The sequence below is a fragment of the Lutra lutra genome, chromosome 4 (assembly GCF_902655055.1).
Source record: "Lutra lutra chromosome 4, mLutLut1.2, whole genome shotgun sequence".
Taxonomy (NCBI): domain Eukaryota; kingdom Metazoa; phylum Chordata; class Mammalia; order Carnivora; family Mustelidae; genus Lutra; species Lutra lutra.
Window position 1 is genome coordinate 124,492,695 of NC_062281.1, and position 72,089 is coordinate 124,564,783.

The window sequence follows — 72,089 nt, forward strand, 5'->3', positions numbered from 1 at the left end:
TAAAATTGTGCTCCATAAAATACTCTTTTATCTATTATGTACCAGATAGTATATAGCATCATGTGGATGTAAGATATTATCCTTATTATTATCATTATCTTCCAGGGAAGAGCAAAAAGAGAAAGCAGACATGTAGTGGAAATTTTTTGAAGAGATGAAAAATAACCAGGGAGACTCAGAGGACAATAAATGAAAGTAGAAGCACAAAGACTACATAGTTCTTCCCTAGTCTCCCATTCTGTTTGCTTTCTGCTCTGAGTCTGTCCATCTGTGAACCTCTAAGGCTCTGCCAGATTGCCTTGCTACCCCCATCCCAGCAAGGGGCAGCAGGTCTTTCGGTCTTCCACCCTCTCCTTGTGCTTCTTCTTCTTCTTCTTCTTCTTTTTTTTTTTCAATCCTTGTGCTGCTTCTAATACTACATTTCACTCTGACAGCCCTGCAAAGGACAGGAGCAACTCCAACCGGTTGAAAGACCTGGAATTTGGGGGATTAGGGCTCCCCCTTCTGTTCTCAGGAGGCAGGTGCCTGGGGCTCTGAATCTCCAGATAAAACTCTCAGCAAGCAGAATTGACCTGTACAGAGCACACCAATGTTCTTTACAGTAGTACTTTTCAAAGTTTAATGTACTTAAGAACCACCTGTTCAAATTAAACTCCAACTCTGTAGGTCAAGGGGAGGCCACGCTTGATTCTGCAAGTGTAACAGGCTCCCAGTTGATGCTGAGGCTGCTGGTCCTTGATCCACGCTTGGAGTGTTCTCCTGGGGTGTATTCTGGGCTTTTCTTTCTGATTAGAGCTCCTACAGGACAAAGAGACAGTGTATGTAGTCTTTACAGATTTTTTTTTTTACTTTATAGTGGGAAAGGTCTCTGCTTTCCTCAGATCTCAGGAGAAAAGCATTGCATTAATTATGCATTTTTATGGTGACACCATTGTTTAAATATTCTTTGTAAAGAAACAGCTACAAAGTTCAGAGTTAAAATTTAAAAACCAACAGCACAGGTGTGTAGGTTTTAGATTCTTGAAAGTCACAATCACCTTTCTATGATCAGAGCCTCTCCCTTAAATTTCATCTGTTTTCTTATGGACCATTATGTGAGCCGTGGTAAGATTATTTTAATGATCTCCAAAATGTAGCCTCAAACAAGTCATTGCCAAGGATGGACCTTATTTAAAGGTCCTTAACTTTTGGTTTTCTTTTTTCAATCAATTATTTATTCAAAAATAAAACTGTGTCAAATACACCTCAATAATGCTGTTAAGAACATAAAATCATGTTTCTGCTAGATACTCGGCACCATTCTAGGTACTGGATATGTGTGAATGAAATGGAGTTTACATTCTGTCCTAATGAAGTTTATATTTGAGAAGAGGGAGAGAGACAGCAGGCAAATATAATGGGATGTCTAATGAAAGTACATGGAAAATAAGAAATAAGGTAAAGGGGAGGAAACAAAAGGGTGGAAGGTGAGGTCTCTTATTTTGTATCGGGTGCTGGGGGAAGGCCTCTCAGGTAAGATTATCAGGAGTAGGGAAGGAAACAAGCGAGCATCTGAGAGAGAAAGGGTTTAGGCAGAGAGAAGGGCAAGTGGGAAGCCCCTGAGGCTGGAGGGGGCCTGAGGTGAGAGACGCTGGGGACCGGTCCCTGGGCCTGGGGGTCTGTGGTGTGGAGGCCATGTCCTGTGTACAGACCACACAGGCTGATAGATCGTGGAAGAGACTGCAGTTTATCTGTGAAATGGGAAGTCAGAGTGATACAATCTGACTCTCAAATTTCCTTTCTGTGAGGAGGCCAAGTGTGGAAGCAGGAGCCAGTGAGGGCTGTTGCTGAACACAGGTGAGGCAATGGAGTGGACAGAGCTCAGACGACACTCTCGCTTGTCTTCCTTTAGTCTTCCTTCAGCTTTCTAGCAGTTTCCTTTGTCCTCTCCATCGAATATTTTTTGCTGTTGAGGTGAAATAAAAAGCCCTTCAGCTTGGAAGCTTATTAAGAGAGGACTCAAGGACTGTTTTGCTTGTCCAGGAATGTGGAGCGTAACGCTGACTGACAGTAGAGGAAATAAAATGAGCAGCAGTGACATGAAAATAATCTGAGGTTATTCATAGACAAATGACGTGAAAATATAGTTCGAGTTTATAAACGAAAGCTGTGGTTCTTGATATTTTGTCCACAGATGCTCCATAAATGGTAACTACCGTTATTATGAGTTTAGTTATCTTCTGTTGTCAGCTGGAATCCCCTTGTTCCTCAGAGACCTCCATACAGTTGGTTTTTATCAATGTCAATTCCATGACCTGTGGAAAACAAGTCCCCCTCTTCGATTTCTCCAACTACCTGCACGCTTGGCTCCTTAAAATTCCTGTTTCCTAGTTCTACACGAGCTGCTCCCGTGCTTTGCTATATTGTCCCAAATACAGTGTTATGAGTTTTCCAAAGAAAAATGTACATATCGTGTTTGTGAACAATTTAGACTTTATTGAAGGGTTAATAGGTGGAACTAGAGAAGGATTTGTGTTGCTGAAAAATAAAACAAAACACTTCCCAATCACTGAAAGCATCAGCCTTCTAGAAATAATTTTCCACAAATGTGGAGCATCCTTGGCCCCCCAGTTGTCTCAGTGTCTTTCTATCCCGAGGGATCTTAATTTCTCCTCCTTTCTCCCTTCTCCTTACTTTCAACAGTGAAAGGAACCAACTACCTACCACCGACAACCCCCCCCCCCCCCAGCCCCATATGCAGCCAGTGTGCCACTCCTCAGTTCTCAACACCACTCAGAAACAAAGCAGCAGGGGAAGATTGGAAGGGCTCTCCTTCAACCTCAGACAGTTAGAAAGTGTTCTCCCCAGGAGGAATTCTGGCCAATGGGGGTTTTTAAAGACTCTTCTGACTTAGTCACTCATCTTCCCAAATGTCTTCAAAATTCACTTCAGCTCATTTCTATTTCTTCTATAAATTGGAAGTTAAAATATTTCTTCTTCTACCATTCTTTTTCTTGTGACATGTCATTTCAATTCTGTAAAGTTGCTATTTTCCCTTTAACTCACTGGGCCTACCTAAGATCTCAGAGTTCTTCTCATATCCCACAGCTGCTAGCACCCTACTTGGATTCCAGTTTTCTTGAATAACCTGCATATTTGTATCAAGAGTTTTGGCTGTGACTTGTTTGACAATCCCAATAAATGCTCTGCCTGAACTGAGACCATCTTTGATCTCCTTTCTTTTTCCTTATTATTCACCAATTCTTTTTTGTCCCCCATTTGAGTATTTTCTCTCTTGCCTTTTTCTGTTCTCCTCCAAAAATTTAGGGAGCAACTTTTAAAAAAGCGATTAGAGCAGAATATGTCTTTTACTACATTGCTGTTATTTTTTTTCTCTATTAGAAAGTAATTTTTTTTAGTAAGTTCTCTTTAGAGTCACATAATTAGGAAAAAGGAAAAATCAATCAATTCTTTAATATAATGCAATAATTGGTTACTAAAAATACAATAATCTTTTAAAAAAAATTTTATTAACATATAATATATTTTTTGCCCCAGGGGTACAGGCTTAGACATTTCACAGCACTCACCATAGCACATTCCCTCCCCAGTGTCCATAACCCAGCCACCCCATCCCTCCCCACCACCCCCCAGCAACCCTCCATTTGTTTCCTGAGATTAAGAGGCTCTTATGGTTTGTCTCCCTCCCCAGTCCCATCTTGTTTCATTTTTTCCCTCCCTACCCCCCATGACCCTCCGCCCTTACTCTCAAATTCCTCATATCAGAGAGATCATATGTCTTTCTCTGATTGACTTACTTTGTTTAGCATAATACCCTCTAGTTCCATCCACGTCATTGCAAGATTTCGGGTTTTTTATGGCTGCATAGTATTCCGTTGTATATATATACCACATCTTCTTTATCCATTCATCTATTGATGGACATCCAGGTTCTTACCATAGTTTGGCTACTGTGGACATGGCTGCTATAAACATTCAGGTGCATGTGCCCCTTCGGATCACTACATTTGTATCTTTAGGGTAAATAACCAGAAAAATACAATCATCTTAAAAACTAAAAATGTACAACAGATGATACATTTTAGCTAAGATCAGATGTTCATAGTATAAAAATATGAAGAGTATTTTAAAAGCAGTGGTTATAAGAAGTGACAAATTTAAAAAAAAACTTTTTGGGAAGCATTTTGTCTTTTTCAAAGAAGAATAAAAGGATGAATTTTTTAGTGTCATAATTTATCCTAAGTGTCATTATATCATATACATGTTTTATCTCCACTTGGATGAGTTATCATAATATAAATTATTGCAATGAGTCACACACTGTAAATTGCTTACTGAGTAGGGGATAGGCCAAAAGAGTAAAATTCCAGAGTGTAAGAATAAAATTTTCTGCCATGTCTGTTTTCAATTATATACACTGTTATTGGCATTCATCTTTAATCTCGTATTATAATAATCATGTATAAGCAGTGATTAAATCATTAAATTTTGGGGTTTGAACGTTAGGCTGATGAGACTGACATCCCAGCTCTGGCTTTTACCAACCGTGTGGCCTTAGGTAAGTTATTCAACATCTCTATGTCTGATTTTCAGCATTTGTAAAATTGGTGTAAAATTTAAATTGTACATGTGGTGATTACAACTTTGTTTAGGTCACAGTAAGTGTTTAATTAATATTAATCCATGTTAATTTATGGCTGTTCTTTGGTGTGCTTGGCACCTGCTTAGGCACTGTTGATTGCCCAGCTAAAGGCTTGCCTCCTTCTCTTTCTTGCAGGCAGAACCCGTCTTCTGTGACAGAGGTCAAATCTGTCTGATGCTCATTTTTCCAAGCCTCCCTTATACTGGGGCACGACTGTGACCTGACTCAAGCCGATAACCAGGATTAGTCTGCTAGAGAAGGGAGGTGGAGGAGATGGTGATGTTGAGATTGTTTATAGATAACATTTTCCTTCCTGTAAAAAAAGAGAGAGAGCGAGAGAGAAAGAGAGAGAGAGAATTACCTAGGAAAATTCCACCCTTCTTTCCTACAAGAGTGCAGGAGCTGAGGGGGACTCTGCGGCCCTTAGGTGGAAGGTAAGGAGGGTAGCCAAAAAAATGAAAGTTAGTAGAGCTGAAAGAAAGAGCCCGTGTCCCTGATGACATTGGTGGCAGCTGTGCCAGCCTGGAGAGTGCCTAACTCCAGACACCTTCCTGTGTGAAGTAGGATGTATCTTTAAGCTGCTGTTAGTCATCTATTCTGTTACTTTCAGCCTAAAATGTAATAACTGATAAAGACACTTCAAAAAATAGCATTGATAATTTCTAAAAAGTGCCGATCAATATTTGGAAACATGTGTATAAGGTGGTTTAACATATAAGTTGTATGATATTTTGAGGAAAAAAATATTAATCTCCTAGATAAAATTTTGGCCAAGCAATTTGCTCTTCCATACAAAAGGGTCAAGCTGAACTTCCATAAACCAGGGGACACAGACCTAATGAAAAAAGCCCATCCAAAGTAAAGAAGTTTAAAAGAAAATAATTTTCTTTAAGATTTTATTTGTTTATTTGAGAGAGAGAGAGAGACAGTGCAAGTTGGAGGGAGAGGGAGAGAGAGTCTGAAGTGGACTCTGAGCTGAGCACAGACCTGGAGGCGGGGCTTGATCCCACTAAGCTGTGAGATCATGATCTGAGCCGATATCAAGAGTTGTCCACTCAACAGACTGAGCCACCCAGGCACCCCTAAAAGAAAATAATTTTAATTAAAAAAATTTTTATTATGTTCAGTTAAAAATAATTTTTTAAAAAGCAAACAACAGGGATGCCTGGGTGGTTCAGTTGGTTGAGCATCAGAAACTCTTAATTTCTGCTCTGGTCACAATCTCAGGGTCCTGGGATTAAACCCTGTGTCAGGCTTCGTGCTGAGAAAGGAGTGTGCTTGAGATTCTCTTTCTCCCTCTCTCTGCCACTTGTGCTCATCCTTTCTCTCTCTCTCTCTCTCTCTCAAATAAATAAATAAATTTTAGATTTTATTTATTCATTTGAGAGGGAGAGAGAACAAGTAGGGGGACGGAGCAGAGGGAGAGGGACAAGTAGGCTCTGCGCCACATAGAGCCCCATGTGGAGCTGGATTTCAGGATGCTGAGATCATGACAGGATTGGAAATCAAGAGTCAGAGGCTTAACCGACTGAGCCACCCAGGCACCCCAATAAATAAATCTTAAAAAAAAAAAAAAGCAAACAACAAAGCTAATCTTTCAGCTTTCTTAAGATTTTCTTAAAGTGTATACTAGATCATAATGTGCTAACTTTTCCAATTTCATATTATTTCCCTGCATTATTAGTATTCTATTTCCAAAGGATCACATTCTGTTTTATTGTGAATATTTTTTCTTCATAATTGACACCTAGGAGTTCATCATTTTCAGAGTGTTTCTAACTTTTTGTGTGTGTTTTTTTTTCCTGTTTTATTATTGAAATATAACTCACATACAATACTACATTAGTTTCAGGTGTACCACATATTGTTTCGACAATACTATACATTACTCAATCTTCATAAATGTAGTCACGATCTGTCAACATACCATTATTACAATATTATTGATTATATTCCCTATGCTGTACTTTTAATCTCTGTGACTTATTTATTTGATAGCTGGAAGTTTGAAGTACTTAATCCCCTTTATCTATTTCACCCATCCCCCACCTACCACCTCTCAGGCAACCACCAGTTTGTTCTCCAGGACAAATAGGACAAATGGTCTCTGTTTTTTACTTTGTTTGTTTCTTTTGTTTTTTAGATTTCACATGTAAGTGTAATGATATGGTATTTGCTTTTCTCTGTCTGACTTATTTCACTGAGATCCATCCATGTTGTTACCTATGGCAAGATCTCATTCTTTTTTATAGCTGAATGATATTCCTCTGTGTGTGTGTGTGTGTGTGTGTGTGTGTGTGTGTGTAGCACTTCTTTGTCCATCCATCTATTGATGAACACTTGTGTTGCCTCCATATCTTGTTTACTGCAAATAATGCTGCAACAAACATAGGGATGTATCTTTTTGATTGGCTGTTTTCATTTTTTCTGGGTAAATGCCTAGTAGTAGAATTACTACCATATGGTAATTCCACATGGTATTTCCATTTTTAATTTTTTGAGAAACCTCCATACTGTTTTACATAGTGGTTGCACCAATTGGCCTTCCCACCAGCTACAAGGGTTCCTTTTTCCCCATATCCTTTCCAACACCTATTTCTTGTCTTTCTGATAGTAGCCATTCTGACAGCTGTGAGGTGATATCTCTTCATGGTTTTGATTTGCATTTCCCTGATGACTAGTGATTTTGAGCATCTCTTCATTTGTCTATTGGCCATTTGCATATCTTCTTTCAAAATGTTTATTCAGTTCTTTTGCCCATTTTTAAATCAGATTGTTTGGTTTTTGGTGTTGAGTTGTGTAAGTTCTTTGTATATTTTGAATATTAACCCCTTATTGGCTATATCATTTACAAATATCTTTTCTCATTCACTAGGCTGCTTCTTTTGTTGTTGTTATTTATGGTTTCCTTTGCTATGCAATTATGAGTCTTCTTTAAATAGTTAACTAGCTCTCAAACAAACTTCTAGTTATATTAGTAGATTTTCAAACAATACAAGAATAATAAAATAGTGTCTATACTCTCTATGACCACACAATATCTTTATGCCATGACACCTAAATTGCCTACATTTATTCTTAAAGCCTTTACTACCTAATCAGAGCCAAACAATAATATATTTTATAAAGGAAACTTCATACTCATGTGCCATTTTCCCTTGGTCAGTCAAAGAAATGGTAACATCTGTAGGATAGAATACCTAGCTTACAACATAAAGATAAGCAGTGTTATTTTCTGCATGATATTAAAACAAATTTTTTATCTAAAAATTACCTGTATGATATATTAAATGTTCCATACATGAAATAATTCTACTGAGAGTAAATATTGAACATATGCTGCAACTTGGGCTGAATTTGACAGAGTTTATTTAACTGGTCAAACATACTGGATTTTTTGCAGTTTGTGGTAATTACTGGAATCACTTTAGTTTAGAAGGAAAAGTAGATTCACATATGCTTACTGTGTTTTTTGTTTTGTTTTGTTTTGTTTTAAGGCTCATATCTGAAGCCTCAAATTCTATGGAAAATATCAGGGTGAAAAGAGATAATCAGATCCAGCAACCCCACTCCTTGGTATTTACCTAAAAGAATTGAAAACATATGTCCACACAAAAACCTCCATGCAAATGTTTATAGCAGCTTTATTCATAATAGCCACAATTTGGAAGCAAATGAGATGTTCTTTGGTAGGTGAATGGATAAATAACTATGGTACATCCAGACAATGGAATATTGTGGAAATGAGATATCAAGCCATGGAAAACATGGAGGAAACTTAAATGCATGCTACCAAGTAAAAGAAATCAATTTGCAAAGGACACATACTGTATGATTTCAATTATATGACATGCTGTCAAAGGCAAAACTATAGAGAACGATTGCTAAGGGTTTGGGGACAGGGAAAGATGAAAAGGCAGAGCACAGAGAATGTTTAGGGCAGTGAAAATACTCCTTATGATGTTGTAATAGTGAATACAACATCATTATGCACTTGTCGAAACTCATAGCATGTGCAACACCAAGAGTGAACCCTAATGTAAACTAGGGACTCTGGGTGATAATAATGTGTCAAACAAGCTTCATCAATTGTAACACATGTTCTGTCTGGTGGGAGATGTTGATAGTGAGGAGACTATGTATGTGTGTATGTGTATGGACAGGGAATATATAGCATGTCTTTGAATCTTTCCCCCAATTTAGTTGTGAACCTAAAACTTTTCTAAAAAAAAAAAAAAATCTAAAAAAAAAAAAAACCAAGAGATAATCATTCTTGATTTTTTATCATGTGCTTCACACCTTAGAGCAACCATTTGTACCAATACTACCACCTATAAGACTATGTGTTCTGTAGATATGACCTCAGTCATCACAACAATCCTATCAGACATTAGTATTCTTAACTTTTTTTTTTTTTTTTTGAGAAAAACACAACTTAGAGAAGTAGAGTAACTTGCCCAAGACTTGTAGCTAGAGAACATGTTTACTGATTGGTATGGTTCCAAAGACTTTGTTCTTAACCACTGTTATTATAACAACCCATTTCAACCTCACCCCACACTTATGCTCAGCCCAACCTATAGTGGTTTAAATAGTTAGTGCCGAACTGGAGTATTTGCCTGTCTCAGTGGTTCCTGGTAAGGACCACTTTCAACAACAGGTAACATGTTGCCTGCTCCTATAGACTAAATATTTATGTCCTCCCCAAATTCACATTTTAAAACCCTAATCTCTGTTGTGATGGCCTTTGAAGGTGGGGTCTGTGGGAGGTAATTAGGTCATGAAAGTGGAGCCCTCATCATGGGATTGGTGACCTTATAAGAAGAGACATGAAAGAGCTTATCTTGATCTTGGACTTCCCTGACTCCAGAACTATGAGCAATAACTTTCCTTTGTTTAAGTCACCCAGTTAATGGTACTTTTGTCATAGCAGCCTGAACTACACTTTCTCTCTAGGAAAAGAGATGCCTTTCTGTTCCTCAAGACTTTTCTCAGTCTTTGACTTACCCCGTGGACAACCACCCTTACAATAAATGGAGTCTACCTAATTGTAAGACTTACATAAAACCACAGTAATTAAGATGTTGGTTAACTGAACATAATTTAAAAAGAGAGACTATGATACTGGCATGTGTTTAGATTATCCATTATTAGAACAGAATGGATGGTCCAGAAGTAGATCCATTCAGAAATGGTCTAATCATTTTCAGCAAAAGCAGTAAGTTAATTCAATGTGAAAGAAAAAGTCTTTTTCAAATATATGATAGTAGAACGACTGGATATCTATACAAAATGAAGTTAAACCTTAATACCTGCTTCATTCCTTACAAAAAAAAAATGAATGCAGGATGGGTAGATCTTACAGAGGGTGCCTGGGTGGCGCAGTCAATTAAACGTCTGCCTTCAGCTCAGGTGATGATCTCAGGGTCATGGGATTGAGTCCCACATCAGGTTCCTGCTCAGCGGGGAGTCTGCTTCTCCCTCTGCCTCTTCCTCTGCTCATGCTCTCTCTCTCAAATAAGTAAATAATTAATCTTTTTAAAAAAATAGATCATACATTTAAATATAAAAGCTTAGAATCATAAAAAGTCTAGAAAAAATACAATTATCTTCACAAAACTATAAAAGGAAAAATGCATAAAGATACTAGATTGTATCAAAATTTAAAATTTCTGCTCACCAAAAGGTATCACTAAGGAAATAAATGGTCATGATACAGAGTGGGAGAAAATATTCATTACATATATTTCATAAAAGATCTTTTCAGAAAATATAAAGAACTACAAACCAGTAGTAAAAGGACAACCCAATATAAAAAGGGCAAAAGACTGAGTAGCACTTCATAAAAGATACACTTAGTATATAGTTCATAACTATTAAAAAGGTGCTCAACATCATTAGTCATGAGGCAAATGTAAATATCAAAATGAGATGCCATTTCACATTTATTAGAACAGCTAAAATTTTTTAAAAAGTGGCTATAATAAATGTTGGCAAGGATGTAAAGCAATCGAACCCCACATATACTACTGGTACAACCATTTTCAAGATGGATATAGCATTTTCTTAAAAGTTAAACACAAGTATATCTCATGACCCAGAAATTCTACTCCTAGATAAGAAAATGGAAAAGTATATTCATAAAATGCCATTTATAAAATGGGCATCTTGGTGGCTGGGTGGCTCAGTCGGTTAAGCATCTGCCTTTGGCTCTGGTCATGATCCCAGGGTTCTGTGATCCAGCCCCACGTAGAGCTCCCTGCTCAGTGAGTGGGGGAGGGTCTGCTTCTCTCTCTCCCTTTGCCCCTCCTTCCTGCTTGTGTTCTCTCTCTCTCAAATAAATATATAAATAAATAAATAAAACTTTAAGAGAAAATGCCTTTTACAAGAATGTTCATAGCAGCCTTATTCATGATAACCCAAAACTGCAAACAACTAAGTATCTGTCAACAGGAGAATTGATAAACGCATTGATATACTCAGATAACTGAATACTACTACTCCACAATAAGAAGAAATAAACTACTAAAATATGCAACAACATAAATCCATTTAAAAAACATATATATTGAGCAAAGGGAGGCAGATGCAAAGGAATATAAATTGTAGGTCGGCATTTAAATGAAGATCAAGAATAAGTACATTTATCTCTAATGACAGAAATTAGAAAGTGGTTGTCTTGGAGAGTGCATGTGTGAAGAGTGAAGGTAGTTTTGGTTAATGGGCTGGAAAGAAATGCAAATAAGCTTTCTGGGTTCATGTAAATGTTCTAGGTCTTGTAGGTATAGCTTTATGGGTTGTATAATTATCAAAACTCATATGGGTTGTATAATTATCAAAACTCATATTCTGAACATTTAATATCTGTGCACTTTATTGAATGTAAATTATACCTCAATTTAAAAGTGGCCTGTAGGCTTCAGGAATTAAGTAATTATTGAAGGAAGTCTTTGATGCGAATGGCAGAAAAAAGAGTAAAAGATGGAGGGGTGGGTTTGCTATTTATAACTGCACTAAGACGCTTAAAGAAAAATGTGATAAGCTCAGAAGTTCAGAGAGCTTCTATGATTGCCTTAAAAATGTATCTCTCTGAGTTGCTAGAATGACACATCCGAATCAAGGATTAATGCTGTGAAAGGTTAAACTACAAGGTAAGTTGAATAAACAGACTCACCAGGTCTTTCAGGTAAAAAATTAAGGCATTGATTGAGAAGTTGGATCTTGAGAATTGCAAAATCTTTGGGTCAATTTGCATCATTCTATCACCTTGATAGACAGACCCTACAGAGCTCTTTGTTTTCTGAAGAAGTCTTCATTCTTGTCTTACAAGGCCGGTCTTGTCTTCTTTGAAAATTCTGAAGTGACTTCATCTGAGGAATTTACCTTGTGAGGAGTTCTTGATTCTTCTCATAACTCACTGCTATCACTTCTTTATATTTCTAGACTAGCACCACCAGTAGAAATAGAATTTTTGTAGCAAAATTAAAAACTAAATTAAAAAAGAGCTCAATTTAAATTTTAAATATCTTATTTAACTCAACATGCCCAAAATATTATCATTTCAACAAATGATTATTATAAAAATTAATTTTGTTCTTTTTTCATATGCAAATTCAGTGTTTGTTTTGCTCATAAAACATGTCTCAGTTAATACTACTCAAACTTTATTTTTAAAGATTTTATTTATTTGAGAGAGAGAGAACACAAGCAGGGGGAGTGGCAGAGGGAGAGGGAGAAGCAGACTCTCTGCTGAGTGGGGAACCTGACATGGTGTTCGATCCCAGGACCCTTAGATCATGTCCTGAGCTGAAGGTGGACGCTTAGCCAACTGAGCCACCCAGATGCCCGAAGACTACTTGTATTTTAATGTTCAGTAGCCATAGGTGGCTAGTGGCCCCTACATTCTCTATCTTGGACCAGAATTTATTAATGTTAGAACTGTTAATATTTGGACTGAATATTTTTTGTTGTAGGGGCTGTTCTGTGCATTGTAGAATGTTCAGCAGCATCCCTGACCTCTACCTACTAGATGCCAGTATTACTAAGTCTATATATCTATTGAGTTTGATCTCATATATTCCAAGGTACAAGTAAAAATTCTGACTTTGGAGAAGTCTTTCATACTAAAAAAAGTGTGCATGATTTTGCTGATTTATGTTGGCAGAAAACTATGGAATATGACAATGAATTCCAGGAATGTTACACCAGGGTCAAAGGAATACAATTTTGATGAGATTGAAATGATCAATATGGATATATTTATCAAAGAAAATGGACACATTGTGCTTGTCTGAGCACCTGGAAGTGGTTCAAGGTTTACTTGGTCGGTTGAAACCCAGATCCAATTGTGTTCTGCACAAAATAAAGTTGAGATGCTAGAAATCCCATGATATATTTTAGAGGATTGACTTAAAAGACTTAGGGAAGTAGGATGTTAGAATGGATTTATCATGTGTGACTCAGTCACCTATCTCCAACTGTATCCTGAGAAGGCCTGGAGGACCTTCTCTTTGCTAATGCCTTGGGAAAATATTGGGAGAGGAAGTTGCTGTCCTATAAGCCCAGGGATGAAGTTAGAAGGTGCTGCAATTGAATAGGACCCCTAATTACCTAATGGAAATAATAGGATCTCAAAATGGCAGAGGCCGAGTGATAGCACTAAAGTATCAGGGATGAGATAACAGATTACCATAATAGGCAGCAGGGCCAGAACAGTAATCATAGTTGTTTGACTGGGAGGGATCTTTAGTGATACAAAAGTGATTATGGTGTTCCTGTAATTGAAATGGATGGACAGTCTACTAAGATCTTACTTGATCTATAATAATGAAAAATTGCTGGATCTGATAAAGATCAGAACTTCTCTACCTTAGTGGAGATTTACAGCACCTTGACCTTGCTTTTTAATTCATGGCTATTGTAATAGGAAGGTCAACTGGTAGGCCATGGAATGGCCCTTTTCTATTGAAACAGTTAACCCAAGTCCCATACCATATTTCTAGAGGAATTCTAGTGATTAATGCCACCATTAAAGACTTGAAAGATGCAAAGGTGGTGATTCTCACCGCACTCCCTTTTAACCTATCTGGCCTGGGGAGATGAATGGGTCATCTAATATGTGGATCCGGATGTAGTCTTTTTATTAGGTGAGTAAGTACAATTCTTAGCATCTACTATGCAGATATCGCTCCGGCAAATGTCTTTTATTCACCCTAATATGTGTAGAACAACTGAACTTGTTTTTAATCTGGAAGTGAGAAAACGTGAGAGAATTTATTGCTTTATGTAAGAGGTATGTTAGTTCTTTAGTTCTCTGTCATACTATAGTGTGCAGAGACCATGATGATCATTTCATCGCCTAATGGGACATCACTTTTGTCTAATGCATTAATTGTATTGTGCTGACAGAACCTGATGATCAGAAAATGGCACATACTTCAATGCCTTGTGTAGTAAATTGTGTTTCCATAGACGCAATGTAACTTTGACACTATCCCAACAAGAGATGGAATCTTTTACTTTTTCTCTTCTATTTGGGCTGGCTCTCTGATATATTTTAGATAGCAAAAAGCAGCAGAAGTGGTTCTGTGTAATTTGGGTGGCCTTAGATCTGCAGCTTCTTCCTTTGCTACCGGGGACACTCATTCTTAGGACACACCTGCCATGAACAAAAGCTCAAGTTGGCCACCTGCAGAGCCACATGGATAGGGTGAAGGAGGACTTAGCCTTCCAATTGAGCCCACCTAGTCACCAAACACATAATTTTGGATATTCCAGCCTCAGCAGCTATCTGGCTGCAACCCGATGAGAGACACAAGCAATTGCCATATGGAGGAAAAAACCCACCCAGCTGAACCCTGGTTGAATTTCTTACCACAGAATAATGAACAAATAAAATGGTTGTTCTGTTAAACCCGAAGTTTGTTAAAACAGCAAAAGAAAACCAAAACATGTTGGAAAGAACACAAGTACCTCAAGTGGGGAATAAAACCTAAGAAAATAATTTATTACACAACGAAACTATTTTTTTAAATTGCTTTTTTATTTTGTTAAATTTTATTTGTATTCATCAAGTATCTTTAAACTACTATTTCATTGTTTACTATTTCATTTTACTGTTTACTATTTTTCATTTCATTATTTCATCTTACTATTTCATCACTACTTTTACCATTATAGTATATATTTGTTCCTATGAGGAAGAAAAACAAAATTACTATCCAACATTGCACCTTGCATCCTACACACAGATACCACTAGTGATGTTTTAAATGCTTTATATCAGAGGTCTGTACACTCTGTCCTGAGCCAAATCTATCCTGGTATCTACTTTTGTAAATAAAGTTTTTACGGAACAGAGCCAAACCATGTGTTCATGTATCCTTTATGAAATCTTTATGCATCAAGGACAGAATTAAATATGACAGAGACTGTATAATCCACAAAATCTAAAATATTTACTATGTGGCCTTTTACAGAAAAAAGTACGTTGGCCTCTGCTTTAAATTATGAGAAAATCCTTAATGTATTATTTTGTAAGTAGTCAAGTATTTAATGATATTTGGGGAAATTGATTGGCATTTTTGGTGGGCTGGATGAATTTTTTTCCATTTAAATAATTTAAAATAAGGGATCTTTCTATCCAAAACTTCATTATCCAACCAGATTTCAAATTCAAATTTAGATTAGATTTAGAAGATGAGAGATGCCATATTTACCTGGGCAGTTCAAATAATCAGTTTGAGAATCTAATATAGTCATCTTGAGATTTTGTGACTGCTTTTCCTTTTGCATGTCTTATAAAGGTGGTTATATCTAACACTGATGCAATCTAATTAAGTATTTTTCATAAGAGAAGCCTAACTTCTGTGTACAATTATTTTATTATGACAAGCTAGTAAGGTTAGCTAGAATCCCAGGTAAGTGCTGGGAAAACCCTCAAAATTACTTTCCTTGCACCGATTTCATGTGTCCACTTCCGTTTTTTGTTTTTTTTTTTTTCTTAAACAAGGAAGACTAGCCCAGAGTAGCCGTTAGTTGACTTGCCAGAGCTCATGATTCATCAGTAAGAGATGGATCCGTTCTCCACAGCTTTTTATCATTTGCATATATGGAACAGTTATATGTTCTTTATGAATGAACTCTTAAACTGCCATGAACTTCTTGCTGGACAAGTAGCACTGGAAAACAAAACAAAACAAAGATAGCTTTGCTGTAATCATCAATGGAAAATGTTCTTAAATAAAACCAATAATGAAGTATGCCATGGCGTGGCTAAACTGCTTAAATGACATGTGAAATTCGCTCTATTTGCTTATCTCCCATGATGGTGCACAATTCTTAACACGAACTTCAAGGTGAGGTGGAGACTTTTTTAGTTTCCCAGGTAAAACTTAACCTGGCTTGTTCAGGAGCGTAGAGATCATACTCGTTGCATGTCGTACAGATGCAAAGAATTTGAAATCTGAAAGTCGCCTTCGATCACCGTCCAGGTCCCTAATTTAACAGAAGAAAAGGCCTGGGGAAGATCTCAGCTAAACAGCAATACTATATATTTAAAACAAAACAAAGTTCCTTTGTAGTCGCCGTTGCTTGGGCTTTTTCAAATGTCCCCTTTAAAAAGCAAAAGCAGGGCAATTCCAGGCCAACTGTCAGAAAATGCGGAATCTATCGGTCTTATTTCCTTTTTTAGGTTGAGCTCAATTGATATTTTTGGTAACTATACGAAAGTGAGGCCTCTCCCGTAAAACAAAAGGCTTGAAGGGCGGGCGGGAAAAGTTTACCCAGAGCGGCAACTGAGAGACAAAGCGCCTCTCCAGGCCCCGCCCCCTCATTCTCGCGAATCGCAACAGACGCAGGCCCTTCCTGAGCCCAGCCAATCGGCTGCTTCCGCTGTGGGACGCAAAGGGCGGGGCGTCCGTTGCCAGAGAAGCCACAGGAGGTTACTAGCGCTGCTTTCGTCCCACTTGCACCAGGGCGGGCCCCCTTCCACTGCAAGCAGTTCTAAGGATTCGCCTGCTTGCCACCTCGCGTCTTTTGGCTTCCTTTCTAGCTTTTACCTGCGGCACTGCCCCCTGCGTCCCTCTCTCTCCTAGCCGACCCAGGGCCGGAGAGCACAGGTATATGGCAGTGGTTTCCACTAACGTTCGCTGAGGCGTCATCCTCGCGGTCCCTTTGGACCCCTTCCGTAGCCGAACGGCATCGCGCTGACGTCACGGTGGCGTGCTGACGTAGCGGTCGGGGCGTAGGCACGCTTTTGGGAGGGGTAGGCTTAGGCGCCGACCGCTTCCTTGCGGTTACCGCGGACGCATTTTGGGGTTCTGGAGATAAGGGCTGTGGTGGGTCCCGGAAATGAAATGCCTTCACGTCCACCCAGAGCTAAACTTCAGCCCTTTTCTGCCTGTACGTGCCACTTCCCCAGAGTTGACTGCCTGGCTTGAGGAAAAGGCAGCGAGGCTCGTCCTCCTAGGGAAGATGTGGTTCCCAGGACCCCAGGGTAGATCTTAGTTGATGGGCTTTTCCAGAACGAAGCCCTTTTCTGGCCCGCATTTCCTTGTGAAACAGTTCTGTTACCCAATCGGCTTTCAAGCGACCACCATATAATATATACCCGATTGTGGTAGGCTCTGGGGCCCCTTTAGTGAAGAATACTATGGGAAGCCTCGGAAATTAAGTCCTTCTCCAGGTTCCTTCTAGGTTTCGAGACTCTGTAGGAAACTCCTTCATGTGTGTGGCCTTGGACTGTCACTTAAATTTTCTGGCTTCAGTTTCCTTAACTGGAAAACGAGGGCAATAATAGTCACTTTGAGTGGTTGTAATAAAAGTGATTAAGTAAACCAGTGTCAGGTTTTGAGTACAGGTAGTAAGGGGTGCATTTTTTTTTTTTTTTTTTTTTTTGCAGATTTTATTTATTTGACAGAGATGACAAGTAGGCAGAGAGGAAGGCGGGGGTTGGGGGTGGGGTGGGAGGGGAGGAGCAGGCTCCCCGCTGAGCAGAGAGCCCCATATGGGGCCTCAATCCCAGGAGCCTGGGATCATGCCCTGAGCCAAAGGCAGAGGCTTTAACCCACTGAGCCACCCAGGTTCCTCAGAGGTGCATTTGATTGAGAAAACAATTACCACACCGGGGCTGGTATTTAGGATGCCTATTTCAGAGACAAAGTTTCCCTGTCACCTCACCCATAGTAAGGTTTCAGGTGTTTTTTAATTAATGAGGTGTTTGGAGTAGTTTTAAACACTACTTGGTTAGTTAAAGGAACAAACTACAGAAAACCTGTTTTTGAAATTAGTTTGCTTTCCTTCTGCTTAGAATAAAAGTGTCATGGTCATGTTCCTAATTCTTCAACAGCTAGGTATCCATTTTCTGCTTCTCTTTCTTCTACCTTCATGGTTGATGGGTATAAATAATATGGTTTTTGTATCCAAAAAACCCAAAGGTATGAGAAAGTGGCTTTGTTTATATTGTACAGATGAATGAGACTCAAGGAGCTGAGTATAGCAGTGAGGTTGACATAACATCTATCCACTGAGGTCAATTCTTTTGGAAGTCAGTTGTTTTCCCTTGGGCTCTGGTTTAGTAGTCCTCAACTTATGACTTCTTTGATGATGATTTGTAATGATTCTGTAAAGAAAAGATCTTGAAGGAATTGTTTTTAAAAGTTGGTTTTATATAGATAACCGAGGCCTGCAAATAATTTAAGGAATGGGGATTGACTCAGTATGATTTGTTTTTTTTTTTAAAGATGAAAAAATTTAAAGAGAAGATCTGGTGGGAAAAGCAGTCCCCAAAACAAGCAAAGGGGCCCTAAATTTTAAAAAAGCCACTCAAGCAAACAAAAAAAATCCTACCTGTAAGTGCTGCTTCATTCTATTCAAACCTCCCCACAGCTTGGCCGGCAAAGGTTTCTCTCATGTAGAAGAGGCAACTAAGGCCCGCTGTGCCTGAGAGGTGTCCATGTCAGGTGGTTCTAATGACCAAGAACGGGTGAGTCTGGCTCGGAATTTCATTTTAATATGCTGCCTCTGGGTCAACAAGGATTAGTTAAATTATTTTCAGGCTACCTGTACTCTGTTTGAGAAAGAAGAAATAATACTTTCAGGAGGTTTTCTTTAAGCTCAGAAGTTACTTTTGGTACTTAAAGGGATAAGCTGTTATTTTCTGGAACAGGCATGTGGAGCAGTCCATTCAGATGGTCCTGGGTAAGTGAGGTGTTATATTTGGTCACTTTCTCTACTGATCTCTTGCTATTCTAATTCCTTCATTGCTTTTCAAGTTTGTTGTTGTTGTTGTTGTTTTTTAATCACCAGTAGAAACAACTTTTGATTGCCTCAAAATTTTTTCTAGGAAAAGAATGCTGGAATTTCATCTCTCTGGGACTCGAATAACCAGTTTCACTGCTTCTACTCTTCTCCCCTCCATATGCATGGTCCAGTCTCCAAAATACCACTGAATTTATCCTTTAAAGATGCACTTTTGATCTGTTATTATCTTGCTTAAAATGATTTAATGGTCTGTCTTAACCTTTAGGAAAAAATTCAAACTTTTGAGCTTGGCATACAGTGACCACTTCCATGTGTCCAGTCTCGTCCTTTGCCACTCGCCCTTACAAATCATGTCCCTTCGTGATTTCCTTCCTCTAGCTTGTACTTGACCCTCTACCTAGAATGCCTTTTTCTCTTCCTTTTTGTCACTCCCATTTGTTTTGCAGGACTCTACAAATTCTTTAGTAAACTTTGACTAGTGTGAAGGACAGTGAGAGAGATGAGCAGTATTCCTATATCTACTTTGTGTTCTTTGCTGAATATTTCAGTGAATTTTTCAAGAGAAGCTGTGTGCTCTTGTTTGAAGCCAGTGGGAGCTCGTTTTCCAAGAATGTTTGGCAAAACAAATTGAAATCTTGAGATTCTTATGCTTTTCTCTTAGAAAAGAAAAGAGAGATTAGTTTTAAGTACATATTTGTCTGCAGCTGGTTCATTTACTTAGAGCAATCTAGATGCTAAGGAAGGGCCTGAACTGGGATCTTTCTTTTCTCTGACCATGGCCAGCATTACAGTCCCTGAACAGCCATCCCTCAAATGATTGTTTTTGGCCAAAATGGAACATACTTCAGTGAGTGTAGCTGGGTCAGCATAAACCATGACCATGCCTGGAAAAAACTTTAAGTACATGCCTTTTTGATAGGGGACTGGTAAAGTCATCTCTGTATAGGAAATTTAATTCTTTAAACATTAAAATATGTTTAAATTGCCAATCTTTAGGGGTTTGGTTATTAATATGTGTGCAGAATATGTGTCTTTGTTTCACCACCAAGTTGTACAGAAGTATATTTGTCAATTGGCAGTATATTCCATGTAATTGAAAACATTTTCTTGCAAAACATCTGCTTTTCTGTAGAAGAATACATTTGGCTCACTAAGATGATAGCATTTTTTATAAAGGTAGGACTTTTTATGCTAAAGAAAATTGTTGTTCAGCACACATATGTTTTTAGTTATAGTATTGTCACAATACACAAATGTGGAGTGCCTTGGAACCTCCGAACAATTTTTATCCTGGAAAATATTTCTAGATTATAAGAATATAATTGTTGATAATTCCTATGGCTATATCTGAGACTTGACTTACATAGTTCTCTATGTTTTGAGGAGTCAGTAATAAAGATAACATTTCTGAATGTTGGGCTAAGAGTCATTCTAAGATCTCTGTTTTTACAATGCTTTAACTTGATTTGTTTACCCTTTAAGATAAGACACAGTTACTTTTTACAGGTGATGAAGCAGAAAAATGTAGTATTTCATCTTGTGATAAAACATTTAGAAAAATTGTGTAAATGGTTGCCAGTAGCCCCCAGAGCCAAGTAAGAACTCATTTAAAAAATACTGATACCAAACTGACTACCAATTGAAGATCCCTAATCCCCTTATATTTATTTTTGAACTTCTATTCAAAATATAGGAAACATTTTTCTTTTAATGATTCCCCCAAAAGGTAAATCAATGAAGTGAATAAGTAAAAAGCAGCTGCCTTTATTCATCACATTAACTGCTCTAAGCCTTGAGTCCTCTCCTTCAATTACTGCTTGGCTTTGATAAGGCTTGTAGCTGCTAAGGATTCAAACGTAAATAAGATATTCTTTCTTTAGATTCCAGTGTGCAAAGCAACAAATTTTAAACAAGTGAATGAGTGAAAGATAAATACCAGTTCCTCTGTGAGTGGGGTAACTATTGGAACCAAATGATAGTACTGTTGATTTCAGTGATTTATCTAGATCATATTCTTCTTCATTCTTAGGTTTGGTTTTACATTTGATTTTTTGTATCCATCTATTTTTAATTCTTTAATTCCTTAAGACTTCAGATAGCTCAAAATATTGTTATGTCCTACTAACAGATGTTTCATATTTGCAACATTCAAGTAGATCATCTTAGATATCTGTAGGTTAGTTGGCAGTTCCATTTGTACATGAGTTGCTGGTATTTAAAAAATAGTAACATGCTTCTCATTGTTCTGTATCCTAAATATTTGTTTCTGAAGTGTATAGAACCTTTAGACAAAAATAGATGTATTTTTACAGACACTTTCAAAGTGTCATTTAGAACTATAAGTAATTTTCAACCTCTAATTTCTTCACATCTAAAGTACTGAAAATTCCTGAACAAATGTATAATACAGGTTTATAAAAATTACAAAGAGGTAAAATATCTCTGAAAAAATGCAGAAGATATTAAATATAACATTTGATTTTGTATAAATGTAAGATGTATAAATATAAGTAAGGGAGACACAATATATTAGAGTTTTGAATACACAGTCTTAATGATTGCTGAACTACTAATTCATTACTTAAAATGTAACAGTTCTGAAGAAGTTCATTGAGTATTCCTGTAAAAAAAAAAATGATATCTCTAAGTTTGGGTGAAAACATTGGTTAGTAAAACTTAGAAGTATTTGTCATCTGCCTATTCGTTATCACCAAAAAATACCCTAGATTGAGCTGGGAAATAGGAATAAATCAATTTAATTTTGTAAATTTTGTAAACTTTCAAAAGAATAGCTTAATCTTCTTGTAGCTATTGTTGCCAGATACTTTGAAAAATATATGAAATTTCTACTGTTCTAGGCATATATAACATACATTTCCTATTGGGTAGATACAATGAAACTGAGGACCAGAGTTGACCATAGTTTTTACATTTATTTTCTAGTATGACTGGATTAAGTTATTATAATACTTCAAGAAATAGATTAATAAAAATTTCTCCATTCTTGTGGTTATGTAAAAAATAACAAGCCTTTTGGAAACTGTGGAATTGGCAATTGTTGAATGGTTGTGCAATGGAATTTTGATAGTTTTTAAATTAGTATCACAATGAGTAGCAGTTAAAATTTCTGTTTTGTCTATAAAATATTCTTTATACATGTTTAGGATTTTTATCTTATAGGTTAATGATAGAAAAAAGAACCTACTGAAATGATAAGTTTAATAACTAAAATATTTCTTAGCTTTCACCTTATGAGGAAAAGTTGTGGAAGCCACCTATAAATCCGTTTACCAAGTTTATGGAGAAACCTGCAATTGATAGAAGTCATTCAGAAGAATTATGTTCCCATTTTACAAGTACACCAGAGGACGAACATTTACCACAGGCTGCCAGTGAAAGTCATCACAGCTGGTATTCTCAATTATAGCAGGGGATATCTAATTTTCTGTTTTTAGCATTTCATATTTTGTCCGTACTATAAATTATTTGAATCAAATACAGCCTTCTTTCAATAATAACTTCTTCAATCTAGCAATTCTTATGCTTATTTAACCTGATTACAAATCAGTACTCATTTAGCAGAATTGGTCTAGTTTTTTTGGAATCTTAATGAAAGCAAATAAAAATGAAAGCCTTAACTATTGCAAGTTATTAAAGTATTAAGCCTTATAGCTAAGGTAAATGAAAATAGAAATACTATGGAATTTTGGAAATATAGTTGATGAGTACTAATTCACTGTCATTTGGAGTATTGCTATATAACAAATACCTGTCATATTTTGCTGTCTCCTTTAGAACAGGGAATACAGGGCGCCTGGGTGGCTCAGTGGGTTAAGCCGCTGCCTTCGGCTCAGGTCATGATCTCAGGGTCCTGGGATCGAGGCCCACATCGGGCTCTCTGCTCAGCGGGGAGCCTGCTTCCCTCTCTCTCTCTCTCTCTCTCTCTGCCTGCCTCTCTGTCTACTTGTGATCTCTCTCTCTGTCAAATAAATAAATAAATTAAATCTTTAAAAAAAAAAAAAAAAGAACAGGGAATACATGGGGATGCCTGAGTGGTTCAGTCAGTTGAGTGTTCAACTCTTGTTTTCGGTCAGGTCGTATGTCAGGGTCATAGGATTGAGCCCCACACTGGACTCCACACCAGTTGGGAGTCTGCTTGAGATTTTCTCCTTCCCTCTTCGTCTGCCCCTCCCCCCAAATAAATAAAATCTTAAAAAACATAGGGAATATTTATATGACTCATTGCTCACTGAGATGACAGTCTTTTTTTTCTTTTAAGATTTTATTTATTTATTTGAGAGAGAGAGAGAGAACACAAGCACATCTGCTCCCCCAGGGAGCCTGATGCAGGGCTTGATTTCAGGACCCTGGGATTGTGACCTGAGCCAACAGCAGATGCTTAACCAGCTGAGCTACCCATGTGCCCCGCAAAATGACCGTCTTAAAACCCCATTATTGTCACTGTTGATAGTGTAGTCCAGCTTCTATTTAACTTGTTGTAAATGACAGTGATATTTGGTCATATATAATCATTCTTGACTTTCTTCTGCCCATGGTTTTTAATAATGGACAGCTGTCATTTACAGCCAACATCTTACAACCATCACGTTAAGCCAGCAGTAATTAAGAACAGTCTGCTTTCAGACATAGCCTCTAAGAGCCCATCAGTTGTTGATGAGCCATTATATTATGTTTTGTAAAGAAAGAAAAAAAACTGCCTATTGAAGAAAGATACAATGCTTTTTTTTTTTTTTTTAAGATTTTATTTATTTATTTGACAGAGAGGGACACAATGAGAGGGAGAGAGAACACAAGCAGGGAGAGTGGGAGAGGGAGAAGCAGACTTCCAGCCGAGCAGGGAGCCGGACTGGGGGCTCGATCCCAGGACCCTGTGATCATGACTCGAGCCAAAGACAGACGCTTAAGAACTGAACCACCCAGGCACCTGATACGATGCTTTCTTATGACTTGTTATTTTATTTATAAATATTGAAAAAGCTCCTTCAGACTTAATTATACATAGATTTTGACTTCAAATAACTCTATGCTTATATAAGAACAAAATATAAATGAAGTAAAGTAGGGTATTCTCAAAATTTTCTTATACTCAAAATCTGACTCTTCTGAGTTGCTTTTTGACTCAGAGTTGTCCTAGCTATTAAGAGTATTTGTGATGTGGCATTTCTTAGGAGCATCTCTAACTGAAATAAGATTTACTGGTGCGGGGCTCTTATAATATCCAGCAAGCCTATTTTGGAGTCTTGCTTCTGAAATGTTGCTAAACATTCCTACATCACCAGCGCCTTCAACCCCTCTATGACCCTCCATTCCTAGGGTTTAAAAAGGGCAACACCCCATCTCAGGTATTCTTGAAAGTATTGGACACCTTTAAAGTTCTGGGCATGTGCAAGAAAGAACTTACAATTGCTTCTTAACTAACAAAGATTATAAGAAGCATCCTGATTTCAGGATGTAAAAATGTGACCAAAGAGATGTCTCTTACAATGACACACAGTAGTGTCTAGGTAATCAAGAAGGCAAATATTAATAGTTTGCTTTGAATGATGATAATGTATTATAAAGCCAAGTGTGAAAGATTTTTGAGATCTCGAGAGCTTTAGTTTTTTGTGTTCTGTTTGTTTAGCTTATTTGTTCTTCTGGAGGAATTTCTTGTGAAGGACACGAAAGTTTCAAGAAAGCATTAGGGAATAAGGTCTAGAAAGACAAATTTTTGGGGTTTGGAGAAGGGAGAGGATAGGGAAGTAAAAAAGACATCAACATATTCTCACAAATCATTTTACAAACCAGAAAAGAGATGTTGAACAATTACAAGCAGCACAGTGAAGCATTGCTGTTGGTGGTTTTTGTGTGTTACATATCTAAATGTTAAAAAACTTTTTCTGTGTATAGTAAGTATAGAAAAATAGGGGAGTATAGGAAAAATTTGATATATTTTTAGTGACAACTTACTGTTTATTTTGGAGAGCAGTTTGTGTAACTGATACTTACACTGTGCTATATTTGCATGAAAGTATAACTACTTGATATGACAGATTTAACTTAAATTTTATTTGTATATATATAATTAGTCTAAAGCAGGACATCCTAAATGAAAAGACTGACCTGGAAGCAACATTTAAGGAAGCGGAGTTGGCAACCTGTTCTGTAGAATTACTTTTGCCATTATTTAAGGATACCATTGAAGAGATTAGTTTTGAAAATGTGAGTATTTCACTTGTGAACATCTAATAAAATGTACAACAAGCATGATACTCAGGACACATTAATTGCAGTTATATCTTAACATAGTTAGGGACACATACTGGTTTTTGATATAAAAAATTGAAGGTTTATCAGTCTCCTATGTCATTAACTGCAATTTTTTTCTTCAAAGGTAATCTCAGGCATGCACTTGATAAGAGGCTAAGTTGGAAAGCATATACCTTGGTGCTTGATTTATCTGAAGTTCAACTAGAGAGTCAACTATTTTAAGAGTGAATTTAATCTAAAATATTCTAAGATGAAATATATCTATTTTCTATAGTGTTGTATGGAATAGAAACTTGTATTCCAAAATTTCAGTGTACTAAAGTTTGAGTTAGAGACGAAAAATAAATTGTATTCTATTAGCTTCATTACAATAAATGCCTGAAGTACTTTAGGCTTAAGCTCTTATTTTGATTTTATTAGTTTAATATATGATGTACTTTAATATACTATTAATAAACTTGGCAAAATCTACTCTTACCATATGCAAAAAATGATTTTGTGGCTAGAATAAAGTATTCTTTGATACTTTACAGCAACATTGTATTTTAGGTGTTTTAATATTGTAATACTTAATACTTAAAATACAGCAATGCTGTATTTTAGGTGTCTTAATGAATCTTAAAAATTTTTTTTTAATGCTGTATCTTAAAAAGTTATGTGGTTCTTACATTTTGTCAGGCTGATCTTTTTGCATCCAATTTGAAGAAGATCTCTAAACAGAAGGAAATATTAACAAAAGAATTAGACACTTTTAAACGTGTAAAACAAACTTTGGAACATCTTCTTAGAAAGACAGAATACCAACAAGTAAGGACTCCTAAGCACTAATGTAATAGATGTATTTCTCACTTGAAGGATTTGCTATTTCTCAAACTGTAGAAATTGAATTATCGGTAAATTTGATATGGAATTTTTGTTCGAAATGGAAATCATTAAACTAACCCTTACTCTTAATGTGTCACAAATAGTTCTACATGAAAGCAGCATGTTTTTATAGGAAAAACACTTGTATTTTCTATCTCAAAATTTTTCATTATTTGTTATAGTTCATCTCATCTGGTTACAATAAAATTTTCTTAGAATTTAAGCTCCTTTGTACCATTGTATTCATACATTCATTAATCTTTGGTGGTTAACAGTTTGTTGAGAGATAATTCACATACCATACAATTCACCCATTTAAAGTGTACAATTCAGTGATTTTAATGTATTTGCAGAACTGCAGCAATCACCACAGTCAATGTTAGAGCATTTTCATCACCACAGAAAGAAACCCCATGGCCTTTAGAAGTTCGCCTACCACCCAACCCCACCCACCCCTCCTTACCCTATTATCTGCTTTCTGTTTTTATGAATTTGCTGATTCTGGATATTTCATGTAAATAGATTCACATAAAATGTGGTTCTTCATAACCGCCTTTCATTTAACATAGTGCCTTCAAGGTTCATCCTTGTTGTAGCACACGTCAGTGCTTCATTCTTCTTTATTACCAATAATATTTCATTATATGGCTATTCCATTTCTCACTTGTCCATCCCTCAGTTGACGGATATTTAGGTTGCTCCACTTTTGGGCTGTTATGCATAAAGCTGCTGTGAACATTTATTTACAAGTTGTTTATACCCAAGAGAAATGAAAATATATGTATGCCAAGCAATTCCACTGTGTCCCTCTACATAAGTCCAAGAGTAGGCTTCATGCAGTCCATGAGCCCTCCGAAATTGTGTGTGCAATTTTGCATTATATGTACATGGCATAAATGCTTTTGGGTGAAAGGAATTTATAGCTTTTTCACATTCTCAAGCAGGAGTATGACCCTCAAAATGAACAAACATTTTTCTATGTTCTCATTTAAAATATCTACATAGAATTCCTTTACTAATGTGCTGTGATTCTTTAAAAAAAAAAAATTCTTGGTTGTCAGAATTAAGGTTGTTTATATTTTTTACTATTTATAAGCAGCCCAGTGAGCTTCCTTTGCATACAAGATTTTTGTGGGTTTTGTGTCATTGGCTTGTACTGTCTGAGGTGTTATTTAGAAATTAGTATATAATTTCATAAACCGTGGGCAAAAGATGATTTGGAACACTTAGGCAGAAATCCATATGATGACCTTTTTAAAAATCTGAACAGTGCGTAATAGTTGTCCATATTAATTTCTTAAAAGATGCTTATTACTCTTTCTACTTTTATATGTAGAGAAATATGTTTGTAGATACTGATTTATAATATCTTTTTTTCATAGGTAGGGGACAGTTTATCCAGCATGTTAGAGAAACTAACTGATAATGAAAGTGAAAATACTGTAAGTCTTTTTATACTTCGTGTCTATTCTGACATTTTTTACTTATATGCTGCTTGGTTTTATAAAATTAGCCAACATTATCCAAATTGTGGTATTTCTTCTAACTCTTATATTATATTTGCTGAAGACTCTTAAGAAGAAGGTACTTGAAAAGGAGACCTATATTCAAGAACTTTCTTGTTTGTTTCAGAATGAAAAGGTAAGCAAATTTTGAGCTTAATTCATTATATTTTCTTAATATTGACTCCTTCTTTTCCTTCTTTCCATCCTGGTCCCCATATCCTCAGAAATAAGCACAGAAGCATTTTTATATTATTTGGATATTTTACAAGCTTTTTGGAAATTTCTTTTTTAAAGATTTTTATGGTATTTAAGTTAGAAGGTAATTGGCATAAATCACCATATATTAGGAACTATGAATAAATTTGTATTTCAATTTTAGTGTAAATTAAGGAAGTTTAGTGTTTGCAGGAACGTTTTAGATATAATTTACTTAGGCTAGATAGGACTTTTTAAAAGGAGATTCTTGGAGCCATTAAATAAAAGGGCAGAGGGGGACAGAGCCCTGTAGTTTTATATACAATTTATAATGGGGTCATAATTAATGTAAAATGGTACTTTGCTTTTTGTCAACTTTTTAGATCATATCTAAATGTGGATAAAGTTAAAGATTGTGGAGAAATATATCAAATAACACATTTTTTTTGTTTTGTCTGTCACAGGCAAATGCTTTGAAAGCTAACCGTTTTTCACAATCAGTAAAAGTGGTCCATGAACGACTACAGCTCCAAATTAATAAAAAGGAAGCAGAGAATGATAAATTAAAAGAACACATAAAGGTTATAAATATTCAGTCATTTTTATAGCTTAAGTGATAAAATTAATGAACAACTATAAAGCCCTTCCTTAATTCTGGAATTTGGTGGTTTTGGAAGAATTCAATTTAAGTGTTGCCATGAGAAATACATATTTGAGGCAGATCTTAAGCTTTCTGGCCCTTCTAAAGATTTGGTTCTAAATCCCAAGATGGAAATGCTCTCTCTCTTTAATACCAGTCTAGGAGGAATTTATAGAGCTTGAATTACTTTAAAAATCTCTCCCATTATACAGTTAATTTATGTTTATTGTGGAAAATTTATAAAATACAAAGGCAAAATTTAAGATAATGTAAAAACACCAAAACCATTATTAATATTTTGGGATATAGTATTCCTGTCTATTTTCTACATCTACACATAAATACATACATTTAGTAGTCAGTCAGTAAATGTTTATTATTTTTATGTTTGTCACTAATGGTTAAAACTTTAAAATTAGTTACTTAGCTTTGATGTTTAGAAAATTGAGTAACATTCTTGTTGTGCAGTTTTTTTTAGCAGTGTCATTAAGGGGAATATTTTGGCTTAAACTCAGAGGTTTTAGTGTTCTTCTGGAAGCCTCACAGGCACTTTGAAATAACTTGAGGTCGCTATGACATGACACAAGCTAACTGGATCTATTGTCATTATTTTTGCCAAAAGAAAAGAAGCATTGTTCTCGCTTGGAGAAGAGAAGTGTACAGTGATAACCCACACTGAGTGTGAGGACATCGGTGTTAAATTTCTGGTTGCTTTTGCACTCCTGAACCATGGCAGGTGTTTGCAACCTGTGGCATGTTTCAAGACTGCGCTTGGGGTGTTTTGGCTTTTTTTTTTCTTCAAGGGTAAAAAGCTTTTGCCCAGTAAGGGGACATTAAGCAGACTTACGCAAAATTTAAATTTTGTCCTTTGTCCTCCTACATGTGCTTTTAAGCACTTCCCCCCAGGATTCCTTGTATCCTTTGCATGGGTGTCATAGGGCATTACAGATGAACATGTGAATTGACACCTGAGATAATCATCTGTCACAATTTATCTTTTTTTTTTTTTTTTAAAGATGCTATTTATTTATTTGACAGAGAGAGCGATCATAAGCAGGCAGAGAGGCTGGCAGAGAGAGAGGAGGAAGCAGGCTCCCTGCTGAGCAGCTATGCGGGGGCTCTATCCCAGGACCCTGGGACCATGACCTGAGCTGAAGGCAGAGGCTTTAACCTACTGAGCCACGCAGGTGCCCCGTGTCACAATTTATCTTATACAGGTTTTAATTATGTCCTCAAATAGCAGTTAGGAAAATTTTGAAAACATTTTCTTCAATTTAAAAATGAAATACTAAGTGATTTTTTAAAGTTAATTTTAACAATTTTCATAGGATAATTTAGAGAATATCAGACTAAAATGTTAAGATTTTGCCATCACATTCTCCTAATACTATGAGTTTAAATTCCTGTACAAAACCCCTACTATTTAGGGGCGCCTGGATGGCTCAGTGGGTTAAAGCCTCTGCCTTCAGCTCAGGTCATGGTCCCAGGGTCCTGGGATCGAGCCCCGCATTGGGCTTTCTGCTTTGCGGGTAGCCTGCTTCCCTCTCTCTCTCTGCCTGCCTCTCTGCCTACTTGTGATCTCTGTCTTGTGAAATAAATAAATGGAAAAACAAAACAAACAAAAAACCCCTACTATTTAGAAATAATTACAAGAAGTTGCACTAGGTTACTGATTTTTTTTACCTTCCCTCTAACATGCAGTTTTGAAATTTAAGGCATTAAGTTACTGGGGCGGGGGTCAGAATTTAGTTCTTAGATTTAGGTTTCACCCTAAACCTTCGATTTAGGGTTCTTTTTGGAGTACAAAGATAATGAATTCAGTTTGACAACATAAATCTCACTTAATAGTTTTGACTCAGTTGAGTCAATTCGTTGTAATAGGTCTTTACAAAATTAATGTTTTAGTTCTCGGAGAAGTATCTTAAAGATAGTTTAACCCATTTTTCTTTCTAGATCTTTATAATATAGCAGTTAGGAATAGAATATATTCACAATTTAGAAGACACAGAATAATTATCTTTATAATATGCAGCATGTAGAGTTCCTTGGAAATAGGGAAAGGCAAATAGTTGACTTTAAAATATATGTCCATTCATTTGGCAAGACTGTGAAGAGTTAGTTATTTTGAAACCACAAAAATAATTTAATAGTTTTGTATACTCCCTAATAGTGCTCAAATGTGAGATAGGATAAATCTAGTGAGGAAGTCCTGACTATCTTGTTCTAAAAAATTTATTTCACCTTGGTGTTTAAAATGGTTTAGTGAAGTGTAGCAGTTATTCATGGTGTGCTGGTGACACCCCGTGGTTTCCTGGAGGAATGGCAGCTATATTTCTTGTGGAGTCTGTTCTCTTAAGTAGACTTACAGGGCTCTTACTGTTTCTTGTTTTCCCCCAACTACTTATTAAAACATTTTATGGCATTTTTTAGTTTAAGTAGATTTCAAAAGACTGTTTAACAGTATTTTGCTGCTTGTCTTAATCTGCTAAGTTCACCTTTCAGAGAGGGCTTGTCTTTAAATCTTATTTAATATGTACTTCTTCATCTAAATTTTAGTGGAAGTTAAGAAGCATAGTTTTTTTGGGCACTTGGGTGGTTCAGATGATTAAGCATCTGCCTTTAGTTCGGGTCATGATCTCCAGGTCCTGCGATGAGCCCCATGTTGGGCTCCCAATCCGGCAGGGAGCCTGCTTCTCCCTCACCCTCTGCCTTTCCCCCTGCTTGTGCTCTATCTCTTACTCTCTCTCAAATGAATAAATAAAATCTTTTTTAAAAAAGAACATAGTTTTTATTGATCATGGAATTAAATAGAAAACTGAGTCTTTTACTGTGACTCCTTTGATTTTTTTTTTCATAAAATGATTGTCCAGAAATTTTAAACTAAAACCTTAATTCTGTAATAATTTTTTCAGTATTATACAACTTTTACAAAAAAATGTGAAGTGTTAAAATCTTAGGTCTCTAAATTCTTAGCTATTTAGTAGTCAAATACTTTAAATACAGAGTCTTAAAAATAATTAGAAATAAAAGCATGAGAGTTACCACACTAAATCATATCCATCATCTGCCCGGCCTATTATTCTATCTCTAGTTATGTAAGGGAACAGTCATGCCAATTAACACCATCAAATTCAATGGATAGAAACACGGCCCTCGAACATCTTTTCACCCTTACTGTTATGGTTCTGATAGTTATTCATCTAAGCCTGTTCAGTCTTGGAATAGTAACTTCCATAAAGTTACTACTTATTGGGTAAAGCAGTATGTTTATTGCCCTTGATGTAACTTTTAAGAATCAAGACGTGCCCCTTAATTCCAGTAAATTAACATTTGCAAAATAAGCCTATCTCATCTATATCGTTTGTGATCTGTAGATTCTGATCATATGTCCTTTAAGCCTTTATCACTGCAACTAAGAGTCCTAACATATGTTGGGAGCTACTGATTCCTTTGACTTCTGTGTATTTTATTTTGAATTATCTCCAGCTCAATTATAGTTCTTTGATTTTCTTAACTAGTACCATGTATAATATTCTAGATGTGAAATTTTAACAAGTTCTAGTTAATTACAAAAATTTAAAGAAAGTTAAAGTTTAAAAAGAGTTTAAAAAAAGTTTAAAAAATGTTCGTATAGTAATTCTATAATGTTACAAATAAACTTTGGTGAAACCAACTTCTTTTACTGTTTTGCTTTTTATTAATCCTATGATTAATTCTTTTGATAAAATCTGTGGAAGATTATTTACATATTTTTACAATGTTGACATAAACATTGGAGTTCTAAAATAATTTAAGTACTACTAATATTTTTTTAGAGCTTGGAAACCAAGATAACTGAATGGAACTTACAAATGAGAAAGAATAAGCATGAAGCTGTAGCAATGAAAGAATCAAGTAAGCAAAAAACTATAGCTCTGAAAAAGGCATCTAAAATTTACAGACAAAGGCTTAAACACTTCACTGGAGACATGGAAAACCTTACCTCCCAAATTAGAGATCAGGTAAGTATATACATTCTTCCTTAACCATTCTATGTACTTAGTTTGTGTAGTTAGCATCCTAATGCTTAATATAATAATCTTCTCTTAATGCCACTGATACTAGGAAGACTTTATTCACACTCCTTTGCTTTAGTCTTTATTTTGAAAGGTTCCAGAAAATGTCACATTTGCATATTGAATTACATCGGTCTTTCCTTGGGAACTTTATTAAAGGATATATTAAAAGTGTCCCAAAGCGGGGCGCCTTGGCTGCTCAGTGGGTTAAGCCGCTGCCTTCGGCTCAGGTCATGATCTCAGGGTCCTGGATCAAGCCCCGCATCGGGCTCTCTGCTCATCAGGAGCCTGCTTTACCCTCTCTCTCTCTGCCTGCCTCTCTGCCTACTTGTGATCTCTGTCTGTCAAATAAATAAATAAAATCTTAAAAAAAAAAAAAAGTGCCCCAAGCATCTCGGGCAAGCTAAGGGTACATACAAATTCCCCCTTGGAAATGGACAGTGTACTTTAGCATATGAAAGACCCTGAGTAGGCAAAGTAAAACAGCGTAATGAAGAGTTTTGAACTCAAGAGTTTCTCGCCACTTATTTAACCACAGAACTCTTGTTTTACCCACAAAACAGCTCTTGGAACTGGTTCTAAGGAACACCAGTTTGGGAACTGCTGATTTATGTTATTAGACCATATGACTGTATTCAGTAATTCACTTCATTTGAACTCTGTAATGCACTTAAAGCCATGCACTGACGTAAACACACCATGTGAAAGTTATCTTTGGGTGTAGTACAAAGTTGAAAACTGGACTTAGTGCTTTGTTGTTTGTGATGAATTATTGTATTTATTCAATTAGCAGTTAATAAAATATTTACTCTTTTTAATGTCTCGTGGGTATTCCACCTCTTAAGAATTCATGTTAAGGCTTGCAGAATTATTAGAGGCTTTTAGAAATGAAAGTGGGCTTGCATAAACTTTTGTGTAAACAAAACAACTTAATATTTTATAAGCTCAAGTATTAACACTTAAAGATGAACGACATTCAGAAGAATTTAACTGGACAAAGAATTGAGGACTAAGTTCATAATCTAGAAGGTCATTAGACTGAGTTGAATACCTGAAAATATTCTTGAGTGGTGAAAGTTAATCAAGTCATTAACATTCTCAGGATTTTCCTGTTTAAATAGCATCATGTGACATACCCCAGATCATGGTATATAAAGGCTCTTCTGCTTGTTCATCTTGTGACTTTGGGTGAGGTACTTAACCTCTCTAAGACTCCTTTTCCTCATCTATAAAATAGGAGATAGTAATATTCCTATCTTATGATTATAGGGAAGAATAAATGAGAAAAAGTATGTTAAAGCACAGTCCCTGGCCATCCTACATTTTTGCCATATTGACCTCCTTTCTATTCCTCTAATCTGTAGAGTTTTAATGTTTGCTATTAGGTCTGGCTGTAATGCTCTCCTCGGGTTCACAATAGCTCGTTCTTTTTAAATCACTCAGGTATCTTTTTAATCAACATCTCTTCAGAGGGGCCTTTCTTGACCACTACTTTTGAAGCAGTCCCTCAACAGTCATGTCATATCTTGAATTCTCTTCACAGCATTTATTTTTATAGTTAAAATTTCTAAATATCTTTATATTATAGTATATAACCTAACCTACACTATACACACACACACACACACACACCAACTTATATACTTCATTGTGCAAATTTAAATTCATTTTACATAAAATATGAAAACAGAATACTAGGCTTTATTCAACATATCAACAAGAGTTTTGTAAAAAGGTATAAACCAAAAAATTCTTACATATAGTATATGCTCAATAAATGCTTTTTCTGTGACTGGATGAATGATGGAAGGAAAGGAAGAAGCCCCCAGTAAATACTAACTGCTATTATATTATTACTTCTGGGTCTTCTGATTAATAATTATTGGTATTGTCTTCCCAGTGAGTTTGTCATTCTGTAGAATGTTAGGGGACACAATGACTATAGCTCACTAGGTGGGTTCGTAAAGAGTAGATTCATTTGACAGTTACTTATTGAATGTCTTCTGTATGCCAGGCACTACTCAAGGCCCTAGCAATAAACAAAACAGACAGAAGTCTCTACCTCGGGGAGCTCCCATTCAAAGTGGTTAAGCCACTACTACAGTTTTCCTTTCTTTGTTAACAATAACAGTGTTTGGGGACCAATGGGGGTGACCTCTACAAAACTGCTTGACATCATTATAGCAACAATAAATAAGGCTGCATTACTAAATGCTGTGGAATTGTGGAATTGCAGAGAGCTTCTATATGTATCAGTAGAGGACTTCTTTCTCCTCTGATGCTTATGTTGTTGTTAGCATCTTCTATATATAGAATGCGGAATGAAAAGTTCAAGAAATAGGAAGGAAGTTATCTTCATTAGTAATGAAACATTGTTTGAAAATAGTTATATCAACATCCTTAACATGTTGTGTTAGAACTGCCACTATGCGCATATAAAACAATACTAATATAAAGATATTATCAACATTTACTTTAAAAGATTCCTATATTCAGAGTTGTACACTAAAATTTTCCATATAAAAAACTCCATCCTTTATAGGATAATTGTTTCCTTGTTTATGTCGTATTTATGTTTAGAGCCCTGCACAAAACCAAAGTGTTACTCAGTTACAGGATGAGTACTTGATGTATTTTTTAGGAAGCCAAGCTGTCTGAAACAATTTCAGCTTCCAATGCCTGGAAAAGTCATTATGAGAAAATTGTAATAGAAAAAACTGAATTGGAAGTTCAGATTGAAACAATGCAAAAGTAAGAAAAAAATTAAGAATCTTTTTATGGTTTAATAAGGAGTGTTTTCAGTTCTTTCCTCTTTAAGCAGTTTGCATTTTGGTTCTTCTGGGTTACATATGGTGAAGTTTGTCCATATGATTTGATATTTTTGCTATTTATAATGTTAAAAACTTTCCTTATTCTATTCTAAAAATACGATAAAATGATTACCCACTAAAAAGTGCATTGGTGTTCACATTTTGAACTTTGTAGGTTGGTATTTGGAATTGGGTATGTGTCGTTTATTATTTGCAGTTAAATGTTAACACTAGTTTATCTTAAAATGGAAATGATAGTTCTCTACCAAACAAGAATATGTAAGTAAGAATATATAACAGAGCTTAAAATAAAAGCACAAATGCTTTCAAAATCCTAAAAATTATTTTTCCTTAAACATAACAAAGAAATTCAATGAGTAAACCTCCTTCTATCTTTTATGCTTTTTTAATTTTTTATTTATTAATATTTATTAAAATTTATTTATTAAAATTAATAAATTTTATTTATTACTGATAAACTAACAGTAATGAACCCTGCACATTTATTTTTAAATGTTTTGTTTTCTGTATATTCTCTTCAGTTTTATCATTGTAAACTAGCATGTATCATTCGCTTCTAAAGGTGAGTTATTGCCTCACTTGATCCTTTTATATAACCGTGGCCCTAAGATTGTGTAGATGTATGTACATGTGTGTGAATGAGAGACAGATGGCCACTGAGGATAATAGTTCAAACATTTTACTGAATAGCAAAGAGAATGTTGTGTAATTTTTCACTCGCATCATCAGTGGGTAATTATTGCTACTCAAGGTTATGCAGTTAGTAGCCTGATAGATAACTGCTTCCTGTTTACCTTTTTCTGTGACTTGTACTTTAAAACTGCACATCCTACCAACAATTTCAGAAACATACTTAAAAAGCACTATCTAAATGAAAATTTCTATGACTTTTATATAAAATATATCATTTATCTCATAAAGACAAGTTATAAATCTTTTGGAAGACCTGAAGAAAGTGGAAGACCTTGGAAAAAATTCATGTGAAGAAATTCTTAGAAAACTTCACTCAATTGAATATGAAAATGAAACTCTGAATCTTGAGAATACAAAATTAAAGGTAATGTGTGTTCTGGGGCGATGGCTGGGTTAGTTAGTGGAGCATGCAGCTCTTGATCTCAGGGCTATGAGTTTGAGCTCCACATTGGGTGCAGAGATTACTTAAAAATAATATCATTTTTTATAATAAGGTAATATGTGTTTGTGTCTGTATGTGTATAATAAGATTTATAGCTTGAATAACTGTCTCGACTTCTAAAAAATTTATTTGTTCTTTTTAGCTGTTGAGTCATTCAAAATTACATTAACTTTAATGTGTAAGATTTTTTTTTCTACGTGTCATGGTTACGATAGGATGTAACCTCAGGCCTGTTCTGTTTGAAACCAGAAAGTATGCTCCTGGCTGCTTCATAACCAGAAAGAATTTTCCAACTTAATCAAATCCAAGGGGTGATTGGTTTGTATGTGTACCAGAGAAAAAAATGGGGAAGAAGTTTTTATACTTTCTGAGAAAAAAAAATTGAGTTCTCAGTTAGAGATACAAGTAACCAGATGAGACTTGATTAAAGATTACTGCATGGGGTGCCTGGGTGGCTCAGTCCATTAGGCATCTGCCTTCAGCTCAGGTCATGATCCCAGGGTCCTGGGATGGTGCCTCACATCAGGCTCCCTGCTCAGCAGGGAAGTCTGCTTCTCCTTCTCACTCTCCTTCTATACTCTCCCTCTCTCTTTCTCTCTCAAATAAATAAATAAAATCTTAAAAAAAAAAAAAGATGTTGCATCATTTTCAGTTCTTTAATACTATTTTTGGAGGACAGTAAATAGAACACAGAAAAGAATCTGTGTAAAAAGGCCAGAGTTGGCAGTTCAAAGCAGATATCACATCAGAGAACCAACCCTCTTTTTAGCTCTCTCTTCTGCCATTCCTAGGTTATGACCCTCATAATCCAAAATGATTGCTGGAGCTCCAGCCATTATAGCCAAATTTCAAGCAGTAGGATTGCAAGGGGAAAAAGACGAGTTATTACTCACCCTGCCCTTTTTTTTTTTTTTTTTTATCTCCTCTTAGGGAGACTTCCTGTAAGTTCCATACCTCTCTACTCTTCTAACTTATTCAGGCACATGGCCCCAACTAGGTATAAGGAAGACTAGGGAGTGTAGTCTTCTAGTTATCCTGGGTTCTAGCCAAATATGAATACTCATTATTTCCTGCAGTTTATTCACGTTTTCCTATATCTCTTCCTATAGTTTCACTATATTTACAATTTGGAATCATTTTTCCTAGTACCTAAGACCTGACTTAGTTCAGCTCAAGTGCTTCTTCCCCCCAGTCTTTTCAATTAGGATGAGTCTCTCCTTATAAACTCCTATCTTTGTATGCCCAGAATGCCCAGGAAAGGTGTCACATACACTTAGCTCTCCATGAATATTTATTGAATGAATGCTTAAAATGTTTATCTTGGAAGAGGAAGCGATTTTGTTATGTTTATTTTCTTAATTTCCTTGATAACCTTCAGAGAGAAAGGATTAGAATAATATTTCATCAATTATAAATCTAATTTTTAGTCAAATGGTAAGTGGAATTAATTTTAAATTACATAGGGATAAGAATCATCAAGTTAAAGTTTACATCTTATTTTCTATTAATAATTCAGAAACATGTATTTTTAATGCATTATTCTTTTGATTTTTGTTTAAGGAAAAAACCTAGGTGCATCTGGCATATGTTTCTGCAATGTAAAATTGCCTAGATATTGTATTTTGTTACTTTTAATGACTTCAGAATAATTTTAGATTTTAATATTTCAAATGAAAAAAGGATCTAGCTGATATTCCTTCCAAGACCCAGTGACCTCTACTCTTGAAATTGCAAGAGGTTATTTGCATGGTTATAAGTTCTATTTGTTCATTATAAAGAGTTAAAAAAAAAAACAGAAAAGAGTAAAGGGAAAATTTTAAAAATCACTGTAATCTCACAACTCAAAGAAACTAAAGTTGCCATTTTACCATACAGTCTTGAGGATTTTGAACTAGTTCCAGTTTTTTTTTTTGCTACTATAAATAAAAATGTGGGTAGTTTGAGTTTTTTGCCTGTTTTCTTAGGATAAATTTCTAGGATTGTAATTATATGGTCAAAAGGGAGGCTCATTTTTAGTGTTATGTATTTCCAAATTACCCATCATATGGGTCCCTATATTTTTTCCAGTGCAAGACAATTTTAAAACTAATCTCTCCAAATTTGATAGGTGATCTCATCTAGTGTTGGGCCTTTAAGTACCATCTATATCTTGGGGCTCTCCAACTTATATCTCTTGCCTAGACTTTGCCCCTGAATTCCAGACATACCTTCTACGGCCTACTTGAAACCTCTGCTCGGATATTTAATAGGTGTCTCAAAGTTAGCATGTCTAAAATAGAGCTCCTTTATTCCCCCAAATGGTTCATCCTACAGTTAGCCTCATCTCTGTTAATGGCAATATTATCTGTCCTTTGACCTGGTTTTATCCCTGACTCCTTTCTCTCCCACCTGCTTCCAGTCTGTCAGCAGATCTACTTCACATAGATGAGGATTTGACCACCTCTCCCCAGCATCACTGCTGTTGTCCTGGTTGAAGTCACCATCATCTCTCATAGTTATGGTGACTTCCTAAGCCCCCTTTGCATCCGCCCTTGCCGCTATAGTCAGCTTTCAGTTCACCATAGCGTAGTTCCCATAAAAATGAAAGTCAAACCATGTCACTATTCCACCCCAAGCCCTCCAGTGATATCTGGATAATAAACACCTACAAAACATTATTCCATCTGGCTTTCCAGTACTTCTCCCACCTCATCTCCTTCCATTCTCCCCATTGTTTTCTCCCTTCCTGGCTCACTGGCCTTGTTCTTTTCCCCCTAACTGGCCAGGGCTTGTCCCACAGTTGCCTTTCTCTGTGGGAATTCTCTTCCCTCAAAGGGCCACACATCCTTTCAGTGTTTGCTCTAAAGTCCCTTTCTCCGGACGCCTCCCTGGCCCATCCACAACATGTCATTCCTATTCTGCTTTTGTGTATGGTATATTTTACTTCATATTCTTGGTTTTTGTTCATCTATTCCCTTTTTGTCTGGTCTGTATGTGAAGTACATAAGCCCCATAAAGGAAGGGATTTTTTTTCACTCTCTTGTTCATTAATAGAAGAATATCCAGTGTCTAGAGCATTTTTTAATAACTAGTAAACATATTTTTCATGTATTTATTGATCATGTACATTTCTGCCTTTATGAATTACCTATTCATTATTCTTTGTCTTTTTTTAAATATATATAAGAACCCTGTATTAAGGGTATTAATGTTTTGTCATAATTTGTTACTCTCTTTTACATTTTGTTTGCCTCTTAAATTTTTTGAGAGGGCAGTGAAATTTGGAGAGATATATTTACACATATGTATGGATACTTTTTTTCTTTAACAGCTTCCGTTAAGTCTGTCACATTTCTGCACATCTTAGAAGTAGAAGCACTGACTGCCTGCAATCCAAACTGTCTTTTCAAGGATGTATAGTGAGCATCCTTGGAAGACACCCATGTTTTCTTACCAGAGGGTAGACATGCTTACTGCTTGTTATGAGAGATCTGGGTTCCCTGAACTCAGGGTTGCTCCTCTGCTAGTGCCTCCCACTGCATGTGCAGGTGTCATCTGGCCCTCATTGTGTCACCCTGGGGGACTCGGGGCTTGGGAGATGAATGCAAATCTGACATCTGGCTACTGCTCTTGCTGTAATCAAGTTTTGTGTCTCTGACCCAGGGGTCTCATATCTTCTGCTAACATGCATGAAACTGTTCCAGGCTCACTTGTCAGCTTGGAGGGTAAAATCCCAAACCCTTACAGTACTTGACATCATCTTTTGATTTTCCACTTAGTAGGAGTTTTGCTATCCTAAAATCAAAATTTTAGCTGTATCTTCTGTGAAAAATGTTAAAACTTTATTTTTAAAATACAAATAAATATAAAAAATAATGTCGGGTGGAGGCAAGTAGTTCATCTATTTTCTTTCTAATAGTTAAACAGGTGTCTTGTTACCATTATTTAGTGATCCATATTTTCCTCATTGATTTAAAAATTCAATCTTTAGCATACACTAAATATAACTTTAGTGTATTTTTCTGTTTCTGTTCCATTGACCTCTATATTCTTATGTTGGTATCTTAAAATTTTTAGTTCTTCATACATCTTTATCTAATAAGTACTGAGATTCTCTACCTTAATATTCCTTTCAATATTATATTAGTATTTCCCATTTATTTTTCCATATGAGTTTTAAAATTAATTTTGTCATATTCCCCCTCCTCCCAACTGTTATACTTCTGGTTGAAATTACATTTAAAGTGTTATCCATTTGGAAAAAACTGATATGGCAAATAGTATGAGTCTTCTCATCTGAGAACATGGTCTTTTAAAAGTTTTGGAAATTTTAAAAATATATGTCTTACATAAGTCTTTATAGTTATTCATGAGTATTATTGACTTGAAAATTCTTACATTTAAGTGGTAATTCTATGCAATAAAAATGATTTTTAACCTTTTGATAAATGAGTTATGTTTTTATAATCCTAGCACTGGAAGCTAGATGAATTCTAATGATTTATAAAATCTGTTTATTTTTTCCTTGCTAGACTACACTTGAGGCTTTGAAGGATGAGGTGATTTCTGTTGAAAATGAACTTTCAGAATTGCAAGAAGTAGAAAAACAACAGAAAACCCTTACTGAAGTATATAAAACTCAGGTAATTATTGCACTGATTTTGTTGTTAAATTTTGTAGGCAATTTAAAACACAGTACTTTTTTATAATCTAAAGAAGCAGAATTGAAGAAAGGTAGAGCTATTTTATGATAGAACATATGTCCCATATTTCTTAAGGTCCCACATATTTTTATAGTAGATGATTCTGCTGATTCTTGATTCAGGCCTTGACTGTGTATGTATTGGCTATTCCAAAAAGTAGATATAAAGTTAATTATGTAGGTGTAATATAAATCTTATGTATAATCTTGTTAAACTTAATTATAGTGTCATTTTAGATATTTAATGGCATTGATTTAGAATATTGACTCCCTTTTAGGGTCATTAAAACTCAGTACTCCCTCTTTCCCACTAGCTTCCAGTGCTAGGATTATAAAAACATAACTCATTTATCAAAAGGTTAATAATCATTTTTATTGCATAGAATTACCACTTAAATGTAAGAATTTTCAAGTCAATAATACTCAATAAATAAATAAAATAAAATTCTGATTTACTCACATGAAAGACTTGGATAAGAATTGTGAAAATATATGTGGAATAGAGCTATGTTCAGTGGCAGTTTATAGAAAACCTTATATTTTGAAAATGTAGTATTCAAGAAAAACTTTATGAGAAAGTTGGGACTTATGCAGGTCCTTAATGATGGTACCAAACTGATCAATAATGAGCTGGGTTTTGCTGGAAGAGAGAGCATTTGAATTAAAGAATAAATAACTAAAGGTAAAAGCTTAAGGGGAGGGCATCCTGTAGATCAGTAGGAAGTTCATCTGGATGGTTTAGATGGGAAGATGGAGTCAAAACATCCAGTTAGAATCCTGCAGTCATGTAGAGCTTGCCAGAGGTAGGATGGAGGTATGGTGGACTGTGAGCCTGTTACTGAGAATGCCAGCTGGGTCCTCCAGCTGGGTGTTTGGGTTTAATCCATCAGCAAGAATAATGTGCATGTTCTGGGCTCTGGGCTTTGTATAAAGGCCTCAGAATTTTTTTTTTTTTTTAAGCACTGTTTAAGTGTAAAGTAATTGGTTTGGGAGCCAGTTTATATATATATATAAAACTATATATATATATATATATATATATATATATATATATATTTGTTGTTGTTATTGTAATAATTCTGACTTTTCCTAAATCTGCATGTGGACATATATGTCAGCATATTTCAGTTACTCCTTAGTCTTCAGATTTCTTTTTAAAAATTATTCTTTAAAGTGACCTTGACTTGCAAATAAAGATCTTTAATATTCAGGCTTAAGGAGAGAGTCTAGAAATATGGTTGGGAAAAGACAGGTAAATTATAAAAGGGTTGTAGATTGGAGTAGAACATTGAGCAATTCTTAAAGTAGGAATAACATTAGATAAAGATACTGAGGGTGTTGATAAGGAAATAATGATTTGTTTAAAAATTCAGATGTTTAGTTTTTTAATTTATATTATGGTCTTAATTAAATATGTTGTCCTAATATATTTTATTTTCAGATACAAAAATTACAAGAGGCAGCAGAAATCGTGAAAACCAGATGTGAAAATTTGCTACATGAAAATAACCTAATTACAAAAAACAAAAATAAAAAATTAGAGAAGGTGAGTTTGATGTTTTAAGAAATAAAATAATATTTATATATTTTGTGCTTTATGAATATTATACGTATTCTTTCATTATGGTCATTTTCTGTAATTTTGATCTAGAAATTACCTGTCTTTAATCTCTGTAGGAGTTTGTTTTCTATGGAGATAATGTTTCCTCCAGGCTTGAAATGTTTGTTTGTGCGAATGTTTTTCTACTTTTTCCTTAGTATTTGGAAAATAGCATGAATGTTTAATTTTTCTAAGAGCAGATTCATATATCTCAAAAAAATGGTTATCACTTATCACTGGCTTCATCAACCATAAGTATGCAAACTTGAATATCTCTCATTTTTAATCCCACCTTTTTGTTTTTGGTACTAAATCTTTTGTGTCTAAAAAGTAAAGTAAATATTCCCTGTTAAATGCTTTTTGGAAGAAAAATCGTATTTAAAAAAGCAGCATCATTTCCCTTTTATCACCCCATTGCAACAGAATGAGGGGAAGGCCAGTGTTGGCAAGTTATTATGTTTTTGTGAATATTTTTAACTTTTTAAATGAAACCGCATCCCTCTTTGGGTCTTCTCATGTTGTTTTGGTAAGGAAGTAGTGAAAGTCATAGGGCACTGACTCCCGGCTGGAGAGGTCATGGGATGTTAGCAGTCACTTCCAACTGAGTGTAATAAGGTGACTGTCTCTGGGTTGCCCCCACATTTTGGGATTGAGAAGTCTGAGTGAGGTGCAATGTGAAGAAGAGGTCAGCCAGAGCAGGCATTCTGCTGGTTAAACAGAGATAAAGATAGCCCACCAAACATGCAAGTTACTACTTGCTTAGAATTACTTTTTACTTATTTTTAGCAGCATGTCTAGCATTTTATGTGTCCTGGTCTCTCTCTCTCTCTCTCTCTCGTAAGACATGGAACCGCAAAGCTGTCCTCTTTTGCTAGGCAGCACTGTAAATAAAACACCTTATTTACATCAGCCTATTCAGGAGGCTGATGGGGCAGAAGCCTGTGATTTTCAGATGCCGTGAGTCACAATGTCTTCTAACTGGTATTAAACCAGAAAAGTCATTTTTTAAGATGAAATTTTTCCTTTTCCTTTTCCACTGGTTTCCTCATGGGCTCTTAGATATTTGGGGACCCAGAGGTAAGCTTTGTTCTCATTTTATCTTGTGATCAAGAATGCCAGATGTGCTCAGTAGCTCTAGGTGTTCCCTGTCTCAGGGAAAGACTCTGGCTCTTGTGTTTTTATTCCTGTAAACATCCTACATGCCATATGTCTGGTTTTTTGTTTTGTTTTGTTTTGTTTTTTTAATTAACCATGTAAGCATTTCTTAGAGGGGCTTCTTGCCACATCTCCACAAAAGTGCCACGGTGAGGCGCTGCAATGGCCAAAGGGGTGAATGTAGGTATATTTAGAGACTTGCTCAGAATACTTTTAGTGATGAAATGACAGTCTGCTGAAGACTGATGATATGAGCTATCTTGACATAATACACCATAATCCCACCAGCTGGACTAAGATGAGTGCAGCAAGGCTGTTTTAATTGAAATATCTGAGTTACGAGATTGAATGACAACGTGACAGTTACTTTAGCCTAACTGGCTGGATGGTGGCAAATGACCGTACCAGCGTTACTAATTATGACTATGCTTGAAGATAAATGACAGGAATCAAAAAGTTTGCTTTCGTAAGTAGGTTAAACATTCTCCATGTAGGCTAATATAACTGTATGCGTTGAGTCAACAGACTTCTTTTTAAGACTATTTAAAAACTTTGAATTCTAATGTAAGTAACATACAGCGTTATATTAGTTACTCAACAAACTTTTTGAAAACCAAAGTACAGCCCACTTTTGAGGTATGGGTTCTCGTTAGCGGAGTCTAACTTACTGTTTATTCATATTTATTTGGTTGAATCTTTTTGTTTAAAACCATTATGCCTAAAATACTTATTATATTATGAGCATATCTAGTGTTTAAGATAGTAAAAACATTAATGCTGAATGTGTGACCTTGCACTTGTTTCCTTAATGCTACAACTCAGATGAGAGGCCAGATGGAGTCTCATCTGCAGGAGTTAGAGCGCGTCCGCGACTCGTTGACGGCGGCGGAACAGAGGCTTCAGGAGTGTCAGGAGAGTCTGCAGCACTGCAAGGGGAAATGTGCAGACCAGGCGCGCACCGTTAGGGAGCTGCAGGGTCAGGTGTCCGGCCAGCATTCTGCTTTCTGCTAGATAGGTTCAAGGAAACTTGAGAATGATTTCACCAATTGAGGGCTCTCCTGTCGGGGTTTTTTTTGTTTGTTTGTTTGTTTGACTCCCACCTCTGTCAATTTATCAGTTTATTGCAGATACTGTAATATTCTACAAGCTGTTCTTTCAGTATTGTGAAAAATTGTTAACTAAAATTGCTCATTTTAGTTTATTCGTACAAATCTACATTTAGATGTCTGAGAACATGGTAATAGCATGAGAGAAGGAGCAATGCTGTGTTTACATACATATTTTTTGACATCAGGTTAAGCTAAGTTATTGTAAATTACCTGACAAAAATTACAATTCATTTTAATTAGAATTGTGCATCAAGCTCATTTGGATTATTCTCAGTTGTTGTTGTTGTTTTTTTTTTGCCAACATATACTTCTGTACTCCATCAGAACAAAGATCATGGGTGCCCAGTTAGTCACCACTTAGCCACCTCCTAATTCAATGCTTAGCACAGAGTAAGTGCTTAATAAATATTTCTTTAGTTATTTTTTTTAAAGATGCATGTGCAAGGAGGTAGCAAGTGTTTTTATTTGTGAAACAATTTTTAGGAACAATTCCCTATATTCCAAATGTAATCTGGATTTTAATTTTGAAATGCATCCTGTTTTTAAAAAGAATGCAAACAAAATTTTGCTAAATTTAAATTTCTGAGAAGAGGTTTTTCTAGGAAAATGCCAAATCTGCATAGATAACCTAAATTATTAATTAAATTATGAGAAAAATTTTATTTTCCAAGCTTCTTAAAGTAACTATAGCTTTTGAAGCAATAGGAAGAATATTCTGTCTTGGTATCCACAAATTTTCTGTGGTTGATTTGCTTGTTTCATTTTGTTTCTCACAAATATGATTTTTACTTGTAGTTACAACTTCAGAGTAAATTATCAATCACTATCTTTAGGTAAAACAAGAAATTGTAAGAGTACCTAAATATCCAACAATAGGAGATTCGTACTGTTTGGTCTTCAAATTTACTTAATAAAATAAACGTCCTTTTTCAAGAAATCATTTTTCAGAATGTATTAATTGCCATCGTTCAGAAAGAATTTTAGTAGATGATTTTTCATGAGGCACTAAACAGGAATTCAAGAGCTTGTGTTTTAACAATGTAGTGTTTCTTTGTGTCTCTCTGTGTAGGAATATTAATAATACTGATGTTTTCTTGTTTTTTATGCTTATTCTAACGATAAAGTATATAGATTTCTTTGGAAGTTGGTTAGAAGAAAATAACCAAGAAAACTTTATTTTTCCCCTTTTAGGTTGATGCAAATCATAATCTTCTGAGAAAGCTTTCTCTGGAAGAGGAAAATTATCTTATTCAGTTGAAGTGTGAAAACCTTAAACAGTAAGTATTAAATTGACTTAAAATTGGTGTTACATTTTTCTCTATGCACTATAATTTTAAAATATATGTTTTCTGTAAAAAAGAAAATTAGAACAGATGGATGTGGAAAATAAAGAGCTTGAAAAGAAGCTGGCAAACCAAGAAGAATGTCTTAAGCATAGCAATCTTAAGTTTAAAGAGAAATCTGCAGAATATACAGCATTGGCCAGACAGCTGGAAGCTGCTTTAGAAGAAGGAAGACAAAAGGTACAGATGGCCTTTATTTAGAAACTTTTTAATTAGTTTACCCAAGAGTCGTTCTTTTAAACAGACAATATCTCATCTTACCAAACCTACAGTTATTGTTTTTATCCTGATGACAGGGTAGCTGTGTTACTGGTGCAGTTACTTCAGTAAGTAAATGATGGTGTGGCAGGGTAGAGGCATAGATGGAAAACATAGAAGGAGCTCCCCTGCATCCTCTTTCTTTTGTTTTTTGTTTTGTTTTGTTTTGTTTTTTTACATAAAACCAAAACAGTTGTTCAGATTGTTGAGCATTTTGGTTTTGATCAGGATCTGATGAGCCGTAGAGCTCAACTCCTTTTTCTTTTGGCCAATATTGTTACATTAAGTACGTGTAAGAATTAAATTTCCAGTTAAATCCATTTGGTTAACATTTAATAAACATCTCACTGTGTGTCAGCCACTCCACTACTATTTGAGATGGAAAGATGAATAAAACCTTGTTAGTTTACAAGCTCCTTGGCAGTTTCCCTGGTGTTATGGGAAACCTGTGTACAGAGGACACGGCGAGACCATAGAAAGAGGCAAACCACTCCAGGTTGGAAGGTGACAGGTTTGATAAGTGAGGGAACACAAGAGTTTTCTTGGATGGCCACAAGATGACTAGATTTCCACACCTGACAGAATCTTAAAAGTCTATATAGAGGGCCTTAATTAGGTTCAGTCACATACCCAGTCCAAATAGCCTCAACACCACATTCCTTTCTCAAGGCTCTTTACTTGGAGTGGCTTCTGGGAGCAGGGCAGGAAAGCAGAACAGGTATCTAAAGCACAAGGAGAGAGTGGGGAGCTTATAATTGCCCAGGTTCAGCTCGTGTGTCACATGGAGGGCACATCTTTTTTTTTTTTTTTAAAGATTTTATTTATTTATTTAACAGAGAGAGATCACAAGTGGGCAGAGAGGCAGGCAGAGAGAGAGGAGGAAGCAGGCTCCCCACTGAGCAGAGAGCCCAATGCAGCGCTTGATCCCAGGACCTTGGGATCATGACCTGAGCCAAAGGCAGAGGCTTTAACCCACTGAGCCACCTAGGCGCCCCAAGTCACATCTTTTTGATAACCTCCTCCAACAGACCTGGCCTCAACTCTCAGGACACTCATAGTCCAGGGGAAAGATAATATATAAACAGACAAGTGTCATCCAGCATGTCGGTGCTACAACAGAGGGAGGTACAAGGTACACCAAAAGACATTGTTAGTTTATTTTCAGGGGTGGTGGTTGGAAATAATGCAGGAGGGTCTTAACAGGTAAATTTATCAAATGACTTGAAAATGTAGTCTTGAAAGGACTTAAGGTGGGCTTTGGAGTCCAGCTAGAACTGGATTTGCAGTCCTCTGTGACTCAGGCACATTACACCCTGACCCAGAGTTAATCACTTCTTGAAATTCTAGTTTCTTTTTTTTTTTTTTAAAGATTTTATTTATTTGTCAGAGAGAGAGGGAGAGAGAGCAAGCACAGGCAGACAGATGGCAGGCAGAGGCAGAGGGAGAAGCAGGCTCCCCGCCAAGCAAGGAGCCCGATGTGGGACTCGATCCCAGGATGCTGGGATCATGACCCGAGCCGAAGGCAGCTGCTCAACCAACTGAGCCACCCAGGCATCCCGAAATTCTAGTTTCTTAATTAGTGAAATGGGGATGATGAGTTTCCTCATCAGATTGAATGACGCTAAAAAGAGATTGTCTATTCCATGATGACTCTCAGATGTATATCTCCACCCCCAGATTTCTGTCTCTCCTGAAAACTAGAGTCAGATATTATGCTGCTTATGTGACATCTCAAACTTAACATGTCCAATACTAAATTGTCTTTCCCTCTAAATTCTCTTCCACCCACATCTTTCTCAAGTTTGTTAATGGCAATTCCATGTAAGTTAGATAAAATCTGTTATCACTGAAGTGTGGCTCTTACATCACAAGTGCTATATACATACATATATATACACATATATGTGTGTGTGTGTGTGTATGTATGTATGTATTTTTATAACTCTGGGAAACTAATTTAGATTTATTTTGAAAGATACATCCTTGGATAAAAGCTAGGTTGTAAAATGTATTGCCGATGATAGAAATGTAATCTAGATTTCTCAGCCCCATCAACCTTTGGGAGGAAAATAAAAGACTTTCTCCTAGAAATGCTAGGTGTCTAAGATTCCTTCTGAGAAGTGTTCAGAGTCCCCAGCGATGTGTCTGCCTTCTTTCTCTCCTGCTGCACCGGAATGTGAGGCTGTCTGTCCCTAGTTCCTGCCAGGTGAGGAGTGCCATCACTGCCTTGTCACTATTGTCCAAACTGAGGATGTTGTCAAAGGCTCTTTCTCCTATAGCTTCAGATCCTGCTAGCATCCCTCATACTGCTGCCCTTGGAATTGGTGCAAAGAAATCTTTGTAAATTACTTTATAATAACTTAGAACTGGGTTTGCAGGAGCATGGTTAGAGGACAGTCCTTCTCACTAGCTCCTTGCTCCTTAACTCCTTAACTTGTCTCAGCTCTTACTCTTGTGGCTCCAACCCAGCATTCTTGCAAATAGGCTACCACATAGCAGAATCGTTGGATGAACATAGCTAAGCTAGCTTTCTGCTAAAATAAGCAATCTTAGAAATAAGAGAACTCAAATTCAGAGCGCTCTGTGAGTGAATGAATGAAAAACCAGTCTCTTGTTGTATATGTGAGTGAAGGGTCTACATCCCATGCCCTGCCCCTATCTCATCTACCCAGTCTGCCATCTGCACTGAATGAGAACTTGCTGTGCTCTACCCCCACTCTGAACACCACGGTGAATGTAAATCCATGCAACATGCCAGCTGGTCTCAATAGGTTATAAAAATATAATGTTGGGCAAAACACCTGCCTGAGTCACAGAGGACTGCAAATAAGTATACTTATTCCATCTCAGGCTAATTTTGCTGATACTTTCACTGTGAAGTAAACATACTTATGTTATTTGTGTTTCCTCAAGATAGAACATCTTTAAATATTTTGTAATTAAACTGTTCAGAAAAAGAAATACAGTCTAAGTATGTCAAGGCTTTAGATCATACTCGAAAAAAAGCATATTTAGTTATTTTGCTCTTTTAATGAAAATTACAGGTTTCTGAAGAAATAGAGAAAATGTCATCTAGAGAAAGGGCTTTACAGATTAAAATATTAAATCTGGAAACTGAGCTTAGAAAGAAAAATGAAGAACAAAATCAACTTGTTTGCAAAATGAACAGTGTAAGTATTAGTATGGCTTAATGTATTTTCATAAAAAATAAATTAGCAGTTAACATTCTTACCCTGTAGTTTAGTTAAAGTATGAAGTGAGCAGAACCAGGACTCGTGCTTTACTGGTAATATTAAGAATAACAAATAATATAAATCATAAAAATTTTAAATGTCATGATTATGCCAAAAAATAACTACCCTGCATCCTTGGTAGCTCCCAGCACATTTCCCCAAAGTCTCATCAGGCCCTTTACTGCATATTACTTTCACACAACAGCTGCTTAGTGAATTATATGGAGGAATTTCTGGTACGAATTTTTCATTTTTTAAGATATACAATTTAAACTATTTTGAGTTAGACTTTGATATCTGTCTTGAGTAATGAATATTATACTTTAAAAAGTGATGAGTTTGTATTAAGTAATATTCCGTGTTGTTATATCTGCGTTTAAGATAGGTACTGTGGGCCACTCAGCCATGAAATGAGAATCCCAAGTTCACTGTGTTTAATTAATCTTCTGATGTCTTTTCCAAAGTATTCATGAAAATAGTCAATTAGCATAAGATACTATGGAAGCTAGTACTAGTCGTGACTAAATTACTTGAAAACGGTCTACTCGATGATATAGAAAATGATGATACTTTATCTTTTCCGGGAGCCGGAGGTGTAGCAAACACTATCTTTTCATTCCCAAGTGTCTAGAAAGTTGAAAACGTGAAAGGTTCAAAAGTTAAATGATTTTTGTTATGTAATATTAGTGTAATTTTATCACCATCAAAATTTCCATGGCAGTTTAATCAGAACAAACATTTCTCACTTTTAATGTAGCATGGGTCTGCTCTTTATTCTAAATCTCTTTTATTTATATATTTATTTTTTATTTTTCTTTTCTCACCATCAGAATTTCTGATACTATAAAGCATGTGTCATTAAAGCTTCTGAAGAGGGCACCTGGGTGGCTCAGTTGGTTGAGCGACTGTCTTCGGCTCAGGTCATGATCCCGGACTTCCAGGATCAAGTCCCTCATCGGGCTCCCAACTCCTTGGGGAGTCTGCTTCTCCCTCTGACCTTCTCCTCTCTCATGCTCTCTCTCACTCATTCTCTCTCAAATAAATAAATGAAATCTTTAAATAAATAAAAATCTTTAAGCTTCTGAAGAAATAAGTAGTGAGATGAGTTGGATTTCTCTATAATGTTCTCAGTGCTTGATTAAATCTGAAAAATAAGTTTAAGACGTGGTATTCTATTAAACTTGCTAATTTTTATAGTAATAAAAATCTAGAATTCTAAGCAGAGATTTAGACATTGCTGAGTCTGTGTGTTCTGTCCCTTCCAGGGGACAGTTCCATGGGCAGGTCAGTATTTATTTTGTATACATGTCCTAGCTCCAGTTGACTTGTTAGCAGCCTGAAAGCCAGTCTCATAGTTGGTTATACTCTAGTGTCCTCTACAGTGCCCTGCCCACAAGCAGGCTTCTTTGGATTTTCCGCCCCAGTGCTTCAGCTGGAGCAGGGTGAATGCATAGACCCAAACTTAACCTGGGCTGCCCTGCCTGAAGCCTGAAATGCTTGGCAGTCTAACAGATTATCCTAAAATCCATGAACATTTTACATTCTCCCCTACAATAGAGGTGTGTTCTTGTTAATATTTTGCCCTCCAAACTGTTGAGTAAAATTGATGCTTCACAAAGATTTGCTGTATTCATTCTGTATACTTTGTGTAGCCCAGCCTAGCACATTGCTTCATACCACTCCACTGCCCCCAAGGGGTATTGCTCAGTTTCAGAAGGTATCATGTGTCATTGACTACCAGATAGGAAGGAAATAAAAGATTCTCTTCTTAAGGTGCCTACATTTCAGTTGGAAGCTAGATGTTATTTGCAGCCTGTCTATCTGAAGTAATTTCAGTGAATAGATCTACTTGAGAATTTATATGCAACCGAATATTTTTTAAAAATATATTAGGCTTTTAATTTTTCCCTCAGAGAACACCTATTATAATAATGAGAGTTCTTTTTATTTTTAAAGGATTCTAAAAATAAAATGTTCATATTATCAAAACTAGAATTCTGTCACTTTTTAAGATAACAAAAGTCTTATAGTATAAAATACGAAAATGGCAAAAACTGGTATTAAAATAGGTCATGTTAAATGTAGTGAAAAATATTTATGATGGTTTTAAATAAAATCTATTATGTTAATCATGTTAAATATGTAATCATTTGGCGTTGATTTTATTACAACAAATTATATCACAGTAAGATCAACCATGTGTGTACTTTAGTTATGCTGGATTTTAAAGAAAAGTGAGCTCTAAGGTAAGTTGTTAATGCACATATCAGATGTTAGAATTCCCTCATTAAAAATTAAAAGTCATGTATTTAATTGTTGTATATATAAATTTTACATTATAACTCTACCCTTTGATATGAATGTCATTATTGATTATCTTTATTTTTTCTTTATTTAGAAAGCACAACACCAGGAAGTGTGTTTGAAGGAAATACAACATAGTCTTGAAAAGTCGGAGAATCAAAATGAGAGTATTAAGAATTATTTACAGTTTCTTAAAACTTCTTATGTAACAATGTTTGGATAAATGGTTGGATTTATTTTCTAGAAGCAATAGGATTTTACTCTAAGTCTAAAACGTGATTAGGTACAAAAATAATAATAAATATAATTTATGGGTAGTAGTAGTAGAGTTTTTATGTAGTGTTCTTAAATACAATTTATTATCCATTTGCAACTTTAAAATAAGATACAGATGTTAGTATTCCTTTTTGCTGGATAATTTTCATTTAGCTCTCGTTTAAATACCTATTTAAATTATATTGATTTTTATAATGGTTTTCACACACACAAAAAAAGCCAGAATCATTTTTTGTGACTGTCTGTAGCCATCATTTGTAATAAATCTAGGCCAGTTTTAAGCCAAATACATGATTTTGAATAACATATATAACATATATAGTTGTTTTACTTTGTGGTAATATATATTTTTTTTCCTTGATTTTATAGATATATATCTATAAAATCAAGGAAAGTATTCTGGATATTGTTAATAATAGTATAATTGTTAATAATAGTATAATTATTTGGGACACCTGGGTGGTTATTGTTAATTAATAACAATTAGTGGTTAATTAATTAATAACAATAAGTGGTTAATAATTATTAATAATAGTATAATTATATGGGACACCTGGGTGGTTCATTTGGTTAAGCAGCTGCCTTCAGCTCAGGTCTTGATCCCAGGGTTTTGGGATCAAGTCCTACAACGGGCTCCTTGCTCTGCGGGGAACCTGCTTCTCCCTCTGTTTGCTGTTCCCCCTACTTGTGTTCTCTCTCTCTCTCTCTCAAATAAACAAAATCTTTTTAAAAAATCGTATAATTATATGCTTTCTAAAGATACCAAATGTCAAATTAATACTGTTTCAAGTATGATGCCATTATAATTTCTATGAGGCTATTAATAGAGAATATTAACTCATAGTGACAGATGAAAACATGTTGGCATACATTGTTTGTTTATAAAGAGTGGGCATTTGGGCTCTCCTGTGAGTTTGTAGCCTCTTTTCTGTTTCATTTTTTATTAGTGATTGTCTGGGATTGTCACTGTAGACCTTCTAAAGCCCTAAATTAACTAAAAGATTAAAGGGAACGACTTGTTCCACCCCTTTCCATAGCCAACTCCCTTGGGATGATCAAAATAAGCACTGTTAATACTGAGAAGTTGTAGGATAAGGTCTTCATTATTGCAGTGACATAAAAGAGATACCAAGAACTTACTCCCCCCAGTCTCCTACCCGATGTGCTAAGGCAGAATCCTCTAAAAGGGGACTGATGTTGTCAACAAGCAATCAGGTAATAGGATCTCCTCTCAGACAATGGCTTGGGGGCTGTTTATTCAAAGAGCACTCAGGTCTCAAAAGATCATTCAGAGAAGCAAATTGTGTACTACATGGTCCAGCCTATGAACAGAGCTGTCTCCCCAAGAGGTTTTATCCTCTTCTCTGACTAGAAATGGGATCCTGCTTCTCTCTGGTCCGTCCCCCTCACTCCTAAGACTACCATAGGAACTACAGGAGCTATTTGTCAATGACCCAACTACTTACTAGTATTTTTCTTAAAATAGCTTAATATAGTAATTTCAGGAACTGGCCATGTTTTTTGACCAACAGTTGCTAACAATATTAATGTTGCCTTTTTTTTTTTTTTTAAATCATACTTCTTTTACCAAAACACATACTTGACCCTTGTGGTCCTTTCTTCACCCCCTGAGGCAAAGAGAGATTTAAGAAATACTCCAATGAAAGGAAACTAAGGTTCTTGAGTACTGTGCACTAGACTGCACTCTTGAAAGGCAGAACTATACCTTCCTCATATTTCTATTCCAGCCACCATTCAATAGCCAGTACGTAGTAGATGCTTGGCTGATGTTCGTGGATAGATGGATGAATGAATGTTGAGAGAGAAGGGTATTTATATTCCTCTTTTCCATATGAAAAAAATGTAGGTGTAGAAAGATTAACTACCATAACTATGATATAAAACTCTTAAATTTTAAAGTTGACATTTGAGCTCAATTCTTCTGATTCTAAAATTAAAGTTCTGCGTACAGTGCTATTTTGCTGTTGCAAGCAGCAGTGGCATTGCTCTTACTTACTGAGGACTCACTGTGTGCAGGACAGAGCTCCCTGTGTGGGATATGTACTAACTTATTTAATCTTTACACTTAGTAGTGCTTAATGGGTGCTATTAGTTCATTTATTTTTCAGGAAACCCAAACACAGAAAGGTTTCTTGTCCAAGGCCACAGACTTAGTAAGTGGCAGGTATCCAGAGTCTCTGCTCTTTTATTTTACATAAATAAATAAAAGTAGAGGTTTCTTAGAACTATCATGCATTTACCTCCTCTATGAATATTTCCTTTTTATTTACTTCTAATATTTACCAAGGTAGTCTGTGCCTCTGTGTTAAGAATTAGTCACTGCAGTGTTTCAGATAGACTGTGGAAGGAAATGACTACTGTGGAGTCCCTGGGGTTGGTGTTCAGATGCTCCTGACAAAGGACAACAGGAAATGTGCCAGACCCTAGGAGAACTGTAGCCTGGAGGACAGACATTGGGCTCTTCTGGTGCCAAACTCGGCATCAGGGAGACCCAGAGTCAGTGCCCTGGTGTTCCTGAGCACTGTCCTTTCTGCCAGCTCTCCACTATCCCAGAAACTTGTCCCATGGTGCTGACAGCCTGGCAGGGTTTTCTCTATCCTTGATATTCAGGGCCTCAAGTCTTTTTTGAGTCCTAAAAGTTTTTCCCATTATTTATGCAATTATTACCTCTCCACATGTTCCTTTCTTCCTCCTTGTTTTGTCTCCTGGATATGATCTCCACACAACTTGCCTTTTCCCCTGGGGTCTGTCACAGGGTATCTTGTGAGGTATTTCCACCTGATTTTTCTGACCAATAATGTGGTTCTCAAGGGCAGTCATTCTCTTTCTGTTGAATATTGAGTTTCTAATTAAGAACTCATTTTTTTAGTTCCTAAAAGTATTGGGTTTGGGGGTTTTTTTTTTGTTTAGTACTATAATTCCATTATATTTTCATTAAAATTCTCATCTGTTTCTTCCATTGGTTCTACTACAGTAGGAATCTCGAGTTTCTGTTCTGCTGGCCATCTTTCTTTCCAAACCCCATATGAGTTTTAATTTCCCTTGCCTCCTCATGGTTGTGGTTCCCTCAGTACCTGTCAGCAGCCTGCCCTGCACATTTCCTGGGCAGTAGCAAACCAGGTGATGAAAGGCAGATGGCTTCAATTCTCATGGCCTGAGATCAGCTACCCTCAGCTGAAGGGCTGTGAAAAACCATTCTGCTCCCAGATGTTTTCAGTCACGAGCATCAATTCTTCTCAACTCCCAAGACTGGAAGCACTTCACTCCACTGAAGAGTCTGTTTCAAGGTGTTCTGGGGTCCATAAGTTTGTTGAAGCGAACAAAAAGCAAAGTCCCCGGTGGAGGGGAACCACAGGCATTGTTGTCTGTACCGAGAATACTGCACGGCAACTTAAAGAATGAATTCAATCTATATGCTGGTTTGAGATTTGCTCATAATTTTTGTCTATAAAATTTTTATTTTAAACTTAAGAGTCAAAGAATTATGTATTTGGTATGATTCACCTTTTGTAATAAAAAAAAGTCTCATGAGTAAGTTGACATATGTTGATATAAGCATGGAGAAAGGTGTTGAGAAGCCTACATGCCTTGGTAGGGATGGAGGAAATAATATTTATTACACTTATTCCAGTGTGATTATTTGCTAATCAGTTAATAAAAAATTTAAAGGTTGGAGGACAGTCATGTTAGGGAATAGAAGAGTAGGACTAGTGAGAGGTTATGGTTTGACAATGAAGTAGTGGAATTAGGTTTTCACAGGGGGGATTAGTTAGGAACAAGGAAAAAGTGAGAAGTCGGCTTGAGGTGGAGTAGAGGTCACTGGCGTGCAAGGTGCTGTGTCACTGAGAAGGTGTGGGCGTTGAAGCCCTCTATGATGTGGAAGGGATTGGAGTAGAGCTGAAGGGCAAGCATTCTGGTTAGATGTGGGCAGATGAGTAGGTCACTGTGCTAAGGAATGAAAGTTTTAAAACTCTACCACTGGTTTCTGATGACATTTAGAATAATATCCAAAATCCTCAACAGAACCCTTAAATTCTTGCATGTTTTGGCCCTCAGGTTCCTGGCCTCATGGCTCTGCCCACTTTCTCACCCTCTCCTATCATTTTCCTCCTCACCCACTATGCCCAGTTGCCCTTGGTTTCCTTGAAAACTGAGTTCATTCCTACTTTTCTTTTGAAATACTCTTTCCCCTGCTTTGGCCTGACTAGATCCTCCTCATTCTTTCAATTCGCTTCCTACTCTTCTTTCAGAATTGGCAATTTTTTTTATCTGTGTGATCATGTGGTATTTGTCTTACTAGACTTTAACAGTGAGATTTACTGTTCTGTAGCCTACATCTAACGGGGTGCCTGGCACATAGCAGCCACTAAGTATATATTTGTTGGATGGCTAGGTAGGTGGAGGGATGGTGATACTGCCATTAGTTCTGGGCTTCAAAGTAGGGTGAGAGGAGTTGCCAGGAAAAGTAGGGGAGTTATATAGTCTTGAAGAATGGGTAGCTCTCTCTCCTGCTGGCCGCAGAAGCAGTTTCCTGGGTGAGGAGACAGGTTTCCTTTCAGGCAGAGCTGGAGTCTGAAGAGAATCAGGGGGCAGGGGACCTTGCCTATAATCAGATGTGTGTCCCAGAGGCTACAGTGGAAAATGGAAGGGAGTTGGCATTGGGAGTGAGTCAAGAAAGTGGAATTGATTTTAAAAGGAATTTTTTTTTCCTTGTCTAAGAATTAATAAAAGTCCCATGTGGTATCTTCTTTTCTTCTGATACTACTCATTTTGGAAAGTTAAGTCCCAGGTATAACATTAGTGTTTTTGATTTAACATTGCAACCAATTGTGGTACTTTCCAATAACACTTCCACAAGAGGAAAAAATATTAAAAATAAGTAAATAACTGTTTTTCCTTAAAACAAGATTTCCTTAAGATTGTAAAGTTTAAGGACATTAAAAAAATGAGTATCTTGTTTGTTCTTTCTTTGGCATGGCGTGAAGTAGGGTTAGAGGGAAGGAAAACTGTTAGGAGCCCTCTGTATCATTTGTTATTTGATGAAGTTAATACTGACAACAGACTAAGCTTAAAACCAGAGAAATTAAGACTGTAATTAGCTGTCACATTATTTTAAATAAATATTGTAATTATAAACTGTGACCCCCCTTTATGCAAGCTTAAAGTTTATTTTTTGCAATGTCTTTGTAAAGTAGATCTCTTTCCTATCATTAAAGCTCAATTTTTTAAAAGAACTGAATAGAAAGAGTGTCTGAATCTACTTTAAAAAATGGCAATTTCATTTTCATAATTAATGGTAACTAAAACTTCTTGAATGTCACCTGAATACTATCTAAAACTTTTTTATACTTAAAAGATTTTGTTTTACTAAGTACAGTTAATTCTTTAAAACTTCATAAGTTTTCATCTCCATGCCAGAAGTCTAACTTGGTTCTTACTATTTTGAACTTGTCTCATTTGAGAGTTCTATTTTATCCTTTCTGATAGTGTTCATAAAATTGAAATGAGAAATAAGAATTTTAATTTTAAATGAGTTGACTCCTATTAAAACACTAAGCCTAACACTTAAGAATACAGTAGACGCAAAGATTTCTATACTTTGTTTTTTCTGCCCAACATATAAATAGGTCTTACACATTAATAAAAATATGAATGTCCATCCAATACAATGGCCAAAGGATAAAAATAGACAAAGCATAAGAGAAGAATTGCCAATGGCCAACAAATATATTCATAAGATGCTCAGTTTAGTAGTAAAAAAGTGTAAGTGAAAACGAATCTCTTTATTTCCCCTACAGTCATTTTAAAGAGGTAAATCCCACTTTTGAAAAGAGATAAAATGAGACTTCTCACTACTAATGGGACTTACTGTTCCATTTATCTCTGAGCTTACAATAATATATTATTGTTCCACAGTTGGAGAGTTATGTTGTTTTCATGTTTTCTCTGTTACAAACTTTTCTGCAGTGGATATCATCCTGACTCTAATTATGACATTAGGATAAATGCCTAGATGTAAATTATAGTATCAGATGCTGTGCAAGTTTTCAAGGTTCTTGAAACAATTGTTCGTGTCATTTGCTACAATAATTTTCAACTTAGGTATTTATCCTAAGGTAATTAGAAGCTGGTGGGAACTACTGTTTAGACCACTTCATTGCTTAGCTAATGCCTGGCATCTAGTGACAATTAAGTCTTGTCATTCAACATTCAAATGAACAGCAGTATGGCTACGTCATCTTTCAATTTTAGTTATAACTATGAAGTAGGAATGTGAACATACTCTGAAAATTACAAGGAGTTCTGAAATTGTAAGTATAAGTATTTGTTTATAATTTTAGAAGTGCTATACTTTTATTTCTCATTTTTAGTTGATGTCAATGCAACTGAACCTGAAGCTGATGTTTACTTTACTACATGTCTATTTATTTAATATTCATTTGTATTAATTTTTTTCAGAAATTTTATTTTTGAGCTTTTTATTTTATTTTTTATTAACATATAATATATTATTTGTTTCAGGGGTACAGGTCTGTAATTCATCAGTCTTACACAATACACAGTGCTCACCATAGCACATACCCTCCCCAGTGTACATCCCCGAACCACCCCATCCCTGCCACGCCCCTCCCCTCCAGCAACTCTCAGTTTGTTTTCTGAGATTGACTCAGTTATGATTTGTCTCTCTCTCTCTGGTTTCATTTTGTTTCATTTTTTCCCTCTGTTTCCCTATGATCCTCTGCCTTGTTTCTCACATTCCACATATCAGTGAGATCATATGATAATTGTCTTTCTCTGATTGACTTATTTTGCTTAGCATAATACCCTCTAGTTCCCTCCATGTCATTGCAAATGTCAAGATTTCATTTTTGATGGCTGCATAATATTCCACTGTATACATACACACCACATCTTCTTTAGCCATTCATCTGTTGATGGACATCTAGGCTGTTTCCATAGTTTGGCCATTGTGGACATTGCTGCTGTAAACATTGGGGTGCATGTGCCCCTTCAGATCACTACATTTGTATCTTTGGGGTAAATACCCAGTAGTTCAATTGCTGGGTCATAGAGTATTTCAACTTTTTTGAGGAACCTCCGTACTGTTTTCCAGAGTAACTGCAGCAGTTTGCGTTCCCACCAACAGTGTAGGAGGGTTCCCCTTTCTCTGTATCCTTGCCAACATCTGTTGTTTCCTGACTTCTTAATTTTAACCATTCTGACTGGTGTGATGTGGTATCTCATTGTGGTTTTGATTTGTATTTCTGGGATGCTGAGTGATGTTGAGTACTTTTTCATGTGTCTGTTGGCCATTTGGATGTCTTCTTTGCAGAAATGTCCATGTCTTCTGCCCATTTCTTGATTGGATTTTTTGTTCTTTGGGTATTGAGTTTGATAAGTTCTTTATAGATTTTGGATACTAGCCCTTTATCTGATTTCATTTTCAAATATCTTCTCCCATTCTGTCGTCTTTTTGGTTTTATTGGCTGTTTCCTTTGCTGTGCAAAAGTTTTTTTATGTTGATGAAATCCCAGGAGTTCATTTTTGCCGTTGCTTCCCTCGCCTTTGGCACTGTGTCTAGTTAGAAGTTGCTGCGGCTGCAGAATTTTTTTTTTTAATTTAAATAATCTCTACACTCAGTGTGGGACTCAAACTCACAACCCCAAGATCAAGAGTTGCATGCCCTTCCAGCTGAGCCAGGCAGGTGCTTCCCTTTATTAAATATTTTTATGTTGATAAAAGTCAAGTTAGGTTGTAAATAGTATAAGATGAATTCTGGATGTGAATCTTTGTTGGAGGTAGATATATAAAATATTTTCTACTTCTCTGTGAGTTGTCTTTGTACTTGCTTCATTGTGACTTTTAATTATCAGAATTCTTAATTTTAATATTGTATTGGTCAGGTTTCTCCAGAGAAAAAGAATATCCGTGATATTGGCTCAATTTGACCATGGAACTTGAGAAGTCCCATGATCTGCTGTTTGCAATCTAGAGTCTCAGGAAAGCTAGGGGTGTTCATTGGCCTGAGAACCAATGGTATAGATTATGGTCTGAGTTTGAAGGCCTGAAATTCAGGAGTACTGAGGGCAGTAGAAGATTGATTTTCCAGCTCGCATAATCATGCAGTCCCCCAATGAACCCTCCCCCCTACATTTTTTGTTCTATTCAGGCTCTCAAGGGATGAAATGATGTCCACCCACACTGGAGAGGGAAATCTGCTTTATTCAGTCTACCAATTCAAATGCTAATCTCTTCCAGAAACACCCTAACAGACAAACCCAGAAATAATTTTAATCAGATAGCTGAGCAGCCTGTGATCCAAACTGAAATAAAATTAACTGTCACAAATACAGTTCAATTTATTAGTTGTTCCCTTTATGGTTAGCATCTTTTGTGTCCTATTTCAGAAATCTTTGCCTATTCCAAGCTAATGAGCATTGTGTCCTATGTTTTCTTCTGAAAGCTTTATTGTTTTACTTTTCATACTTCCATCTGCAATCCATCTTGAATAGATTTTGCTTATGGTTTGAACCAGGATCTAAGAATTTTTTTCTATGGATATCTAACTGACCTGGCAACATTTATTGAAAATCAAACATTTATTGAAAAAAAAAAAACCAAACATTTCTCACTGTACTGCAGTGTCGCTTGTGTCATGAGGCAGATAAACTTGATGTTATAAATCAGATATGTAGTTTCTGTTCGAAGTCTATCCTATTTCATTGTTCAATTTTTCTATCTTTGCACCAATACCACTCTGTCTTCCAGCTCTGTTCTTCAAGACCGCTTTAGCCATCCTTGGCCCTTCTTATTTCGATGCAAATTTTAGAGTCAACTTGTTAATGTCTACCTAAGAAATTAAATGTTGGGGGTTTTGATTGAGATTGTGTTGAGCTTCTAGAGCTATATAGATCAGTTTGGAAGAGATGGCTGACATCTTTATATTGGTGAATATTGTATATCCTTCCACTTTTTTAGAATTTTTAGAAAAATCTCTCAGTATAGTTTTCAATTAAATGCCTTGCTCATATTTTGTTAGGACTCAGTGTTTGATTTTTTGATGTTCCTATCAATAGTATTACTTTTTAAATTTCATTTTTATATATTTGTTGTGATATAGCAACATATATATAGAGTTCCTATATAGAGAGCCACAATATAGAGTTCCTTTTTATATACTTACCTTATACTCAGATATTGATGAAATTTAATTCTAATAGTTTATACGTTCTTTGGGATTTTCTTCATATACAATCATATCATTTGCAAATAAAGACTCTAATTTCCCCTTTCTAGTTTTTATGCTTTTATCTTTCTTCCAGTGTGTTTCCTATACAATTTTGAATAGAGATAGTGACAGGAGATACTGTTTTCTTTGAAATCTTAGAGAATACCTTTCAATAATTCATTAAGTATAATGTTTACTGCGGGTTGTTATAGATATATTATCAGATTAAGAAATGCCCTTCTATTCATAGTTTGCTAAGAGTTTTCATTATGAATGGATGTTGGATTTTATGAATTGCTAGTTAATAAATCTTTCAAAATAATTAAAGGATTTCCTCCCCTTTTTGGTTAATAGTGTTAATTAGATTAATTGACTTCAAATATTAAATCACCCTTGCACTTCTGAAATAAACCCCATTTGTCATCCTGTATTATCTTATTTTGTATATGGCTGGATTAAACTAATCTGCTAATATTTTTTTAGGATTTTTACCTCTGTGTTCATGTGAGAGATTAGTCTGTAAATTTTTTTTTTCCCTAAAAACATCCTCATCAGTTTTAGTTATGGGGGTGGTGTCTTAAGGCAGGAGAGCAATTTTCTCTACCTCCCCCAATGGTATTAAATTTCGGAATAGTGAAGATATATAAAAATCTCCCATCATTATTGTATATTATTTTTCTATTTCTCACTTTGTCAATTTCATCTGTGCCTATTTCTCATTTCTTAATTCTGTCAATGTTCCCTGTATATATTTTGACCTATGTTATTGTATGCATACAGAATTTAGAATATAGGTTAACCCCTTTTGTCATTATTAAATGTCTTTATTCCTAATAATGCTTTTGCCTTAAAGTATGTTGTCTGATATTAATATAGTCATGCCAGATTTCATATTTAGTGTTTGTTTTCATAGTACGGTTGACCCTTGAACAATCCAAGTTTGAACTTCATGGATCCACATATATATATATATATATTTTTTTTTTTTTTAAAGATTTTATTTATTTATTTGACAGAGAGAGAGCACAAGCAGGCAGAGAGGCAGGCAGAGAGAGGGGAGGAAGCAGGCTCCCTGCTGAGCAGAGAGCCCGATTCGGGGCTCGATTCCAGGACCCTGAGATCACGACCCGAGTGGAAGGCAGCGGCTTAACCCACTGAGCCTCCCAGGCGCCCCACATATATTTTTTTTCAATGAATACATTATAGTACTATAAATGTATTTTCTCTTCCTTATGATTTTCTTAATAACATTTTCTTTTCTCTAGCTTCTTTTAAGAATATAGTGTGGGGCTGCCTGGGTGGCTCAGTGGGTTAAGCCTCTGCCTTCAGCTCAGGTCATGATCTCGGGGTCCTGGGATCGAGTCCCACATCGGGCTCTCTGCTAGGCGGGGAGCCTGCTTCTTCCTCTCTCTCTCTCTCTCTACTTGTGATCTTTCTCTGTCAAATAAATAAAATATTTTAAAAAAAGAATATAGTGTGTAATACATAATAAATATAACATAGAAAATATGTGTTAATTGACTGTTTACATTATTGGTAAGTCTTCTGGTCAGCAGTAGGCTATAGTAGTGAAGTAGTTAACTTACATCACAAGTTTTACATGATTTTTGACTACACAGGGGTCAGTGCCCCTAATCTGCATATTGTTCAAAGGTCCACTGTACATCTTTTAACATCCTATTATTCCCAACATGTCGTAGCTTTATATTTCATTTTTTAAGAGGCAAAGTATATTCTGTTTTGTTTGTTGCCTTTTCAGTTTGACAATTCTCATGTGAATATTTTAGCCTATTTATATTTAATTTTTTAACATACTTGGGTTTATTTATTTATTTTTTTTTTTGGTATTTGATCCTTTTTTTCTAACCTATGGCTTTTCTTCTCTTTTTTAAAAGTTTTTATTAGATTCCAGTTAACATACATTGTAATATTAATTTCAGGTGGGGAATATAGTGATTCAGTGCTTCCGTTCAACACCTGGTGCTCATCACAAGTGCCCTCCTTAATCCCCATCACCTATTTCACCTATCCCCCCTACCACTTCCCCTCTGGTAACCATCAGTTTGTTCTCTATACTTTGGAGTATTTCTTGGTTTGCCTCCCTTTCTTTTTTTTTCCCTTTGATCATTTGTCTTAAATTCCATATGAGTGAAATCATATGGTATTTATCTCTAATTGACTTCACTTAGCATTGTACTCTCTAATACCACCCATGTCATTGCAAATACCAAGTTTTCATTCTTTTTTTATGGCTGAATAATACTCATCTCTGTGTGTGTGTGCGTATTATATCTTGTTTATCCATTGATCAATCTGGACACTTGGGCTACCTTCATATCTTGGCTATTGTAGGTAATGCTATTATAAACATCAGGGTGCATGTATCTCTTTGAATTAGTGTTTTGTATTTGGGTAAATACCCAGCAGTACAATAGCTGGATCATAGGGTAGTTCTGTTCTTAACTTTTCAGAGAACCTCTGACTATTTTCCAGAGTGGCTGCACCAGTTTGAATTCCTACCAGCAGTTTGAGAGGTTTGCCTCTCTTCTCATGCTCATCAACACCTGCTCGTTATGTTGATGATTTTAGCCATTCTGACAGGTATGAGGTGATGTCTCATTGTAGTTTTGGTTTGTATTTCCTTGATGCTCAGTGATGTTGAGCATTTTTTCATGTGTCTGTTGACCGTCTACATCATCTTTGGAAAAATATCTATTCATCTCTTCTGCCTGTTTTTTAATTGGATTTTCATGTTTGGGGTGTTGAGTTTTAAAAGTTCTTTATAGGGGCACCTGGGTGGCTCAGTTGGTTAAACATCTGCCTTCGGCTCAGGTCATGATTCTAGGGTCCTGGGATCAAGCCCCACATCAGGTTCCTTGAAAAAAAAAAAAAAGTTCTTTATATATTTTGGATACCAACCCTTTATCAGATATGTCATTTACAGATATCTTCTCTGTTTCTATAGGTTAACTTTTATTTTTTTTAAAGATTTTATTTATTTATTTGACACACAGAGAGAGAGGTCATAAGTAGGCAGAGAGGCAGGCAGAGAGAGATGGGGAAGCCGGCTCCCCACCGAGCAGAGAGCCTGACGCATGGCTCGATCCCAGGACCCCGGGATCAGGACCTGAGCCGAAGGCAGAGGATTTAACCCACTGAGCCACCCAGGTGCCCCGGTTACCTTTTATTTTTGTTGACTCTTTCCTTTACTGTATAGAAGCTTTTTATTTTGATGAAATCCCAATAGTTGATTTTTGCTTTTGTTTCCCTTATCTCAAGAGACATACCTAGAAAGATGTGGCACTGGGGCACCTGGATGGCTCGGTCGTTAAGTGTCTGCCTTTGGCTCAGGCCATGATCTCAGAGTGCTGGGATCAAGTCCGAGTTGGGCTCCTTGCTCAGTGGGGAGCCTGCTTCTTCCTCTGCCTGCCACTCCCCCTGCTTGTGCTCTCTCTCTCTTTTTCAAATAAATAAAATCTTTAAAAAAAAAATAGAAAGATGTGGAGATGGTTGATGTTAAAGAGGTTATTGCTTGTGTTCTCTTCTAGGATTCTTATAGTCTCAGGTCTCACATTTAGGTCTTTAAATTATTTTGAATTTATTTTTGTGTATGGTATAAGAAAGTAGTCCAGTTTCATTCTTTTGCATGTGACCGTCCAGTTTTTCCAACACCATTTGTTGAAGAGGCTGTCTTTTTCCCATTGGGTATTCTTTCCTGCTTTGTCAAAGATTAATTGACCATATAGTTGTGGGTTCTTCCTTTCTTGGTTTTCTATTCTGTTCTATTGATCTATGTGCTTATTTTTGTGTCAGTAGCATACTGCCTTGATTACTACAGCCCTATAATATACCTTGAAGTCCAGAATTGCAGTGTTTCCAGTTTTGCTTTTCTTTTTCAAAATTGCTTTGGCAATTTGGGGCCTTTTGTGGTTCCATACAAATTTTAGGATTGTTCTAGCTCTGTGAAAAATGCTCTTGATATTTTGATAGGGATTACATTAAATGTGTACATTGTTTTGAGTAGTACTGACATTTTAAATATTTGTTCTTCCAGTCCATGAGCATGGAATGTCTTCCCATTTCTTTGTGTTGTCTTCAATTTTTTTCATCAGTGTTTTATAGTTTTCAGATTACAGGTCTTTCACCTCTTTGGTTAATTTTATTCCTAGGTATCTTACTGTTTTTGATGCAAATGTAAACAGGATGGATTCTTTAATTTCTCTTTCTGCGCTTCATTATTGGGGTATAAAAATGCAACAGATTTCTGTACATTCATTTTCCATCCTGAGACTACTGAATTCATGTATCTGACCAATTTTTGGTGGTCTTTCAGGTTTTCTGTATAGAGTATCATGTCATCTGCAAATATTAAAACGTTTTACTTCTTCCTTGCCAATTTAGATGCCTTTTATTTCTTTTTGTTGTCAGATTGCTGAGGCTAGGACTTCCAGTATTATGTTAAATAACAGTGGTGAGAGTGGATGTCCGCTTTCTTGTTCCTGACCATAGAGGAAAAGCTCTTAGTTTTTCAGCATTGAGGATGGCCTTTATTATGTTGAGGTATGTTCCTTCTAAACCCGCTTTGTTGAGGTTTTTTTTTTGTTTTGTTTTTTTCTTTTATTAGTATGCTGTATCACAGCGATTGATTTGTGAATATTGAACCACCATTGCATCCCAGGAATAATTTCCACTTGACAGTGGTGGATGATTTTATTTAATGTGTTGTTGGATTCATTTTGCTAGTATTATATTCAGAAATTTCGCATGCATGTTCATCAGGGATATTAGCCTGTAATTCTCTTTGGTATCAAGGTAATTCTGGACTCACAGAATGAGGTTGAAAGTTTTTCTTCCTCTTCTATTTTTTGGAATAGTGTGAGAAAAATAGGTATTAACTCTTTTTAAATTCTTTGATAGAATTCATCTATGAAGCCATCTGGCGCAGGACTTTTGTTTGTTGGGAGGTTTTTTTATTTTTTTATTATTACTGATCCAATTTCTTTGCTAGTTATTGGTCTATTCAGGTTTTCTGTTTTTTCCTGTTTCAGTTTTGGTAATTTCTAGGAATTTATCCAGTTTTTTTCGGATTGTTCAATTTGTTGGCATATTGTTTTTCATAATATTCTCTAATATTCTCTTACAGTTGTTTGTATTTCTGTGGTTTCATTGGTTGTCCTCTTTTATTTTGGATTTTGTTTGAGTCTTTTTTTTTTTTTTGAGTCCAGCTAGAGGTTAATAAATTTTATTAATATTTTTAAAAGAACCAACTTCTGATTTCATTCATCTGTTTTTGTTTGTTTGTTTGCTTGCTTGTTTGTTTTAGTTTCTATATCATTTATTTCTGCTCTAATCTTTATTATTTCCTTCCTTCTATTGACTTTTGGCCCCATTTGTTGTTCTTTTTCTAGCTCCTTCAGGTGTAAGGTTAGGTTGTTTATTTGGGATTTTCTTAAGGTAAGCCTGTGTTGTTGTATACTCCCCTCTTAGAATTACTTGTTTTATGTTCCTTTTTCTCTCCTTTGATTCCTCTTCTATATCAATCGGGTATCTTTTTTTTTTTTTTCCAAATTTCCTTCTATTAAAAAGATAACTTATTTTTTGTCAGTGAGGGTCTACATTTTTTCTGTAAGCAGATTAAGTGCCTTAATGCAATCAGCTGATGGGAGACCGCAATATTGTTTTGAAAAGACACGTTCTACTGCCGAGCCCTTTTCCAGTAGCATATCTTTTTTGAAATTTAAATTGAGAGTCTGAGGGTCTTTCCTTCTTAAGCATTGATGGATTATAGGTAATTCTGCTCTGTTCTTCACAGGTTTTCCAGTTAAGATTTTAGTCAATTACCCCAACTAGTCCTCAGAATTCAGGAAGTGGCTTGATGAGGAAACATGCTGTGTATTTGCCACCCTTTAGTCTCCATTGTTTCCCTCTATTTTCCACCCACCACCAAAAGCTCTTCTGCTTTCTCTGACCCCCAGAAGCAGTCTTCTCCCAAGGGCCAAGCCCTAATTCCCAGCTTCTAGCTATGGCCATCATTGGCAACTGCCCCTCAGAAAATGTAGCTGCCAAATACAGAACATCAAAGATGATTAAGACCTATTTCCTTCTCATACAGCAGAGTTTCCTTTTTAAAACCATGACACATATGGAAAATAATACATTTATTATACAAATAACTTATTTACATATAAATTATATATTTGTCAAACTATAGTAAGTAAGAGGAGGATGCTTAGAGCCAGAAATTTCTGGCCCAGAGCTCTAACCAACATAGGTAGGTCTTGACCAGACCACTCCACTTTACAAGTTGAGAATATCAATACTTTCTCACATTTGTAACCCATTTGTGGCACTGATTGAGACCTTTTGCCTTAGTAAGTTTGTTCCTTTTTTCTAGTCTTTTGCCTCTGAAAGACTGAATATTTTCTCAGGCTCCTTGGGGGAGAACAGGTACTAATTCTGGATGCCTTTTGGATCTGACATGATGTAGGTGTGCCAGAATCCCTTCTCAGTCTGGGTCTCTATTCCGAGGCTCCTTGAGACTGCTTGATAGCCTGTCATTTGGAAGCAGAAATTAGTTAACCCGTTTACCCACCTCAGTTTCTCTTCTGTTATTTCTCTGTATTACAAATTTTCCTCGTTCAGAGGAACATACAATTTCCATTGTGTGGAGGGCAATGTAGTTTGGCTTTGAAATAACTGAGATACAGTTATCATTTGCAGTGGGAAGATGACTGAAACAAAATGATATGTATGGTTGAGTTTATGCTTATTTGTTGTTTTATCAACTTAAGTTCTAAGTCTGTGGGTGACTTAGTATTTTAGTTGCTAAATGCAGATCTTCTGCAGTTCCAGAAAATCTCTTGGTTTCTAAAAAATGTGAACTTGCATTACTTCACAAAGAAATGTTTTATTTAATTTATAAATAGTTGAACCAGTAACAAGCTGAAAACTAACTGTGATACTTTGCTGAGGAACAATGTGGAAGGTTATTAGAATGTATTCACACATTAGAGTTTAATTGAGTCATTGTGATATTCTTCATGGTATGGTAAATATGTAGTGAGAACCATAGCCTATAATTATGGTATTCATTCCTGCTATGATTACATTATAATTGGACAGCGGAATCACTGTAAATACTCAGCTTAGGGTAATAGGAACATACAGGACAGTAATATTCCCTAAGCTAGCTTAGTCATCAGGTTGCTGCTGGTGGTGGGGGCCTTGTAAATGGAACATAGCAGAACTGTTTAATGACACTAAGCCATAGGAGATGATAAAGGCTGTGGCTCCCATAGTGAAACTTTATGAGGCTGTAGCACTTCCTAATCCTAGAAAGTTCACAATTAATTTGCAATTTGAATTGTTAAAGGCAAAAGGATCCAATTATGATTCTCTAACTGCTAATGGTGAGGCCATCCTGTCATTATATACTTTGGTTCATGATTTTGGGATTCCCAAGTAAAGAGACTTTTTTACTAACATAAGCAAATAATCAAGTTAACTGTCATATGTTACTGATTAGTAAATTGATAACAGCATATAGAACCAGTGTATATGGTAAATGGGCTAAACCACATTTAATGTTTAATGATTATTAAGGCAATGGAGGAGAGTGTAAGTAGAGTGTTTTAACTCTAGTTCTCCATTAGTTTAAGCATTTGTATCTATCAGTATAAGTTTTATAGTTTCCCAACTGCTTACACATATTTCACTGTAGAATTATTTCCAAAAATTTTGAATTTTTTGGTATAGATCAAGAACTGTTAGCTCCTTACTAGTCATTAATAGTATATGTGAAAAATATCACTTTTGTCTTCTATTTAGTCACATTGCTAATTAATTCTGTTAGTATTTCAGTTGATATTCTTGCTTTTTTAAATAGACAGTATAAGATTGTAATTGACAATATTAATAGTTAACATTGTACTTTCTTAATGTATTATTTGTGTTTAAAATGTCTTCTTACAAATGACTTATTCATATCAGGATCCAAAAAAAATTTCACATATTGTATTTGGTAGACATGTCTCTTGAATCTCTAATAGTTGCCTTTCCTTTATTTTTCATGACATTTATTTATGGAATAAATTGGATCATTTGCCCCTACAGAATTTCTCACAGTCTTTATTTGGCTGATTACATTCTCATGGCATTATTTAACATGTTTCTACATCATCTGTATTTCCTGTAAACCAGTAGTTAGGTCCAAAATCTTGATTGAATTCAGTGTTAAATCTTTTTGGCAAGAATGCGTCGTGGGTGGTACTATGAACTTACAGTTGCATCGCATTAGGAGTAACGTACTGTCTTCTTGTCTTACTATCATTAACATTCAAATGGGCCAGTGGATTCTAAGTGATATCAAACTGATTCATTCATTAAGAAGAATTATGTCGACTTTTACCAAATGCTTTGAAGCAGTCACTGAAAATCATTGCCAAGATCCATTATTTCACTAGGGAATCTTAAAATGGTGGTTTTCTAATTCTGTTATTCTTCTGCATTTATTCCTTATTTTCTAAATTTTGTAAATTTCCTTATGCTGTCTGTTTTGTCATGTATTAATGCTGACGCATGTTAAATTCTCCCACTGCATGTGTGTTTCTGCCCATTCTTCTTCCTACAAGTATTACTTTTATTCCACATAATTTGATGCTATTATTTGGATATTATCTACTCCTTTCAAAAAATGTCCGAGACCATTCACTTTTTAAGCTTTTGTGCATAGTCACGAGGTTGATGACTTACGTATTACAAATTATACTACTTAAGTAGGCTTCATTATTTTATGCTTTTTTGCCTTGAATTATAATTGGATGGTATAAGTCTTACTATCTCTAGATACCTTTTCTTCATATTTGCCTGATAATTTGTGCCTGTTTCACTATTTTTGTTTCAGAGCTTTTTCACAGAGATACGAGTTTGCTACTTTTCCATTCCTCTCCTCTTCCCAGTCCTTGATAATTTTGTCTAGAATAATTTAGTCTGATAATAAAGCCATTTGTTGGTTTTACAATAGTACAATATAAATATTACTTTAAAATAAAAATGTCATAGCTATGTATAAAATAATCATTGAAATTTATATTTCTTATCTTTATCTTATTTCATGGGGTCCATACCTAGCCTGGGAACCCTGAAACTGGTAGTTAAAGCATGTTAGGAACTCAAAGTTATAAAAAAGATGAGGAAGATGGTTTTTTCTTTTGTTAACAGGTTAACTAATACTTAATAAGGAATACAGGGGTTTTTGATTTTTTGGATAGATTTTATTATTATTATTTTTTAAGATTTTGCTTATTTATTTGTCAGAGAGAGAGAGAGCACAAGCAGGGAGAGTGGCAGGCAGAGGGAGAAACAGGTTCCCTGTTTGGAGCCTGATGCTGGATTTGATCCCAAGACCCTGGGATCATGACCTGAGTCAAAGGCAGACACTTAACCGACTGAGCCACCCAGGAATCCCATTTCAGTTAGATTTTATTTTATTTTTTAAAAAGAATTTTATTTATGTATTTGATAGAGAAAGACAGCGAGAAAGGAAACACAAGCAGGAGAGGAGGGAAAGGGAGAAGCAGACTCCCCACTGAGTAGGGAGCCTGATGCATGGGGCTCAACCCCAGGACCCTGAGATCATGACCTGAGCTGAAGGCAGACACTTAATGACTGAGCCACCCAGGTGCCCCCCAGTTAGATTTTAAAGAGCAGTATAACACAAAACAGTATGTTATGATTTCAATTTTCTGATTTGGTCTTACGATGATAATTCCAGATCTTGGTCGGGTCTATTTTGAAAGTTGTTCATATTCTATGTGTAGATACTTTTCAAGTTTCAGTCAAGACAATTCTGTCTTCGTGATTTATTTTTCAGTTTCTTCAGTGATTTTTGGTCTAATAAGGTTTTCAACTTCATTTTATCATTAATAACTTAATAATGAAGTCAATGTTTATTTAAAAGAAAATTCAAATGGTATGAAGAATATGATATAGAAGGTATTACTTCGGCTTCTCACCCCAGATACCACTCCCCAAAGTAGCCACTGACAATAGTTGCCTATTCAAAATGCTTAACCTTTCAAAGAAAGCCTAATTCTTTAACTTGAAATAATTTAGTCCAAGAAAGAAACAGTATCTGATTCTTTTATAATAACAAGAATCGATTTTAAATACTTTTAAATTTTAATAGTGCACAAAACTAGAGATACTGAACAACATTGAAAATATTTGTTAATCCTAAAATGGCCAAGTGAACATTTTTCTGTAACTTATTTTCCATTGTCTGTTTTGAGTAAAGGCATAAGCTACTCCTTTTAAAAGGATGTTTTTCTATATTCTAATACATATAGCAAGTGTCCACTGTTCATATAAAATCAATATTTAATTTTAATGATTTCAGTTCTATTTAAAAATGAAAGTATGGTTTATCAGGGGCATTTTATGTTTTTCATCTTAATGCAATCCTTTTAAGGCCATACATTCCA

The 72,089-nt window shown here is 35.8% G+C and overlaps 1 protein-coding gene across 4 annotated transcripts; it reads left to right on the forward strand.

Moving 5' to 3' along the window:
- Positions 1-16,558: 16,558 nt before the first annotated feature.
- ODF2L (outer dense fiber of sperm tails 2 like) lies at positions 16,559-52,855 on the forward strand. 4 transcript variants are annotated; one of them, XM_047727583.1, is made up of 18 exons: positions 16,559-16,761; positions 18,385-18,626; positions 22,146-22,315; positions 24,994-25,126; positions 25,853-25,981; positions 27,421-27,480; positions 27,608-27,679; positions 28,203-28,319; positions 32,194-32,379; positions 35,075-35,184; positions 36,186-36,321; positions 40,911-41,021; positions 42,522-42,626; positions 44,658-44,816; positions 46,136-46,221; positions 46,305-46,467; positions 49,590-49,715; positions 52,177-52,855. In XM_047727583.1, exons 2-18 carry the CDS (start codon positions 18,597-18,599, stop codon positions 52,303-52,305), a joined length of 2,022 nt encoding a protein of 673 aa, XP_047583539.1. In that variant the 5' UTR covers positions 16,559-16,761; positions 18,385-18,596; the 3' UTR covers positions 52,306-52,855. The 4 variants fall into 4 exon arrangements, with proteins under 4 accessions (XP_047583539.1, XP_047583538.1, XP_047583541.1 ...); XM_047727582.1 differs by having other exon boundaries at positions 18,530-18,626; XM_047727584.1 differs by lacking the exon at positions 16,559-16,761 and adding an exon at positions 16,919-17,044 and having other exon boundaries at positions 18,530-18,626.
- Positions 52,856-72,089: the final 19,234 nt, after the last annotated feature.

Excerpts from the sequence above, each read along its gene's own strand:
- ODF2L (XM_047727583.1), top strand. The coding sequence starts at position 18,597 with ATGTCAGGTGGTTCTAATGACCAAGAACGG. Across the intron at positions 44,817-46,135 it reads TTAGGGAGCTGCAGGGTCAG|GTTGATGCAAATCATAATCT; the intron begins GTGTCCGGCCAG and ends TTCCCCTTTTAG. Across the intron at positions 46,222-46,304 it reads AAGTGTGAAAACCTTAAACA|AAAATTAGAACAGATGGATG; the intron begins GTAAGTATTAAA and ends TCTGTAAAAAAG.